General features: G+C 35.2%; 1 protein-coding gene and 1 non-coding gene across 3 annotated transcripts; both read right to left on the reverse strand.

The window, feature by feature from the left end:
* Positions 1 to 2,528: 2,528 nt before the first annotated feature.
* Positions 2,529 to 33,677, reverse strand: MANEA (mannosidase endo-alpha). 2 transcript variants are annotated; one of them, XM_028847340.2, is made up of 5 exons: positions 33,524 to 33,677; positions 25,604 to 25,821; positions 14,709 to 14,818; positions 7,211 to 7,287; positions 2,529 to 6,276 (listed from the first exon to the last, which is right to left on the reverse strand). In XM_028847340.2, exons 2-5 carry the CDS (start codon positions 25,629 to 25,631, stop codon positions 5,619 to 5,621), a joined length of 873 nt encoding a protein of 290 aa, XP_028703173.1. In that variant the 5' UTR covers positions 25,632 to 25,821; positions 33,524 to 33,677; the 3' UTR covers positions 2,529 to 5,618. The 2 variants fall into 2 exon arrangements, with proteins under 2 accessions (XP_028703173.1, XP_014992448.1); XM_015136962.3 differs by having other exon boundaries at positions 25,604 to 26,185.
* A 3,509-nt stretch (positions 33,678 to 37,186) lies between these two features.
* Positions 37,187 to 37,306, reverse strand: LOC114677877 (small nucleolar RNA SNORA24). The gene has a single exon (XR_003729305.1). It is a non-coding gene; the product is annotated as a small nucleolar RNA SNORA24 (small nucleolar RNA).
* Between the last annotated feature and the right edge of the window lie 34,783 nt (positions 37,307 to 72,089).

Raw genomic sequence — 72,089 nt, forward strand, 5'->3', positions numbered from 1 at the left:
GGGTAGCATTCATGAAAATAGGCAGCCTTGCTTGGTTCCCTATCTCAAGGAGAAAAATAGCAAGTTTTACCACTAATTATGATACTTGCTGTAGGGTTTTTGGTAGATACCCTTTTTCAGATTAAAAATGTTCCTGTTTCTAATTTGCCAAGAGTAAACATGTACAAACACTGAATTGTATCAATTCTTCGCCACAACACTTTACCTTTAGTATGTTGTCAATGTAATTCATTGCTTTTCTCTTGTTAAAACACTTCTTTCAATCTAGACTAACTTCAACATGATCATGGCAGCCTCTCTATACACTGTGGTATTTGATTTGCTCATATTAGAATTTCGCTATCTATGTGAATAAATGACATGGTCCTATGATTTTGGCTTTATGCTATACCAGCCTCATGAGGAATGTTCCCTTATACTTTTTGGTTATGGCAGATGCATTCTTAATATCAGAGTAACTACTTTTTAATGATATATGTTATTTGTTTAGTTTCTATTTCAGCATTTAATGGTTCTTTTCTCTGGTTAATGAAATTTTTCTTATTTTCTGTATCTCTCAAGATAGAAATAACTGAAATAGCATTTGTTATCTTTTATAGTTTTCATGTATATAAAAATAAATGCACCATACTGCCACTTCTTGTTCCCATTTGGTTTCTGACCTTAAAAAACAATTAATTTTTCAAGAGAAAGAATATTTCAAGAGGTTTTTCTTTGGAAACACTTTTTTATGTAACCACAAACAATATTTAATGAAAGGATGTTTTTACTTGCCAAAGGTAGGCTTGAGCAGTTAACACAATTCTATCTATCTATCTATCTATCTATCTATCTATCTATCTATCTATCTATCTATCTATCTTCTATCCATCTATCATCTATCTATAATTGGTATTTTCTTAATGTTTCAGTTTTACAAGATTAAGGGTTTCTATTAATTTGTTTTCTAACCCCAAAGAGATGCATAGTATTTTAACAGAGCGGAAAAACTAAATATCCTATGCAATATCTTCTTTAAAAAGTTGTGGCATGCTACTCGTTTAGGTGACTGTGTTCAAACATAAAAATTTCTAAAGTTTAATACATGCATTTCAGCTGAATTTCTTCCAAAGAGTTTTTTTTTTTTTTTTTTCTTTGCATTTGATATTTTCAAGGCAATTTCAGGGCAAAATTTGTATCACATTAGACTCTATTATCAAATTAACACAACTAGAGTGTTTTGATAATGACTTTTGGTAAAATTCAAAAGCACTTTTATACAATAATTGTAATCATGTATTTTAAATATAATTGAGTAGCTCATAATTCTCATTGTGTTGCTTATAGTGATCTTTGCTCAGATTTTTAACCTATTCTTTTCAAAAATGAAAACACAAAAGCATAATACAATCATATACCATAATTGTAAGCAGTTTTATCTTACTACAGGGCATCACTCTTTTCTATCATAAAATATTTATATGGGGTTTAGCTTCCAAAGATTTTTTGACTTTATGGTAAAATTTATGGCTAATTTAATGTAATCTGAGAAACCTGAAATTCAGTATCTTCCAATATAGAATATCTAATATAGAAGTGCCATTATGTTTTGATTTCAATAAATTTTAGATGTATGACTATTTTTGTTCATTAGTCCTTTGTCTTTTGATGCCGTAAGTAGTAATGATATAACAACTAAAAAAGCTAATCACTTTGAAAAACGTTCCTCCCTTCATTGGTAGTTGGAACATAATAGCCACTACTCAGTTCTTTGATTTGACTAAGGATGAATGAGTCTCTATAAAGTAATTAAGCCAAAATAGTACCTAAATTCTCAAGGATAATAATCTGGCAACAAGCCCACAGTAACATTTAGCCTTTATGTGGATATACGACAACATAGTATAAAACTTAATTTGGAGTACATTTTTTTAAAGACTAGAAATGTTAATATAATTTTTAAATTGTATTATTTTAATATTGAAAAAGTAATGCTTTGAGCCATAAAGCCTTTTTGCTTGTGGCTACATCAAGTTTTCATTTAGAAATTATAAATATTTGCAAAAATAACTGAAATTTTGCTGGTTGTAAATTATTGCTTTTCTTCACTACGTGATGTGAGTGTAATTCAAAATTTAAATATAGATTTTTAAAGACTGTTTCTGTAAGCACCGTAGAGTTTAGGAGCAGTCATGTTTAAACTGGCTAACTGTGGTCAGTTTGAAAACGTGCAGGAACTTGGTAGGTTCTCTACTGGTTTGTTACTTTGCTGTTTTAGAAGATTAATTTCCTAACGGATGTCGGAGCTAATATATGATTATACTCAAAGAAGAAAAAAAAAGAGAAACAGCTCCCAAATTAAAAAAAAAAAACAATTATGTGTGCATGTATGTGTGTATATTTAACACAAGCTTACAGATTTAAAAAGTATATGCAGTTAAAGATATCCACTTTGTAAGTGCTGCATATCTCAAAAGAGAAAACATATAAAGAATGATGACTGGATACTCCTTTTCATTTGTTAATCAGAAATCAAATAAGACATTTCATAAAGAGAAATGATAGACTTTAATATCTAAAATACGATGTATTCATAATTTTATGAAGTAAAAATTAACCATTCCATATAACAAAATAGTAATTTTTAATTAGTCTTAAAACAGAAAAAAGTTAACTCAAGTAAACATTAATAACAGCAGTTGTTGACAATATTAGTTCTTAAAAGAAACAGTAAAATATTTGGTTTCTATACAGTCAAAACAATTAGACTGATTAAACCATAAAAATTAATAACTTATGAAAGAATCCATTATGATTCATGCATTGTATTATACCACTTTGTTTTAACAGTTATTATACTATATTGAATTCAAACATAGTTTTTTTTGAATCAAGAAATAAATTCTTTGCTCTTATTTACTTGTGATCATAACAATTGAAACTGTGTTACAAATAAAATGGTAAAGGCAGCTGTAATGAATACCTGAGGAAGATTTTGAAAGCTTTCCTAAGAATTAACAGAATTATGAGAGATATTTCCTAATGCAGTTGGCTCACCTTATTTGTGGGTTCTACATCCATGGCCAAGAAATTGCCGACTGAAAACTCTGAAGATGTACAGACTTTTTTTTTTCATGTCATTTTCATTATTCACTAACTGGTACAGTATAACAACTATTTACATAGCATTTACATTGTATTAAGTGTTATAAGTAATCTAGAGATGATTTAATGTGTACAGGAGGATGTGCATAGGTTATATGCAACTAATATGCCAGTTTATATCAGGGACTTGAGCATTTGCAGATTTTGGTTTCCATAGGGGTAACTGGAACCAATCCCCCACAGACAGTGAGGGATGACTGTAATTATTTTATTAAAAAGGGAGAAAAAACATATTAATATAATTATAAACTAGTAATTATGAGATCAGATGCCATTCTTCCATTGAGAATAACTTTGTGCAATGAAGAGAGAATCTGCTTTATCCTACTCTGAAATCTGTTGCTGCTGGTTGGTTAGGGTAATGTGTTGAGGAATCACAACAAAGCTAAGAGGTGAAGTATGCTGTGTGGATTCGCCATGTCTATAATGGGAAAAAGATAGAAAGTGGTGGTATCTGTGTTGAGAATATGCTGACCTTGTTTTTATAGACTTTCCTTTAATCTCACAACTATTTCCTAAAACTTACTTTCTGTCATGGTGGGTTCAAATACACAACATACACAAAAAACTCCTCAGTGGTAGATACTTCTCTAACAAAACTTTAATGAAATATGGTATATCATAAAAGAGTATTAGGTATGACATTTATAAATTATACCTAAAATAATATATTCAAGTTAAATGGATATAAGAAGAAAATCCACAGGTTGTATCTATACAGTATTACTATGTAAGTGCTTGGTTATATCAAAATATCAGCATAGTGATTTATTCTTTTATTTTCCCCTAGAAAATAATGATTACTACTACTGTATTAATTTCCTAAGGCCTGATCATTCTCTGAGAAATGACAAATTCCAAAACTATAAATAAATTAAACAGTAATGCCTCTTTTCAATAATATAATTTGTGTCAAAACCATTGTTTAAAAATAAAATAAATTTTGTCATCTGGTGAGTTATTTTATAAAAAATTTAGTGCTAATTTATGTTTCTGAATGGATGTCTTTATACTCTGAAGATTTATAGGCATTATTTTTTAGTATTATTCTATTGCTTTTCTTAATGGAACACCTAAGAAATAACATTTATGTAACAGGATATATATATTTCTTTACTATAGTTATAGTTATAAACATTAACTATAAGAATAGAGTGCATTTTATTTAGTTTTTAAGCAGATTTATTTTTAGTATACAAGTGATCAATTTGTCACAATACGACAAGTTATTGATGACAAGTATTTTAACCTATAGGTATGATAAAAGTCTAACATTTATAAAATGGGGATATTACTATATAAAAAATTGAAACTATTAGTTTTTAAGTAAAATATTAGTTTCTTCATTATTATACAGTGTTAAACTTAATGTAAAGCTAAACTTCTGGACTTACCCTAGACATAAAATAATTTTCATTTCCATGTCTCTAGAACCTAAAATGGTAAGTAAATTTTCTCTATTACTTTTGGTCAAAATAACTTAAATTAAAAGACAATCTAATGACAGTAATAACATTTTTCTTTCCTAAAAAAATATTTGGTCTCTGATTTAAAGATAAGAATAATATAATAGTAACAACTTAAAAAATTGACCAGATATACTAAAAATAATATTTGGGCATCATATCTACATAATAATTGTGAAATAACTTTTCCTAATAACTGAGAAGCAATCATTAACTTTTTCATAAAAGGACTTTCCATAGCTTCTAAAATACGGAATTCAGCACTGTAAAGCAGAAACACTAAACATGCCAAAACACCTAGCATGGTATAGGTAACCACAAATCTGCAAATGACGCACTGTGCCGTAGATAGCAGGCCTTCCTAACACAATTTGGTCATGGTAAGGTTTAATTTATGTAATTAAATTTTTTTAAAAAGACTATTAATTTAAAGCCATTTTGGGTTCACATTCACAGCAAAATTGAGAGGAAGGTACAGTGATTTTGTTAATCTTAAGAATTTCCTCATTATTGAAGAGTTATCCAGAGTCTAAATATTAAAACAATATAGTTGATTAAATTATTTTTAAAATATGACATAAAACATGTACATTATCTTTCAGGGTTTTTTTTTCTTTGATAGATATCCCAAATATACACACAATCCTATTTCTTTGGGTCTAGGATGTCAGTATATTTAACTGTGTGCTAAGTGCTTTAGGTAACACAAGCATTTATCTATTGTAAAATTAAAATTCAATTGCCATCAAATCAGAATTTTGATTTCAGTCAGAAATGCAGTAAATTATGCCATAAGGAATATATTTGTATACATTTTGTCTGATATTTTCTCATGTGGTATTGTGAAGGGTAACAATTATAATATTATCTGTAAGAATTTTTAAAATGTATTTTTAAATATAACTACTAGTATATACTGGTTTTGATAGTTTTCTTTCCATAACGCAAAAAGAAAGCTATTTTTAAAAATTAGGTGATTTTTATAACTATTAAACTTTAATTAATGCATTAAGAAACAGGCAGCTGGTGATCTAATGTATAAGTTGTTCTTTCCTTACTGTATTTTTCAGACCACTTGCGAGTCAGTTCTAGGTAAAGACCTGGTTTATGAGGACGGTAATCTAGGTACACTGTATTACTGGTTCTTTTGGGAACAGCTTTTTCAATCTGAGTTCCTTCATGCCACTCATTAAAAGAGGTGATAGAAATTAAGCTGGGGTGTGTCTGAAGTGCGGCACTCAGAGCAATTTCATAATACTTCCCATTGATCCGGTTCCGAGTGTTTTGCGTGTTCCATGGACGGATGCTGGTATCTATGTATCCTGGGCCCACACTTGGGATAAATATTAAGTTGTATTTATCACAAAATAATTTTAGGCTAGCCCAATTCTGATGTGATGAGCCATAAGTAAAGCCATTTGTGGCAAAATATGTGTAAATTCCATCAAAACCACTTTGAAGAATATCATACTTATGTTTTTCTTCAACTAGAAGGGCAATAAACAATCCATCATAAGGAGAATTGCGAATACTCCGAGACCCTGAGGTGGTTAACAGATTGGCCCATTTTTCAGGTTTGGTAATATAGGAATCATAGACATAAAACATAGGAAGAGCATTGCCGGTCTTCGTCTTGTACCTGTAAAAGGCCGGATGATTTCCGTATCTAGAAAATAAGCATATATAAAAGCGGAATGAATATTCACAACTAATTTGCTACAGATAAAAACTGTTTATGTACTGAAAATGAAGGAATCAGTGCAGTTTGAACACATTACTTTTGGTCAAAATAACTTAAAATATTAAAAGATAATCTAATGACAGTAATAACATTTTTCTTTCCTAAAAAATATTTGGTCTCTGATTTAAAGATAATAATATAATTGTAACAACTTAAATTTCTTAGGGGAATCAGTTGTGTAAGTGTAGTAATTAAAAATGCATTTTTAATTTTACACATTAGAAAATGAGATACTAGATGCATTACCAAACAAGTGATTAACTATCTCATATTGAGGTTTACGAATGATGACTAATGCCATAAAAAGCCTATGGTTCGCTACATTAATACATAAACTGCTTTTTTATCTATCAGTAATAAATATTCTACTGTTGCTGACAAGTTTCCTTGGAAGACTATGGCATCTGTCACAGACTGTTATCAGTAAAATTGTTTGAAAAAATGAAAACTGCATTAATAAATTCTTTTTGATCAGGCTAGATATAAATGACAATATCAGCTCTGGGTCTACTGCGTTAAAAGAAATACTCCACTTTTAATAATCTGAACCTTCTTTTTAAAAAGATAAAGCTATATTCCGAAGGTTTAGAAAACAATGTCAATTTAAAATATCAAAATTACAGAAATCATAGTCTATAAACCTGTAACACAGTAAAAACAGCAATCTGCCAAAAAGAAAGTGAATTGTAAGGAACTTCAGCAATGTTCCTTTAATAAAATTTAAAAACAATTTAATTTTATTTTATTAAAAATGGAATAATCATAAATCATTCAAATCTCAAATATAATTTAATGTACTATTCTTAAAACAATAATTATCACTGGATAATATAACAATATAAATACTGAAGAAACTCACTTGTCTATAATATACTTGATATTTTGGTACATGTTTTGATCATCTCGATTGCTATATGGTTCTATGTGAAAAGTAACCTAAAACAAACAAAAAAATCAGTTAGGGGATAAATTATCTATAATGTTAAACTGAAGTATATTTCATATATTTAATAAAGTAACTGATTAAATCACCTTAATTTAAGATTAATATTTATCAAACACAGAAACTACCAGAGAATTTTTACCAATAAAATTTACTGCTAAATAACATGCCAAACATTTTATACTTATTATCTTGGTTAATCTTCACAAATCCCTAAGGTATTTATTTTCTTAGTAAGGTAATCAAAGATAGACAGAACCTTAAGAAATGTTCAGTAAGTTGTTCCAAGTCACCCAGTTTGTTGGAGGTAATACTGATGATCTGAATTCCGAGTTCGAATGCTTAACCACTATGCAAGGCTCCTTTTTATGTTTACTCCTTATAAAAATATGTTTCTTACATATTTATATCCCATATAAGATATATAGGAAATACTCTATATTCAGATATATGTTTCTTTTAGGAAAACGACCAAAAAAATAGAAAAATCTGGATTCTTTACAGGCATGTGACCATTAAGCTTAAATTTAAATGGAAGTCATTAGCAAATTTATTTACATATAAATCCTTCCATACCATTAAAACAGCATTTTACAAAATAATATACATTTACTTCTATTAAAGAATTTATAATGAAATCGCTTAAAAATAATATCCACTAGTGTCATAAAGGACAATAATTTTCATAATGCCTAGGTTTGGATATCCCATACACACACACACACACACACACACACACATACACAAACACACACACACATAGATATACACACACACACATTATAAATATGTAAACATATAGAGAGCAGTAATTATAATTTTTTTTTTTTTTTTTTTTGAGATGGAGTCTCACTCTGTTGCCCAGGCTGGAGTGCAGGGGGGCGATCTCGGCTCACTGCAAGCTCTGCCTCCCGGGTTCACGCCGTTCTCCTGCCTCTGCCTCAGTCTGGCCAGTAGCTGGGACTGCATGCGCCCGCCACCACGCCCAGCTAATTTTTTGTATTTTTAGTAGAGATGGGTTTCACCATGTTAGCTAGGATGGTCTCGATCTCCTCACCTTGTGATCCGCCCGCCTCGGCCTCCCAAAGTGCTGGGAATACAAGCATGAGCCACTGCGCCCGGCCAAGTATTTTTAAAATACTGTGCACAGACTAAAATTTTTTAACTTAAAGTTGGCTATACATAAATCAAGACAGACAAATTATGGCTAGTAAAACCATGCTGTATGCCACTTCTAACTAGTAAAGTAAAAAATACAGAAGATACTTCTCTTAGACGACAATCTATTTCAGATTCATAAAACAAAGAATGAGGATTTTCACTTTTATTCCTAGTTTTACTGACTTACCAACATCAATTAAAAATCTTTATGGTACTCTAATAAATTTACTGTTTTAATTTCAGGTTTCAGGCTCTATGAGGTATTTATGGAACTAGAGACTTCTATTGCAATATGAAACTCCTCTGTTTTCAATTACCCAATTAAAGCAAAATGTATTTTACATTAATCAATGCTATTTGTTTTCATATAATCAATTTTAAAGTTAAATAATATTTAATAAAAATATAATTTTCTACTTTAAATAAATTACAGTGATATTACAAAAATAAGTTTTTGTCGTAAAAAACTAAGTCAAATTCATTTTTGCACCTTATTGTTAGTATTGCCAGGGTAGTAACTGCTAGGGCAGTTAGATTTCTCAGTAACTTTGGTATTTGTTTTTAAATTCAGTTGAAAGCAAATTACCAAGTGTGTAGGTATTTTCATACTATTATATAATGTTTCCTTGGGTAATTCTTCCTTCAGATACATCACTGTGTTTTCTAAATTTCCATGTTATACATAAAGGACACCATATTTAAGCAATATCTAACTTGAAATATCCTATATCAAAATGAATTTGCTTTTACAGTTGCAAACAACAAATAGCATGCTATTTTTGAAAAGCACAGATCAATATATTTGCAGTAAATGCAAAAAGCTATTATTGGTAAATATAAAACATTTAAAATTTTCCCTCATGTATTTCTAATGTCTTAATTATAATAAAATTACTTTGCAATTTTAATTAATGATGTGATCTAGTCTCCATCTCTCTATTCCATTTGGAAAAATCTATTAGTTCAATTTTAAAATAATAGAATTCTATATATAAAATCTTTAGAGTCTATCTTTAGAGAATAAGAACATAAACGTTCCCTCATTTCATGTTTTTAATTTTGACCTTTCCTGTCTTTTTTTCCTGCATTTTAATAACTTTAATAAATTTTAATAAACAAAACGAACTTTCTTAAATGAAAATCTGGTATTTTTCCCCTTCTCCAACTCCATTCCCTACCTTCACCCCTGCACACTCCCCTATCCCCTGACACAACAAAAATGAGGTAGGTCTTCCTACTCCTAGGTGGTGCCATAATACCTCATACTTCTTTCCTCTTCCTGAAATTTACTTGTCTTTGTGTCTGACCTCCAGTAGATTACAAGGCATTTTAGGGACAGAGATAATACTTTATCCTTCTTCGTAATATTGTCAGCATCTGGGACTGCATCTGACACGTAGCAGGCACTAAATGAATGAATGCATGCATAAATAAATGGACTAATGATTTGCATGCAAAAACAAACAACAGTTAAACTCTTAAATCTACCATTTATACTGAATTTAGGTAAGATTCCCAAAGTTTTTGCCACAAATTCACAATATTCATTTAACAAGGAAAATGAAAAAGGAGAGGCCATGACTAATATAACATGTTTCAAATGTAGGTGAAAATCATTTAAAAAAGAATCACACACATACTTATATGCATGTATCACATGGTGGTAATCGGCATAAGCCTGAAAAGCAGATAAAATGACTCTAGAGCCATACGCAAAGAAATAATGGATGTTGATAAACCTAGTATAAGAAATGTGATTTCTGCATAAAGTAGAAAGAAAATACGCTACTTTAAAATAACATACTAAATTTATTAAAATGCAAGAAGATCACCAGGGCTGAGTTGGTTTTTTCCCCTATAATCCTGAACAAAAAAAAAAAATCACTGAATCTGCCCAATTTTTCTTTACTTAGAGGAATGATTTAATTCAGTCAAGTTTTGATTAAATAATGCCATGTAACAACCCCACAATCTCAGTGGCTCTAAAAGACAAACATTTGCTTTTTGAACATAAAATCTATGAATTGGCTTATGATGGCTCTGCTCCAGGCTGGTTCAAATCAGCTCATGTGTCTGTCATTCTGAGCCCTAGACAGAAGGGGGCATGCTTTTCTCATAAAAGAGAATAGGAGTATAATCATGTAAGTGCATAGTATACATTATCTTTTCTCACATCTCATCAGCCAAAGCAAGCCATAAGGCCAGACCCAACAACAGGGCAGGAAGTATACTTACTCTGCATGGAGGGGAAGGAAAACCAGAATATTTGCTAAACAATGACAGTATCTACCAAACATCTCTATCATGTCTCACTCAAAAAACTGTTCCATTGTTCTTAATGGTGCAGGACAGAGAGCATATAGAGGAAGGAATCCAGCCCTGATTTTTATACTGTCTGCAAAACCAGCCTACCAATGACGGTTATAAGTGCAACAGCCTTTGCTCTAGCAAAACATGCAGACAAGTATACTTTAAAAGAACAGAAACTAAATCGCTTTGAAAAATCAAGATTTAAATTTTACTTTCACTTACTTACACCTTCAAAAAAAAAAACCTAGTCACATTTGCTAAAGATAATGAAAACTAAATAAAGCGCCAATCATGTCCTTTTCTTGCATGTTTGTTTATAATTTAAAAGGCGCTTACTTAAAATAACTCTTGGTTGAAGTTAACAAATCAAAATTACGATTACAAAATATTTAATGACTAATATTAGTAAAAACATTATATAATCAAAATGAATGAACTATAACAAAAGCTTAACTGTGAGATGAATTCATTCCCTAAAAATTCTCCATCCCTAAACAAAAAAGAATAAAAATAAAAATTATTTTTACCTCAAAAAGTAGAAAGAGTAAAAAAAAAAAAAAAACTAGAGAAAGACATCAATAAAAAAGGAGAATTAAAACATTAAAACCATTAGAATATTTTAAAAATAAAATTGATACATGGAAGGGTTTTTTGGGGGTGGGGGGTAAGCTAATTAATATTAATCAAAATGGTGAAAAAAGGGCACAGTATTTCCATGCTTTGAAGATTAGCCAAAAAAAAGAGATGTTACTAATGAATGCATTTTACACTTAAGGTTTTAGACGTGGTCAGTTATGTGCACTGGAGGCTACAATTTGTCAGCACGCAATCTACAACATCATTAATCTTTTCTATCGGATTGCCTTAGCACATTAAATAATTCTAGTAAGGTATTGTCATTCATTAAACATTAAAATTTCCTTATATTAGCAAGAAAAGGGAAAGTTTTCCATTCTTTAAAAAAACAGGATTTACTGCATTTTATTGAATTGGGAAAAATGTCCGTTCCACAACAACAGAAATCATAAACAAATCTAATAAATAAAACCATCTTATGGTTTCATTGTCATTGTACAAATGAAGGGGATAAGCCAAGAAGATCAAGGAACTAATATAAGATTCCAGAGCTACTCAGTTGGAACAAGCTCCAGCCTCATGATTCCAGGTCTATTCTTTGTCTATACATAGTTCCTCACCAGACATGAGGCCAAGAAACTGTTCTGAAAATTTTGGAAAACATCAGTCTATTGCGTTCCAAGTTTTTCTGATCATTAGATATAAAATCTGTAGCACAGAGAGATCAAGTATGTTGGCAACATTAAATAGGCAATCAGTGGTCGAGCTCTTTGCCACACTCTCCTTCTCTACACAGATGCTTTAAACAGGAGAAAAAGCCGACCAATCTTCATATATCATAACAATTTCATTTTCTCTTTAAAAATTTCCTGAAAGTACTAAAATAGCCAGTTTCTTGAGTTCCCATCTTCCAGGATTTTGGCAGGGTCGGGCCAGAGGAGCAGCTCTTGGACTTGTTTTGTGGAAGATAAATCAATCACTTACCCAACTTCCGCCTGGGTGCCAGAACCTGGAGGCTTGCCTATTTGCAGATTTCAAATGTCAGTAAGAACTCACTGAAAGGCACCAAGGGACACAGCAGATGACAGCTCTTGCTAGACAGCTAATTTGAGAGATGCTGTCTTAACAGTTTCAGGATAGTAAATTAGAAAGAAGCAGCAGCTTTATGGACAGGAATAAAAAAAATGCTTGCCTATTTAGCTCTTTCTCCCTAGAGTTCCATTTCTATTCTCCAATAACTACTCAATCTCTAGGCTGCAAAAGGAAAATTAAGACAAAATTAATGCTTCATATTTTTATTTGAAATGAAATATTTCCACAGTGGTCCATAACATATCTTACAGGGCCCAATTACCACTAATGGACAAACCAGATTGTCTTCCATTAGAATATAACTGCAAGAAGTTACAGAGCAAATAAAACTGTTCAGCAAATTTTAAGAGTGGTTGCAATCTGAGAACTCAGGATAATGGTAAGTGGTCTCTAGTTAAAAGACCCTAAATCCTTTTTTTGAGATAGACTCTCACTCTGTCGTACAGGCTGGAGTGCAGTGGCACCAATCTCAGCTCACTGCAATCTCTGCCTCCCAGGTTCAAGCAATTCTCGTGCCTCAGCCTCCTGAGTAGTAGCTGGGACTACAGGTGTGCACCACCATGCCCAGCTACTTTTTGTGTTTTAGTAGAGATGGGGTTTCAACATGTTGGCCAGGCTGGTCTTGAACTCCTGGCATCAAGAGCTCTGCCTACCTTGGCATCCCAAAGTGCTGTGATTACAGGTGTGAGCCACTGTGCTCAACCTGACATTTTCATTAAGATTTTCAAACACAATACATTGAACAAGAAGGAAAAACTCTAAGAAACATGAGCAAGCAGAGAATAAGAGTTACCTGATATGAAACAAAAATGTCGAAGGACACAGAACAGAGAAGATAATACCAAAAATAAAATAAAATAAAATAAAATAAAATAAAATAAAATAAAATAAAATAAAATAAAATAAAGCAGTTTCCTGAGGGCAAGATCATGAATATTCTTTTTATAACTGATTTTTAATGATTTTTTGAATTACATAATAGATTTCCATATTAAGTGTCAAGATTCTGCATCCATCTCTTTCTCCAAACTGAGGCTAATGTTATATTCTTTAATTTCTATCAATTTATAGTATATATTATCTGAGAAGACAAATTTTTCCCCTCATTAAAAACTTTAAGTCTTACTTGATTCCAACATATTTATAAACTTTGAAATTAGTTTGTTAAATTCTGTGTTTAAAATCTCATCAGAATTTCTAATTGGGATTGCATTAAGTTTACAAAAGTTATTAAAAGAAAGAAAAATGTGAGAATGGCTATTTCTGCAATTTGAATCTTCTCATCAAAGTCATGGGAAGTCATTTATGCAGGTCTTCCATATCTTTTGATAAAATGTTAAAGATTTCTTTGCATATACATTTGATGTTATTTTCAATGCACACTTTCCCATTTTGTTCTGTAATAGAGGAATCTTACTGAAATGTACATGTTTTCATTCCAGGCACCTTACTGAATTCATTATTTTTCATAGTTTTTTGGCAGTTTTCAGGGGTTTTGTAAGTATTTGTCATTTGCAAAGAAAAAAACCATATTTTATTTAGAACTATTTCTTCTTTTTGCATTTTTTAGTCGAACTGCTTGTTTAGAGTCTCCATAACAGCACTAAATAATATTGTAATCTTGTATTGATCTTGGTTGAGCATAACACTACTTTTTCTCCATCAGATACAGTGTTTAAAATACGCTACTAAGAGACACCCGTTATCAAGCTAAAGAACTTTGGTTACTAAGGACTTTATTAACATGAATTTTTCTTTCCTAAAATTTTCAGTATCTGTTAAGATAATCATATTTTACCTTCTTTAAATAATTTAAATAAGCACTAAGTTTTTTTACTTAATGCTTACTCTGTGCCAGACAGGAATCTATGTTTTACATGAATTATCTCATATAATCTTTATAACCACTCTGTGTGTAAGGAAGGTTTTGTTGCTATTTCCATTTTAGAGATGAAGAAACTGAGACAAGTCATATTATAAAGCTACAAAGTGGCTGAGCCAGGATTGAATGTAGGCCTATTATAAATATATAAATATAAATATATATATATAATATAAATAAATATAAAACATGATTAGAAACATAGTAAAGAATCTCTAAAATATAATTTAGATAAGATTGAAATTCCTATTATATAAATTTTCTTTATGAAATAGAGTATTTAAGAGATTCTAAGTCATTATCATTTTTAATTAACATGACTATTTCAAAAATTGTTATTACTATCCTTTTGTCCAAAAGAATTAACTTATGTATAGCTTGAAAATAAAATACCTTCAGGTTATATTTATGAGCTTTATCCAAAATAGTGGGTACCAAGTTATCAGTAGGTTCTCCATTTTCATCATTTACATCAGGTGGGTACCAAGAGAGGGCTAGTACACCTAATAGAAAAGACCGAAAAGAAAGGGAAAAGACAAGAACATGAGTGCAGATATTCTTAAAAAGGCATAGTAAGTACCAAACAGTTGGCAATAAAAGAACATATTTCCACGAGGTGGTTTTGTTAAGTTCCTTCAGAATACATATGGTTATTTGATCACTTTGTCAATATTTATGACCTCTTTATCAGGCATTAATATGCTTTTGTAAAAGTGAACAGACTTTACCTTTTAGAGTTTTAGGTTTACATAAAAATAGCAAAGAAAGTATGGAGTTCTCATATACTCTTCCTCCTACCTGCCCCTACCCTCCACACGGTTTTTCCTATTATTAACATCTTTCATTGGTGTGGTACATTTGCTACAATTGATGACCCAATATTGAAAGATTTTCATTAACTGAAGTCCATAGTTTACATCAGTGTTCACATTTTGTGTTGTATAGTTCAACAGGTTTTGACAAATCTATTATACCATATGTCCTCCATTACAGTAGCTGACAAACTAGTTTTACCAGCTCCATAAACCTCCCGTGCTATACTGATTCATCCCTGTTCCCTCTCCCCCTCACCCCTGGCAATAACTAAGCTTTTTGCTGCCTATAATTTTGCCTTTTCCAGAAGGTCATATAGTTGGAATCATAAAGTATGTAGCTTTTTAGAATTGGCTTCATTCATTTAGCAACTTGAATTTTTAGGTTCCTTCATATCTTTTCATAACTTGATAGCTCATTTCTTTTTACTGCTGCATAATAAGTCATTGTATGTATGTTTATACATTCACCTAATGAAGGACATCTTGGTTGTTTCCAATTTTTGGCAATTATGAATAAAACTGCCATAAACATATATATGCTGTTTTTGTGTAGATCAATACCTTTTAACAGAAAATTTTAACATAGTAAAATAATTACTCTTCCTCTCTGTAGTGCCTGCCTACTTATTTCTGAACTTATAAATTATGTGTTGGAAGCATAAATTACATGGAAATCACTAACCGGAGACAGAATATTTAAGATCAATTAATTCAAAGCCTCATTATATATACAAAGAAATGGACAGTCATCAGAAAGATGGCACAAATTTCTAGATAAATCAACAGACTCTTTAAGGCAGGGAAGTAAATAACAATAGTACCAAAAGAGAAGCATGAGGAAATTAAGAAATTGAAGGTAAGAAACTGCCAGAGAAATAAATTTTAAGACCTAAGTTTTGTGCTAGCCATGCCATGTACAAATAAGTAAGTCCCATTAGGACAACAAAATCAAAGTTAATGGAAAAATAATCCTTATGTCCCCTATCCACTCTGAAAATAAGAATGGCAACTAGAATAAAAGATAGAAAAAATAACCTGTAACATATGAGGCTTGAGGGAAACTGGCTAGCCAGAGGAAGGCATATCCTAGAGAGGAATGCTGGTGAGAAAAATGTCTGGAGACAATTAATACAACATTTTATAAGCAATCACTTATAATCTTGTAAGATTACTAGCCCAGCTTGTAAGAAGAGTATCACCAATGAAAATAAGAATGACAACAAAAGTTTTCTAAACATGCAACCAAAAAATTATTTTATGCAAAAAATAAAAGAGAAAAAAAATAAACATTAAACAACAGAAAGATTATGCCATGAATCTGAAAATTATAAGCAAAGCATTCTTCCATAAAAGTAAAAACAAAACAAGATTCCTGAGTGGACTAGTTTAAAATAACAGTTGGTCTAATAGTAGACCAAGTACTCTCCATGAAAATAACCATTATTATTATATAAACCATGGGGAGAAAATGTCTTAGAGTCAAAGAGCTGAAGAGAGTAAGAAATTTCCTGGCCAAATTGAAGGGAAAATGTGAAACCAGAAAGATAAGTGAGCAACGAGGTCTGTTTGCCCCAAGCAAAACTGGTAGAAGTAAACCAACTTAACAGTGAATTAAACTGCAGGTTCACAGTGCTTGTACAGTCCTCTAGCTTTAGACCTAATTTAAGGTAACCCAGACATGGTATTCTCAACAGTCACCAGGCAGAAGCAAAAGAAAATCCTTTCTGGAGGAAGGCATCTTCTTCCTGGGCCTCAAATTACTTACAAAAAGTTTTTTTAAAAGAACAATAAATAGTATACAATCAAAGATAATTAAGAACACAAAGAATAAAACACCATGCACAAGAATCAGCAGAATCAAGACAACAGCAACAACATGCAACAACTTCAGATATTGCCATTACACACACTTCTAAAAATTACCTTCATGGTTTAAAAGAGAAAAGACAAAAAGCACTTACCTTGAAAAATTGTGACTTTTGTCCTTTTCCTAATTCATCTACTACTCTGATTTCTTTTTGTGAGAGGCAGGGCAGTTTAACAGAATATGCATGGGCTTTGAACATGTATTCAAGTATCTCACCACTTATCAGCTACATGAACTAAGGGCAAGTTAACTTCTTGCTTCTGTGGCCTCACCATCAAAACACAGATAATTCCTGCCTTTCAGGATATATTTTAAGTACATACATAGAATTCCATTAACTAGACTACAGTATTCGATAAATATTGGTTCCTTAAACTACAATGTTCTCTGTTTTTTTCCTCACATTTTTCCCTCCCTCTTCAACTATACCCCTCTCCTAGCACACACATACACGTGTACACACACATGAGCTTTAGCATCTTTTTTTTTTTTTTTTTTGAGACGGAATCTTGCTCTGTTGCCAGGCTGGAGTGCAATGGCGCAATCTCGGCTCATTGCAACCACCGCCTCCCAGGTTCAAGTGATTCTCCTGCCTCATTCTATCGATCACAGATAGAATCCCTCCTCTGGGATTACAGGTGCCCACCGCCACACAAGGCTAATTTTTGTATTTTTAGTAGAGATGGGGTTTCACCATGTTGGCTAGGATGGTCTCGATCTCCTGATCTCGTGATCCTCCTGATCTCGTGATCCTCCCGCCTCGGCCTCCCAAAGTGTTGGGATTACAGCCTTGAGCCACTGCGCCCAGCCAATCTTATCCGTTTTAAGACTATTATCTCCATTCCACCACTTCTTTACTCTCTTCCTCAAGCTTGATTACATTCTAGTCCTATGCTGTCCAAAATAATACCCATTATCTACCATATACATTAAAATTTAAAAGAATTAAGTTTTCTTGCACACTCAACTAGCTACATTTCAAGTGTTCAATAGCCACGTATGAGTATATATCTACTGTTTTAGGCAGCACAGATAGAGAACATTTTCATCATCACAGAAAATTCTACTGGACAGCACTGCCATATTATTCTGATTCTTCTAATTAACCACCCTATTCTTGGTCTAGTAATTTCTCTTCCTCTTTTATCCTCTTTGTAAGTATACTCTATGGCTTTGGAAGAATGTTCTTTCTTCTCTCTTATAATGTTATGTTTCAGCTTCTTTATTCCATCAATTATGACTTCCAGATATCTAACTCTATCCCTATACTGTGATCCACAGTTCAATTAATCATTATACAGTGTCTTTTGGACTGTGACACTGAATAAATACTAGCCTGGGAACCACGCCAGTGATTGTCTTACTTCTGAGGAGTGCTGGGAATTTACAATGGCAGTGAATCCTTGATAGTAACCAGAGAAATGTCTATAAAATAAGCCAACTGAGTATCACTTATAAGTAAAATCTACTACTCGGTATCTCTGTCATCCTAATTGCTTAGCAAACTCTAGGATGCTCTTTGAAGTCTATTCTTGAAATACGAGCAAACTAAATGCAAAAACTCATGTCATGTTGCTTATGTCATCCTTCCATGTCATTTATTATAGGACCTTCAATATAATTGATAGTTAATTTTTTTGTTGTTGTTAGTAAAGTGATGTATTCAAATCAGATAAGTTAAGAATATAGGGTATAAAAATCAGATAGGCCTAGAGAATCGAGTCCTTATTCTGTTATTTGATAGATGTGTATCTTTAGGTAAGTTATTTTACTTAAGTTTCCACATCTGTAAAACGGAGGATAAGGTCTGTTTTAAAAAGCACAAATGAGACAATGCATCACGCACAGTAAAAGACCTAAAAAGTGATTATAAATAACATTTAATAACAAGAAGACAGTATAATGATAAATTTGGATACCTTGAGCCCCAGAAAACTTGTAATGTGTTCATAGGAAACTTAGAGCTTTTTTTGAACATCTCAAACATTCTTTCAAACTAAAGCTTTAAGAGAAAAAAAGGAAAGCTCATTTCTAGACATAACACAATTTTCATTATCTTACTCAGGGTGACACACTTTTAACAAAATATTACAAGGTACAGAAAAAAAGCAAGAAAAACAATTCACTGCCAACAGACAAAGCAATCAATAGAACCAGTCTCACATATGAGACAGATATTGGAATCATCAGAGAGAGAATTTAAAATTACTGTAATGACTAACTTAAAAGATCTAATGGGAAAAGTAGCTAACACACAAGATCTGGCAAGAAATTTCAGCAGAGACATGGGAACTATAAGAACAAATAAAACAGAAATGCCAGGAATGAAAAACTATTTAAAAAGATGAATTAATGCCTTTAATAGGCTCATTAACAGACGTGAGAAGACAATCAGGAAACTTCAAGGCAAGTCAAAAGAAATTACCTTATCCAAATTACCATAATGAGAAAAAAGACTGGGGAAAAGAATAGAACAAGGCATTTTACAGTTGTGAGATAAATATCAAAGTTCTAGTATACATGTAATTGGAAACCCAGAAGTAGACAGTTTATCTGAAAAAATAACCAGGCTGGACATGGTGGCTCACGCCTGTAATTCCAGCACTTTGGGAGGCCGAGGCACGTGGATCACGAGGTCAGGAGATAGACACCATCCTGGCCAACATGGTGAAACCTTGTCTCTACTAAAAGTACAAAAATTGGCTACACATGGTGGAGCGTGTCTGTAGCCCCAGCTTCTTGGGAGGGTGAGGCAGAAGAATGGCTTGAACTCAGGAGGCGGAGGTTGCAGTGACAGTGAGCTGCGCGCCACTGCACTCCAGCCTGGGTGACAGGGTGGGACTGCGTCTCAAAAAATAATAATAAACACTAAGAATTTACCAAAATTAATAAAAGACACAAAGCAACAGATTAAAAAATTCAGAGAACACCAAGAAGGATAAATACCAAAAAACAACAGGAGTAACAACTAACCATACCATGTTTAGACTGCTAAAAACCAAAATATAAAAAGGAAAAAAAAGAAAAAAATTAAATGCAGCCAGGAAACAACAACAACAAAACATATTCATCCAAGAAAATGAGGATATAAAAAGATTTTTTTAAATTACGGCAGGCTACCCATCAGAAACCATTAAAGACAGAAGAAAAAGAAGAAAAAAAAAATGGAGTAAATTTTCAAAATTCCAAAAGCAAACAATCCTCAAAAACCTGCCCATTGAGAATTGCACAGCTGATGAAACATCTTTCAAAATAAAGGCTACAAACAAAATTTGAAAGTATTCATTGCAAGGAGATCAGTAAAACAAGATAAAAGAAATTTTTAAGAGAGAAACAATATGATACTAGGCATACACTTGGACCTACATTAAAATATGGAATAAATGTAAAAAAACATTCTTACTTTTAATAACTATGGAAAACAACTGATTATTGAAAAGAGTGATCAGCAAACTATGACCCATGAGCCAAATCTTGCCTTTTACAGGCCAATTCATCTATATATTTGTCTATCTATTGCTTATAACCATTTTCACACTATAAAGATAGAGCTGAGTGGTTGCAAAGAGAGAGAGTGAGGGACTCACAAAATCAAAAAAAATATATTAGGTAGTCCTTTACAGAAAATGCTTGCCAACTTCTGGTCTACAGCAACGATAGTAAAATATCATTTCTTATGTGATAGAATTATGCCAATAGCAAAGTATGGGAGGGAAACATAGGGAATATCAGTGGTGAAGATCTTACATTACACACGAAGTATGTATCATTTGCAAGTAGACTGTGATTATACAAAGATATATTTGGAAAATTCTGAGTTAATGACAAAAAAGAAAAAAGTTACACATAATAAGTAAATACTATAAGTAAATACTATAGACTAAATATAATCATAAAAATTGTTCAACTAATGGAAAAGAAAATGAAAAAGAAAAAAAGGAAACAGAATGAAACATGAAGCTGTTAACAAGATGGTAGATTTAATCAATCCAATCATATTAATAATCATATTAAGTACAAATAGTCTAATGACACCCATTTAAAAATATAATTTTCATATTTTATCAAAAAAATGAGGAACCAACCATATGCGATGTACAAGAAAACCACTTTAAGTATAAAGACATAGATAAGTTAAAATAAAAGAATGGAAAAAGATATACCCAGCAAATACTGATCAAGGAAAACTAAACAGTTATATTAATGTCAAAGTAGCCTTCAGAACAAATAATATTACCAGAAATAAATGGGAATATTACAGAGTAAGAAAGTACTCAATTATCCAAAAATCGTAACAATCCTAAATGTTTAATGCACCTAACAAAAGATCTTCACAACATATGAAGAAAAACTGACAGATCTGAAGACAGAAATAGATATATTCACAAATTTGCTTGGACTCTTCAATATTCATTTACTAGTAATTAATAGAACAAGTAGAAAGAAAATCAAGGATAGAGACCTGAGTAATACTAGGAAGAACTTGAACCAACTCACACTTATAACATACTTCATTCAACAACAGCAGAATACACATGCTTTTCCAGAGAAAATCAATGAAACCAAAGGTTGGGCATTTATAGCAATATGAAAGCTTTATGGAATATCACCACTCTACAGTTATAAATATAAATTTTAAACTTAATGCAAATAGTTATTATTTATGACATCATATTAGACATTATTATGTACATTTAAACTTTATGCATCTAATTCATCTCATTGTGACTTCTACTTTTATGTACAAAATTTTTAAGGCAGGAGATGCAGAAACAAGAATTGTAACTTTACTAAAACAAGTATGTCATACTTTCAGGAAATATTCTAATGTTGAAATCCATCTACTGTTTTTAAAGCAACAATGATGAAAACAAAGGAACACCTGAGGAATGTAACTTGCTCATCTTTATGTCCCTAGAATCTAGCACAAGCTTGGAACATCATGGAAAGTCAATAAATATTTAGTGCTAAACTGAAACAAGGAGAAGATAATTTTAAAGTCATAGAGTATATTATGTTTTGCTAATGTAGTAGTTCTCTATTTTGCCATAACACATTCTCACAAATTTAGTTGCTTAAAACAATGTAAATTTATTATCTTACAGCTCTGCATGTCAGGAGTGTTGACATGGGTCTTAATATGCCAAGATAAGGCCAGGTATTGGACTGGATGACGTTCCTTTCTGGAGGCTCTAGGAAAGAATCCCTTTCCTTGCCATTCAAGCTTGTAGAGGCTACCACATTCCTTGGCTCATGAACTTCTTGTTCCATCTTCAAAGATAGTAACAGGGGATCAAGTCTCTCAGTGCATCCCTCTGACTCTCTTTTCCCTCTTCTTCTTTTATATATAAGGACTTATGTGACTAGATTAGCTGTACCCAAATAATGAAGGATAATGCCATCTCAAGTTCAGATGATTAGCAACCTTTTGCATCTGCAACCCTAATTCCCTTTTGCCACATAAAATAATATATTCACAGATTGTGGGAATTAGGATGTGGACATCTTGGGGGCCATTTTCTGACTCATCTACTAAGGTTTTAGTAAACTGAATAAAAATAAGAAGGCATTCATCTGGTACTTTTAGAGTTGTAATATAGCAATACAAGAGGATAGTATCCATGATACGTAATATTTTACTTAAAAGACTTGAAAAGGATACAAATCTATCATAGGCTATTGTAATATATCTAAAACATTATATAGAATAATTGGATTTTAAACATAACATTAATAGTTCATTTTAATTTTATCATTCTTTTCAATGAAGGGTTGAGCCATTAGGATTTATGTACACCACACTTCTAATTGTAAAAGCAGAAAATGAACCAACTTGTACTCTGTGATATAACAGTATAATTATTTCACACATCAATTCAATTTAAGATAAAAAGAAGGCCATTTATATCAAAGGAAAAATATGAATGTTAAATATGTAGTCAAAGCACAGTCAATCATACAACAATTTAAATTGCCTTCATTTACTATCTTATTCGATTCCAAGAATGCCAGAGTCAGCATGCCAGCTCCATGGATTAAAGTAGGGTTTTGAGTCAGTATTCCAACAGTCAAATTTTTCTGCCTGGTAACAATGAGTATAATTCAATATTTAACTCATTAAGAAATTATTTATTTATTTACGAATTGATTATGTCACTTTTATTATCAAGTTTTTTTTTTATTTTGTCTAGGAGAAAATCCATCAAAAAGTAAAATATTTACATCAGTAGTGAAGCTGTCAACATTTAAAATCGAAATGACTGTATGACTGTCAATGTTTAGAAATAATTAATGTTCATATATATGATACAATAGTAAAATACTATACAGGGAAAATGGTCTTTATAAATATGAGATAGGCACAAAAATGTTAATTGAAACTTTTCTTCCTGATCACAAACTATACCAAACATAGTGTAACACATGTATTATTTACATCTAAAATTTATATTTACTATAAATATTATATATGTTTATGTATTATAAACATGTATTAACATAATAGTTGTATTTATAATGGAGGGGAAAAAACCCTCATTGTACACTATTCAAATTGCAAAGGAAAATTAAAACTTTAAAGAACAACCATTGTCTCTGTCAATCTAGCATAGTTTTTAGCCATATCAAGACAGTCTTGAAATAATAATTGGCCAGGCGCGGTGGCTCAAGCCTGTAATCCCAGCACTTTGGGAGGCCGAGACGGGCGGATCACGGGGTCAGGAGATCGAGACTATCCTGGCTAACACGGTGAAACCCCGTCTCTACTAAAAAATACAAAAAACTAGCCGGGCGAGGTGGCGGGCGCCTGTAGTCCCAGCTACTCGGGAGGCTGAGGCAGGAGAATGACGTAAACCCGGGAGGTGGAGCTTGCAGTGAGCTGAGATCCAGCCACTGCACTCCAGCCTGGGCGACAGAGCGAGACTCCGTCTCAAAAAAAAAAAAAAAAAAAAAAAAATACAACTTTTTTGTAAAAAATAGAAAAAAAATCATTTGAAAAGATTCTCCTCCCAAAAGCAAATTAGTAAATAGAGACAGACACACACATATACATATTGACCACACACAAGTCAATGCTGTCTTAACTGACCTAGCCTATTTTATGTTATAATACATATAGAACATAGAAACTAAAGCTCTAAGTATACTATAAAGTTAAATTTTATAAATACTTGAAAAAGTCCATACAAGGAAAACAACTCATCTTGCACATATCTGATATAGATTCATAGAATTCTACAGTGTTTTGTTCATCAAAGATTCTTGTGTTTCTCTAAATACATATCAGCTCCATGGTGAATTCATCCGTTTATGTAGAGCTAGAAAAATGTACGAATACCCAATTTCTTCTTCTAGCTCTACTGGTAGGGGCACTAAAAAGATAAATGAAACTGAAACTGGAAGGTTTTACAAAGACCATATGAACAAACTGAAGAATTTTCAGGCACCAAGTTATATTTTTTCTATAATTCACCTGTGAGACAATATGACTCTATCTAAATATATGTAATTGGAGTGCCAGAAGGAAATGGAAGAGAAAGGTGAAAAGAGGTGGGAACAACAATAAGAATCAGTTAAGTTAAAGGGGCGTATTGTAAAAAGGTACAATTATAAAATAAATAAAACAAATGAATAAAATAAGCCAGAAGAAAATATAAAATAGAATAATACGCATATGTAATGTAAGAGAAGAAAAAGAGGGAAGAAACACAGACATGTGGAACAAATGGAAAATAAACAGAAAAATGGCAGATTTAAAATCATGTCATTATTACATTAAACATAAATGAAATAAACAGACATTAAGAAAGAAAAGACTGTCAGAATAACTTTAAGAAACAGAAAAGCAAGACCGAATTACGTGCTACATGCCTAAAATTTGAAACAGCCCAAACACCTATGAACAGGTGAATATAAAAGCAAATTTGCCAAAACCAAATAATAGAATATTTCTCGTCAATAAAAATGATGAAGCTATTGATATAGTTAAGTACATTTCAAAATATTGTGCTGAGCAAAAGACATACATATAAATGCTGAATGATTCTATTTTCACAAAGTAATAGAACACTCACAACTATTTTCCAGTGATAGAAATCAGGTCTGATAGAAATCAGATCTGATAGAAATTAGATCCAGCTGATATGTATACAGTTTTCAGCGGTAGGGGAGAAGGTGGGCCTGCATAAAGGAATTATGATGAAACGTTTCGGGCTATAGAAATATTTTACCTCTTGATTGGGGTGGTATTCAAACAGGTATATACTTTTGAGTAATACCAATAAGCTGTAAACTTAAAGTGGGAAATTCATTGTATTTTATGAAAATCATAATTTAATAAAATTGAGAAAGTGAATTAAATTAGAAATCAACAATATATCCAGAAATGCTCCAAAATTTAAAAATTAAACAATATACACTAAGGGCAGTGTTAAAAGGTGGTTTCCTGGATGTTTAAAATCACATATACAGTTTAATTTGGAGGTATGAGCTTAACAATATAATTAATAATAATGTGAAAATTGACTAGTAATTTAAAGTTACACAAAAAATTATTTATATGCCTATATGCAGACACAAACACACATATATATATACAGAATAATTACCAATTGAAGCTGAGCGCATTTGTCTCATGTGAGTTTCTATAACAGAAGGATCCCGAGAACTGTAACTTCCCAATTCAGGATAAAAGCTGGAGCCAATGTCATCTGGAGGGTTGTGTCTCCCTTGTGGATAATTCTTGGCTATTCTAGGGTCCCAGTGCTCCAACACTGGATGATTCCAATGTATATATTTACCATCGAATTGTGGATTTCCATACCAACTGTAATAAAATACATGTAGATAATTATTCAGAGGTGGTAGTTCTTCCAAGTTAAGTTCAGGGGCTTTGGAAGGTTTCATAGTGATTTCAACACTTTTTAAATTCTTGGTATTTGTTTCACTGTTGATTCTGTCACTCTTTCGGAAATCAAAACTTTTTCCCAAATGAATAGTTCGTTGATGAAGTTCTGGAAGAAGGTCAAGTCCAAAAGGAGCTCCAAAAGTAGCTGTATTTGGTCTCAGCATTTTTAAACCCATCATCAGAGAGAAAATAAATAGAATAAAAAGTGCCAAAATGATGCAAGTCCTTCTCCGAAACTTTGCCATGATGACATACTTTAAACTCCAAAATAGTAAGTGTTTTGCTGCAATTTATTAAAAAAAGATAATTAGTGTTATCAACATTATTTTCCAATGTATTCAACATGAAAACTAAAATCCATAAATTTCATTACGTTGATTAATACTGATTTCATCATATATTGGTGAAATTAAGAAAGTGAAGTAAGATATTAATTATACCATCATGTATAAATGTCTACAGTAAGGGTCTATGGCTAGAATAAATGGCAATATTCATTTGGATATATCACCATGTACATGCCAATTACATTGAGTCAGACGAAGCTTTAGGAATTTTTATTTATGAAATTAAAATATGTTTTTCATTACTTGAACAGATTATATGTATACTGAATGTAGGAAGGGAACATTCTATGTGTATGAACTAAAATTTTATTTTTAAAAATCATTTATTTATTTATTGTAGAGACAACGTCTATGTTGACCAGGCTGGTCTTGAACTCTTGGGCTCAAGCAATCCTCCCGTCTGAGCCTCCCACATTACTGGGATTACAGGTATGCGTCACCACACCCATCGCCTGAACTAAAATTTTCTAAATCTAAGTGTAATATTTACAAATCACAGTTAATAAAAAGGAAATACGAGTATATAAAAATCCCAGTCATTAAACAGATTTTCCAAAAATTTTTTAACAATAATTTCATAAAAGGGAAAAATTACAAATTTGGAATAACATTTTGAAGTGAAATAGAATCGGAGAAAAATTTTTAAATGACAGTAGAGAAAAAAAGAATAATCACAAGTAAGATATTCCCAATTTAAAAAAAAAAATTCAGTAGGCTGGGCATGGTGGCTCATGACTGTAATCCCAGCACTTTCGGAGGCTGAGGCAGGAGAATCACTTGAGTTCAGGAGTTCGAGACCAGCCTGGACAACCACAGGGAGACTTGATCCCTACAGAGTTTTTTTAAAAATTGGCTAGGCATGGCGATGTGTGCCTGTAGTTCCCCAGCTACTCATGAGCCTGAGAGGGGTAGATTGCTTGAGCCCAGGAAGTCAAGGCTGCAGTGAACCATGATTGTGCCACCGCACTCCAGCCTGTGTGACAGAGCAAGAAAACGTCTCCAAAAACAAAATTAATTTATGACTGCAAATCTTACTGAACAGAGGTTATAAAAAGTAATTTATAACTTCTGAAATGGTACTATATGTGTTTTTGTTTTAGTAAGTATGTTTATGGACATATATTAATGCAGTGCTTCTTGGCTAATTAAGACACTATTGCTGTGTGTGTGTATATATGAGTATATGTATATAGGTACATATACATCATACGAATGAAGTATTCAAGTCTTTTTGTATACAAATTTCTTATTAGAAAGGTATTTGGCACAATGCTGACACTGATTGCTTTATAAAATATGAGTTCTATGATACATCATGGTGCTGTTATTCTAGAGAATTAAGTTAGAATAGACTAACTCCAATAGAAAAGACAGACAAGTGAAACTTCCTACAAACTGCTGCTTCTATTCTATGTGTATTTAAGAAACACTAAAGTAACCAAGTGTATTTCTTTAACAGCTAAAATCTTAAGGTCAATCCTGTTTAACTGTGAATAGTGAATAATATAAAGAATAATATAAAAGAATAGTATAAAAGACATATGTCTAGCTTAGGACATATGTCTAGTTTAAGACATATAAAATAAACAGTCAAAAAGAAATCTGCCAGCTTAAAAGCTCTTTTCCACCTCTTGTGTTCCCTGTGAATCATCAGTCCTGCCCTTCTCCCTGCCTAAGGGCAACTGCTTGACTTTTGTGTTTTCCATTACACCTCTTCTTTCTTTATAGTTTTCCCACCACACAAGCATATCTGACTAAAGTTAATTGTATTTTGTCTGTTTCAAACTTTAAGCAAATATGGTGTGTGTACATATATACATTATATATGTGTATATATGTATACTATATATACGATACGTATACCATGCATATATATCAAGGCATGCAGCTACATAAACATGCGTATGTGTATGTGTACACATGCATGTACATATACATGTATTTACATATTACGCATTTTGTGTTATATGTGGACACATCATATATTCGCATGTAATATAAATATATATGATTATATATACGTAATTAAATGTTATTTAAATTCATAAAACTCTTGGAAAACAATATTAATTACTACATCTTTTCTGATAATTTACCTGGTATCCTAACTCTTCCACACCCCTGCATTCCATCACATCAGTTCCTTCCCTCTCTAATAAAAAGCTATGTAAATGAACTTTCAGTAAAGGAATAGGTAGACAAGTCTGGAGATTTTCTTTTAATAACTATATACATACTGGTAAAACGTTCCTCCAGAAGGTATCTAATTAATTACAAATGGGGACATAATGACAGTGGAAAACCTACCAAAACACCAATTAAAACTAATGATCAAAATTGACTTTATCAGGTAATTTTTAATAAATAAATATGACCATTAGTCTGCAGAGAAGCTGTACTGAGAAAAACACAGAATCACTGCTGTGACATTCCTGTTAAAAATTAATCCAGATCCTGCCTCAGCCTCCTGAGTAGCTAGAACTACAGGCATCAGCCACCACGTCCGGCTAATATTTTTGTATTTTTTTTTTTTTTTTTTGAGACAGAGTCTCGCTCTGTAGCCCAGGCTGGAGTGCAGTGGCCGGATCTCTGGGATTACAGGCTTGAGCCACCGCGCCCGGCCTATTTTTGTATTTTTTTAGTAGAGACGGGGTTTCACGGTGTTAGCCAGGATGGTCTCAATCTCCTGACCTCGTGATCCACCCGCCTCCGCCTCCCAAAGAGCTGGGATTACAGGCATGAGTCACCAGGCCGGGCCAGGCAGAGCTGGCAGTGAGCAGAGATCGCGCCACTGCATTCCAGCCTGGGCAACAGAGAGAGACACCATCTCAAAAAAAAAAAAAAAAAATTAAGCCAGATCTAATCACGAGGAAGCATCAGACAATATATTAAAGAAAGGATACACACATACACATAAATACACATATATTCATACATATATGCACACCACATACATACACTATATATAATGTATGCTTACATACAATGCAACATATAATAAGGGCATGTGTGTGTGTGTGTGTGTGTGTGTGTGTGAGAGAGTGTGTACAATGGTAAGCAAATGTGGTAAAATATTACCATTTGGTGAATATGCAGGAAAAGTATACAGAGATTGTTTGTGCTATTTATCCCAGCAGTAAACTGAAGCATGTGAGCTGTTAACATACCTGCTTATTTCTGGAAAGGGCTAAGTCATAAGGTCTTTCAAACCCTCAACTACATGACTCTAGGAAGTGAAACTTCTACATGTGAGTTGTGGCAGTCCTGTTGCACTAATAGGTATAAAAGGATGATACAACCATTTTGGCATGCCATTGTAATTTGTTGTCTGAAATTTTCAAATTATTGACATCACCACAAATATTTCCCCCTTTGCTTAAAGGGAGAATTTTGATGAGACATGAAGCAAAAATAATATTTTGGATGTAATATCATATCAACTATTATGATACATAATATCAACTGTATTAAAGATACACACAGAAGGAAATAAACATGTAAAATAGTTATGTCTGGGTGATAAAACAGTGATTTTCTTACTATTTTCTAAAAGTAGAACATAATACTTCCTAAGGAAAAGGTCTGGATAGGTATTCTATAAGGAAAAAAACAATGGTAATGAATGTTGGAAGAGTTACAGAGACAGGAGAAATAACTAACAGATTTAGAAATTAGTAAGGCATTGATTTTTGAAATGCTGACTTCAGCTAAATGGTGAGATGCATGAAAGATCAAGATACATAATAAATCTGAAGATGTAAATTCAAATCAGTCACGCTTAGTTGTGTGATCCTGGGCAAGTCATTTAGCCTTTTCTTAAAAAAGAGGGTATCTGTTTTGCCTACTGATAAAACTGTTCTGTGAATCATGCAAGACAATTTGAAACAGTAATGTTTTATCAAAGAGTAAACACTAATGAATTTATAAATAAATGAAAAGTGAAGAAATATAGGAAAAAAAGGAAATTTAAAAAAATTTCTTAGGTTCATTTTCTAGATCTACACATGAATACAAAGCACAAAATGTCCATTTTTGGAAGCTGTTTTTTTTCTCTCTCCCTCTCTCCCCTATAAATGTAATTTCTTAAGCTGATCCCTCTGTCTTCTCATTTTACATTACTTCATTCATTCAATTAAAATGTGTGTATCACATCATTATAGATGACACACAAGCTCAATTTTAAAAGGTATCTATTGGCTCTGGTTCAACCTCCATATCTCAATTAAGTCATCTCAGCCTAAATAAACACAGATGGGCACTGATATTTAAAATATGAGCTCTGTAGTTCAAATGCCTGAGTTCAAATTCCAGCTATGCCATTTTTTAGTTATCTGACCTACAAAACTGACCTGATCTTTCTGAGTTCCTTTCCTCACCTATAAAATGAGCTATTACTTCACTCATGGGATTTTTGTGAGGATGAAATTAGTTAATATTGTAAAACTCTCAGAATCATGTGGCTTAGTATAAGACTAAATAAATATGAGCAATTGTTTATGATGATGATTAAAGATGGGTGTCTGGGAAGCAATTAAAATAGAACACATTTTATTCTAAGTGCCTATTCTCTATATGACCAACTATTGAAATACCAGTCACCTTCAAGTCAACGTTGAAATGCTGCCTCTTCTTGATACCTCTCCTGATTCCACAGTGGAAAGTACTTACTCCTCATATATTTCATTGTTAACAGTATTTACTTTTTAAATTGTCATTTCTTATGTCATTTCATATCATGCTGTGCATTTATATTTATATTCCCTACTAGATTGCTCCTTAAGTTTCAGAAATAGTCTTTATCTTCACATTCTAGTAGAGTATAACATATCTTTCACATAGTGTTAAGTGTTCAGCTTAAATAAAGTTAATTTCTGGCTCTTTAGTGTTTCATTGGTATTTTGGCAGTATATATATGTGTGTGTATATATGTATATATGTGTGTGTATATATAGGTATATATAGACTGTGTATATATAGACTACTGACCGTATACACACTTGATAAGTTTACAGTGTATACTGAACATATTATAAAGAATCATAAAGATCCAATAATTTTAAAAATCCAATTTAATGAAAAAAATCATCTTAAACACTGCAAAACCACAATGACCCTTGAGATGCCTAAAATGTCTGATCTTGCACGAAAGGGATGGAGGAACTAATTTAGCTTCAATAAAAGAAAAGTTTTGTAAGTCACCATAGAAAAAAAATTACAAGTTAATTGCAGATATGTTTCCAAAGCAGGGACCTACTCAAAGTATTGGCTACTGAAAATCTGTTTTCTCATCAAAAGGCTGTTTACATTACTCACACACAATAGGTTCTTTTGAACCTATCGCTTCTATTTTTTGAGTTTTGTGCTTTTAATTCTTTGAAATGCTGACTTAAAGCTTAGTGATGTCTAATAAAAAATTATTGGACATATCCAGCTAGCTAAGAGACCCCAAGAGATTCAGAAGCAGGGTGGTATGAATTACTACTTCAAAAATTATTTGCTTTTATCATGCAACTCAGAAAATCCAAAAAGACTGCCCCTTTTAATTATTATTAACTAAATTAAATCACACAGATTTTTGGTGCTTTTTTAAAAATATATATTGTTTTCTTCTAATTTTATTTTGTATGAAGCCACCGGAGATAAATATAACTCAGTAGTAGAAGACACATCTGCAACTTTCAAAATCAGTTTCAAAATCAATTCTTGCCCAGGTCAGTTTTATTGTAAACACTTGTACCCTCTGGTTAACAGAAATTCAGTTAGGTTTAGATTCATCCTTCCTTTCTAACCTGCACAACAACCTATGAAGTAGAATTTCTTTTAACTTCATTTTACAGATGATGAAACTGAGCAGTTGGTAACTTTTTCAAAAATCTCTGGGTCAGCAAATGGCCAAGCAACCAATCTAAGGCTAATCATCTAGCAAGGAGCAGATCAAGTCCGGCTCAAGAACTCAAGTTCTTGTCTATGCTATTCTGCCTTCCTTCAAGGTATTAGACAAATCAAATTTAGAGGATACACCACAGTTATTTTTGTGACATAAGATGAAAGCTGCTGCTATATGGTTATGTTTTCAATTAAGGATTATGTACTTAATAAACAATGATTAACTGTTACCTACTCCATAAACTGTAGCCCAAACTTAAAACTAAAGACAGTTTATTCTATTTTCTGATCATACATTCACTATTCATCACACAAATAACAGCAACAGTTCTGGAAATGGTGTTTTCATTGTTGTGATTTTTTGTTTTGGGGGTGTTTTTTTGCATTGAGCCTGGAAATCCACAAATTCACAGCACTCCTGCTTTTTTCAGGTGTGATACACCTGAAATAGATGTATTGTCATGAAAGTGATTTGCAAACAACGTGACACAGTATCTCCAACATCTAGGTTTTACTTTATATATTTTTTCAAACTACTGCCCCAATACTTCAACGTGAAGAGCCTATTTCAGTCCCATTTTTCTTATTTTCAAGTTCATAATCAACATTATCCCCCCCCCTTGTTGTTTTATAGCACTTCCACATTTTCATGTTTAACACTTATCCGTAGGGTCTTGCAACAACAAAACCAGTTACAACTGCCTGTACTTCAAGTTGCTTCTTTGGAAAAAGGAACACCAAAAACACTAATCCAGCATTGTTGCATCCCCAGACTTAGCAAAGGGTAAGAGTCTAAGATGACAGTGCCAAACACGTTAACAGGTGAATTGAAAAACCATCTCCAGCGGCCTCGCCATCCGGCGGTCTCCTCCCGATGCCCAGAGGCGCTGAGACAGGCGACAGCAACCTTTCCGCTGCACCCTGAGCCCAGCAGGCCTCGGTCCTTCCACTCTCCCGGTCGGCTCAAGGCTCAGAGGCAGTCTTGGGGAACAAGGAGAAGGTGCTGAAAAAGGCTTTCATCCGTCCCGAAATCTCCAACTTGTCTGGGAGACGAGGAAAAACCGAGGCGACAGGAGGTTCCGTTTCAAAGAGGAGGCGGCGACGAGGCCGGTGGGGTGGGGATAAAGCAGTGTATAAGGCAGTAGAACTAACGCAGACTAATACAGGCGTAAGAGTGACAGCTCAGGTTAATGGGGGGTCTGGGGGTACAGACTCGCGGCTCGGCGCCACCAGCTACCTGCCAGAGGGGCGCCGGGTCAAAGGACGCCAGGAGGAAAGCCGCCACCAGATTGGTTGGCGGGCGAGCGCGCAGGCGCCCGCGGTGGACCTCGTGCCCCCTGCCGCCACCGCCGCCGCCTCTATGGGGTCCGAATCCTGCAGCTACTCACCAGCGTCGGGTAATCCGCTTCCTGCGGGGTCTCGGCCAGAGGAGAGGTTGAGACCCCTGAACAGAGAGCAGACTGCCGCCGCGCCGCGGGCCCAGGCAGCCCTTCCTCCCCGAAGGCGCGCGCAGAGCGTTCCGGGAGCTTTCAGGGGCGGGACGGGCAGGGGCGGGGTCACGGAGCGGGTGGGGCTCGGGGGGTCTCCCGGAGCCTCCAGTCGCGGGTCTAAGAGGCCTAGGGCGGGAGCGGCGCGGAAGAAAGAGAGGACTGCGTTTCGGGGCTTTCTGTAAGAGGGGAAAGACGTGTAGATTGGAGTCAGACTGCACTCCCGTCCTATTTCTGCAAGTAGAACTCACTGCCCTTAGAAACGGTCTTCTGAGGCTCAGCTGGGAGGCTCTAACTGTATTACAGAGGACACATTTTTGTTTGTTTTTATGTGAAACATTCACAAGTTGCTTGTACCCCGAGTATACTGGTTTTCGAACTGTCTAAGTTGAGGAACTGTTTTGATTTTTTAAAAAACAGAACTTTACTTGGAAGCCCAAGGTAGGCAGATGCAGATGGCGTTTTTAATTTGCGAATGTATTCTATAAAGTCACATCTGTACTGAAATACTAGAAATAATTGACGATAAGTCAGATGTAAAGAACAGGAACTTTTGAAACAGGATTACAACTGAAGGTTTCCATCTTACATTCGCTTCAGAAAACAAGAAAATGCTATCTTTTATTTGCTTGCATAGTAACAGGAAATCCTTATTCAAGCTAGAACTTGCTGGTGTGAACAGTTTCATAAAGGCTCTCCTTAAAAATACTTTTTACGCCAGTTTTAATTGGGAAATATACATACAAGTATATCTCATGTGCATATCTTAAAGAAGAAGAATGAAAAATGCCCAGGTACCCACTACAGAGCTTAAGAAAAAAAAATGCCAGTATTTTTGAAGCCTTCTAGAAAGGCCTCTCTGAAAGCATCTCCTTCCTTCCGTTCACCGTTAGGATGATTTTTATATTGCTTATTCCGTTGCCTTTCTGAAAATTCGGTTACATATGTACGATTCCCTAAAAATACTTTTTTCCTGGTTTTATATTTTATATGTGAATCATTCTTCATTTTTCCCCTTTTTTCACTACCCATTTAGATTTTGAGAGGTTTTGAGATTCGTCTATATACAAGTCCGTTTCCCATTAACTAGACTGACACATCGTTGTCCTGCTATTGTTAGACTTTTAAGTTTTTGCTGGCAAGAGCATCTGATTGCTCTTTTAATTTGCATTTGCCCTTTTTTTAAAGCCTGTTCTTAATTTTGTCTCATTTTTTTTAATTGCTTGCTTTTGAAAATTATTTTGTAGATAATATTTAGTTTTTCTAGTTTAATTCTCTCTTGTAAGTTACGTACTTCAGTATACAGCTTTTTGAATTTAATAATATTTTACATTTTAATTTTGTGCTTTTTGCTTTCTTGCTTACAAGATTCTTCCCAATATAAGAGCAGAAACTATTCTTTCTTCTACAAGTTTAAAAGTTTAATTGTAACAATTTTAGACACAGAAAAGGACAAATAATAACATAATGAACACCCATGCACTCAACTCTATGTATTAAAACATTTTGCAAGCCCCTCCTCCTGATGATTCTTCTCTAAAATTGCTTTAACTATACTTGGCTCTTTACTCTTTCATTTGAATTTTAGGATGAGCCAGCGAAGATCCATTTTTAAAAATTGGATTTTAATTGGGCATTTTATTCAACTTAAGAATTGAATTTAAAGATTATTTTAGTGACATGTCTTATCTATGAACATGGTATATTTATTTTATTCAGATACTTTATGTGCCACTGTGCTTTGTAATTTATTGAATATCTTTCATTATATTGCCTCCTAGTTTTATTACTAAAATTAGAGATCTCTGTCTTTAAACTCTATTTGCTAATTGTTCAGTCACATTGTATTAAAAGAGCATCAATTTCAATATATTGGTACCATCTCCAGAAGCTTTGCTGAATTTTTTTGATTGCTTGCTTTATTTCCTTGTTACATCTTTGGATGACCTATATAGCTAATCATATCATTTGTAAGTAAGAATAATGGTTTCCTTCTTTCTCTCTTTTTAAACCACTTATTCAGTTTTTTCTTCTATTTATTAACAGAGCATCCAGTGCAATGTTTAATGGAAGTAGTAATGGCATTCTTGTCCCATTCATCTCTTTACTGCGATACTGCTAACATTTTATAATGATAACAATGTTTGCTGTGGGTTTTTGGTAAATACTTTATCAGGATTATTAAGTGTTCAGTTTACAGTTCATAATGTTTTATTGTTTGCTTTTGTTTTTAACCATGAGTGACAGCTTAATTGATTAAATGCTTTTCCTGCACCCATTGAGATAATAATTGTTCCCTATTCTAATATATTTATGGGAATGATTAATACATTTTCTGATGTCAAATGAGAGGGAGAGAATTTTATTTTATAAATATGTTAGTGCATGCTCACTTGCTTAAAAACCGGGTACTTTATGACTGCCAGTGTAAATAAATTAGGGCAAGTAGATTCTCATTGCATCACCCTCTGTATCTGTCAGATTCATTGCACAATGGTGTTTATAAACTGGATTAGAATTGCTGCTAGTGCCCCATCTTGTAACTCTGACTGCTCTACCTATCCCCTGCTATTGTCAGGGAATGTTGAGGTGGCAATGATAGTAATAATGTCGTTAATATTCTTTTTTTCTTTCACATCACTTTTTTCCCAGTGTTTTTATGTAGATTTTTTTTTTTTAACTTGGCATCACTGGAAAGTAAGCAAACATGTTTTGTTATAATTATCACATATATAATGTTTTTGCATTCTGAATCTTGATTTTATTTTCAAATATGGGATGGCCATAATAGCTGCCACATCCAATTTTTTTATCTCTCGTGTATACATTTATTTTTAATTAGTTCAATAATTTTCTGAATGTAAACAATATAGAATTTAATTAATAAGCACTGATGGGAAAGGTCTCCAAGATAAATGAGCAAGTGATTAGTATGTTATTACTTACAAGAGAAGTTCGTGTTATATTAATATAAATTTTAAATATATATGTGCATGTATGATATATAAAAATATCTGGAAGGATATATGCATTGTTACCTATAGTGATGTAAGGGCAGGGGAATGAAGAATTTTCTTTTTTACTCTCTGTAGTGCTTTTTTTTTTATATGAGCCCATATTTATGTATTTTTTAAATTAAAAATACAGCACCAGAAGAATATGCCATTCATCTAATAGATGGTTTCTTGAAAGGAAAAAGAGCTGCATATAAATTCATTTGTATCGTAAATAGGAATTTTTTTTTTTTTAGCCACATGAATTAAGCATTTTATTTAATTATCAAGGACCACCTTAAATATTACTTTAAAAAATTCAGTCCTATATTGAAAATAGGTATCCTGATAACTTCCAGAACATTATTCGGAACACCCGTTTCCCCAACTAAGATAAATCCATTGCCGGATGCTGAATAGACTTCGCCCGTTACCACTTTGGATTTCTTGATAGTCTTATACTTCCATCTTCCATCGTAATGTGTTCAGCTCAGCTTCCTAGAAACATTTGAACAACGGTTTAGAAAAGTTTGCCCAATAATCCGGCACCCTCCAGGTTTTTAACAGTGAATAATGTTACTTGTGCAAGTCAGAATCTGATACCAATTAAATGGTGACAGCTTTGCCAATAAACAAGAATATGCTCTTCCATGGCTAGGAAGGGAGACTGCCACAGCTGACATAAATAGACATTTTAAGTGTGTTGCATCAGGAGTAATCAGTCACTGAGAGTCCAAAGACAAAAATGATCCAAAGAAGGAAGAATGAAAAAAAAAAATCCCCCATTTTTTTCTTTTTTGTCAAATTCTTGTATGGAAGGATTCTAACACAATAAGCTAATAGTAGCCTTTGGTTTATTCTAATAGGCATTTATTAAAATCATAGTCCCCACCCCACAAGATCCTTGAGGTTAATCCTGTCTTGCTACTAGAAAAGCAGCAGCCATTAATCATATCTTTTGACATCAGCATTGAAGAGTCTTCTTTGTATTTCCCAGACCTAAGCAAACAGTTACACCTTCAACCATCTTTTTCTTGCCTCTATTTCAGTGGGCCCTATTGTTTGTCTCCTGATTATTTCATGTCTATTTTTCCTCTGTCCTAGAAGTTTCATTAGTATTTCCTAGCCATATGCCACTTATATCTTTGCTCATTACTCCTCTCACTGAAGATGAGAAATCAATTTCTGTCCATATCCTCTCCACTTACATTAATCAGAGATACATTTTGTAAGCAATAGAAATTGAATCTGGCAAACCTAAAAACAAATAGACTATGCAAAAAGTTACAGAATTTAGCATGAAGATGAAGGCTAGTACATTAGGTAATGGCAATGGGCAGGAAACAAGAGGGGCTAGGAAATTGGAAACACAGCTTCATATAACAGTATAGATTAGGGCACTGCTGCTTTCAGGGCTGCCCTGAACTCAATGCTGCTGACACACTATGAGTGACTTCTGAACTCTGCCTGTGTTATCTACCTTGTTGCTTCAAGATTCAAATTTTGGATTGAGATCATTTGATTAGCTTACTCTAGGCTGTATGTCTTTTCCTCCTTAACTTCCTTGAAGTAGAGCCCAGAACTTTTGGCTTATTTAATGGGAAATTGGGCACAAAACACACAATACATTATTCTTCCAAAAACCTGAAGGATCTTTAGATTCTAAGTAGTAACAAAATAAAATAAATCCCCAAATAGTCCAATTATCCATCACAGTATGCTTCACTGTCCATATAAAGTTTATTTTATACTTACTGATTATTTTATTCTTTTAATCCCTATACATTTATAGGGAGAATATGAAACAGCAATCATTTCTTAATTAACTAAATTGTTCTGTTCTTTTGATCATATCTTGGGTTTATGAAGGTGTAACTTGGATATTCCTTGACACAATTTGGGATGCAAAGAATGTAACTCCAAGAAGTGCCATGAGTAAACCACTAAAGTTTCCACCAGTTTATAGCAGCAGATAATTCAGAAAACCAAACTTTCATTGTTCCCCCTAATGCTCGAATCCTTTCACTATACCTACCAGCATCCTGACAGCAAGGAATCCATTCTAACTCTATCTCACATAAATTCACGAACTATGATCAGACCAAGGAAAAAACTTGCCTTGGTAGGCCATGATTAAAATTCACTGGCCTCGTAGTGGTCACAGGTTTTAGGGTGACTTCTTGATGCATTAGATAAGGCTCTTCTAAGAATTGATGTACGTAACCCAGAATTAAACTCAGTGTAGGTAACTTCTAACTAAACAGGCCAAGCCCCTTTGGTGAAAGTTTATCTCATTCTCTGATCCAAGTACTTGCCCAGGTCATGGCCCTCCTGAGTGATGGAGATGGGAGAGGGTTCTGCCTTCCCGAATAAAGAAGGCAGAAAGTTCACCTCTGATTGAATGATGCTGTTAGATGCCAATGCATTGATTTACTCGATATGGAATACCTCTCCTTAAGGAAACCCTATCCTGAAGGAAACCCTATTCTGCAAACAGGCATGGTGGCAGCTAAGGCAGATGCATGTCCTTAGTGGAAACCAGAGCCAGCAGGAAGATGTAGCACTTCCTGAGTTCGGAAATGACTCCACCAGTTGATATAGGGCCTCTCAGTGTGTTGATGGAAGGAAGTCCCATGTTTTATGATTGAGCATTAGTGTCATACCACAATCAGCCACTCCCCAAATGTTGCATCACTCAAACTCCAGGTTTTACGGAGAATTTCCGAAGGTATTAGGTTTGGGTTTCTTCCTTCGTAGGATGCCATGGGTTATTTAAACAAAGCAACCTAATCTTTCTCTTGCCATGATACCACCCTCTTCTGCCACGCAAAAAGGAGCAGTTTGCAAAAGTCAGTAAAAGAAAAAAAAATGCCTTGTTATTTCTCAAAATAGATGAGCTCACTTGTCTTCTATTTATATAAGAGAGACCACAGTAATTTCTCAACATATCAGCTACAAGGTGATTTTCTGTGCCTGCTTATTCTAAGAAGTAGCTGGCAATTTCTCTTGTTAAAAGAGAAAAAGAAAAAAACATACATTTACTCACTGATAAACATTTTTCTATTAGAGAACACAATTAAATAGCAGGCCTGTGTTGTATACATCTTTTATACACCCTGTAATGTCAGGTTCCATGAAAGCAGTTCAGAGATTGTCTAATTCAGAGCTGGGGCTCCAACCCCCAACACATAGTAGGTGCTCATAGGCTTATAGTAGGATGATAAAAATTCCCAAAGATATAGAGGTCCTAATCCTCTGAACCAGTGAATAATAATTCAAATGGCAAAAGGGACTTTGCAGGTGCGAGGAAGGATCTTGAGATGAGAGTTGTCTGGATGGGCCCTAAATATAATTACATATGTCTTTATAACAGGGAGGCAAAGGGAGATTTGACAAAGGAGAAGGCAGTGGGACTACTGAAAAATGCTAGGCTGCTGGCTTTGAAGATCAGACTAGGGACCAAAAGTAAAGGAAAGCAAGTATTTCCTTCAAGCTCTAAAAGCCGGAAAAGGCAAGAAAAACCTTCAGAAGGGAGAATGACCATGATAATACCGCAATTTCAGCCCAGTGAAACTGACTTCAGACTTCTGACCTCCTGAACTGCAGGAGAATAAATGTATGCTCTTTAAGCTACCAAGTTTCTGCTAATTTGTTCTAGCAGCCACAGGAAACTAATACAGTTTTCAACAAATATGTGTTGAATAAATAAATCAATGAACAGTAGGGATTCGGTAAATATTACATTAATTATATGATGCCCAGATTGGTTCCTTGAGTGTGAGAGAAACATCATTCTGTAAGTGTATCTGCAGAGTAAAAGCTAAATGCATTAATATAAACTGAGTTCTTATTTACCAGTTTTTATTCTGGTTGTTTTTGTTGGTTTTGGTTTGTTGAGATGGGCAAATATGTTAGCTTCATACTTTTTTTTATTTTGTTATGCATTTATTCACAATGTTGAGGGGTGCCTACTTTCAGAATACATATATTCATGACAAATCTCCACCTCCTAGAAGTTTGCCATCTACCAAGAAACACAGAGATACACAGTGTGTGGTTTATATTATCTACTTACCACTGTTTGGGTTACTGCAATTATTTTTGTGTATATGTCTGTATCTCAAAAGTGTTTGTACCCCTGCAGGGCAGTCTTTTCTGCATTCATCTATTTACAGCATCTAACACAATGCTTTCCACATAGCTAGACTTCAGAAATATTTAATTGAATGTATCTAGTGGCCAGAAATTCATGCTTTATTGACTGAATAAGAAATTAAGGAAACACAGTGTAAGAGTGTGTGGGGGGAGTGTGTATTTGTGTGTGTGTGTGTTTATACATATGTATGATGATTTGGTGGTAACATTTTGCTGTTCTTGGTTTTCAAAATAAATTCCCCGAGTATGATGTCTACTCATCTTTTAAAATAAGAATATGCAACAATAAAAGCAAAGCTTACCAATTTACCATATATAATTTTACAGCAAAAATTTTTATATATAAATATGTTTATATTTTATATAAGTTATTTGTATATATGTATTCATATAATCTATATGTATTTATAATTTTATATGTATTCCATATATGTGCTATCTCTAATATGTTATGATTCATAGAAAAGGATAATGTGCTCCCAAAAATATGTGCTAAAAATACATTATACAAATTTCATACATACATTTGCACTGCTTTTGTGGGTATAGAATTGGTTATGAGATACAACATATCTTTATTCCACAACATTGACTTTTTTTTACAATTTATGTAACTTGATCAGGAAAAGTATAGAAATAAAGATCAAAACAATGTGAAAATAGTGACTATAAAATATTTTTCAAGTGACTATCAATGATATTTCATTAAAAACACAAGATAAGGAAATTTTATTCTGGGTTTATTTACCAAGGGACAAAATATTTTGGCTTCTCTTAATTTTTTATCTTTCAATTGTGATTTCTTTCTGCATATGTTCAAGCTCACCAGATAACTCTCATCTTCCTAGTTGTCGCTGTGGCATTTTTGCCTCCAGACCTGAGATTTATTTTCCCTCAAGCTCCTACTGTGGGCAGCTCAGTGGTATTCCCCATACTAATCTGTAGCTCCAAAAGCTCTTACTGCCCGGCAGTACCTGGCTTAGGCTACTTATTAACTTCGTGTCTAATTTCCACAGTCTTACATCTGCTGGAACTTTGTTGGATTTATGGCAACTCATAGAATTTTAGACTATTAAGAGACATTAAGTTTGAGCAGGACAGTGTTTATTTTACTTAGTAGAATAATCTCTTCTACAACATTCCAGACAGGTGGTAGCTATACATTGAACAGCCAAGAATAGGTGACTGATTCTCACAAAGTCGGAACAAATTGCTGCAATATTTTTATCAAAATAATTCTAAATGAGTTTCCTAATTTCTTCCATACAGGTTTCCTAGCTCTCTTTATGAAGCTTTACAAAATACTGTTAATACCTCTTGTAAACGAAAATAAATAAATGAATATGTTTCTAATTTTCTTTCAAAACATTTTGACCACTTTAAAAATTCTCTGCAACTTTGCAAAACATCTTGATAATATCTTTAAGTGTGACAGCCAGAATAGAATAAAGAAATGAATTGCCAGTACAGAATACAGTCTATTTTAGAAAATATTGCCCGTGCAACCTGATATGCCCAGTCAGGAGGAAAGAAAGACACTGATTCTTCATATCAACCCTACTCTAAATTTTAAGGGGAAAACTTCTGGTGAACACAATTCTGGGTGAACTAACTAATGTGGTTAGTTAGTTCTAACCTCTCTCCCACACAAAGAAATGCTAAATCAGGTGTAATTTTAAAATATTTGGTTTTAATATGTAACCTGAGAAGGGGAGAGAGAAAAAAATTCTAAGGGTCAAGAACAAGTAGAGAATTTGAAGCCAGTGACTTGGTGGAGAAGATTAGACATGGATGAAAGACTCTTGCCTAACTTCTGAAGCTGTAGCATTCAGCCAAGGAAATGCGACAACTTATTCTTGCATCATAAGAATTTTTTTTTTAATTTGACAGAATTTTAAAGACAACTTGCAAAGTTAATCATATTAAGATTGGTAACATGCTTCTACCAGAAATAATAGGTAAAGTATAAAAATCATAGGATATAGATTATTTCAACTAAGCACTTAAGGGAATTTATTTATTGTACATGCATAGCATCCTGTACCTGAAAAAATAATTCACTTTATTTTAGATAACATTAGTATGTAGAAAACCTTAGCACATTCTAGGCCACAAAAGGTTGTTTCAGGAAATACCAAATAATAACATATAAACTGTATTATTTGAAAAATATTCATTGAAATTAATAAACAGTAACAAAACAGTAGCCACTTATCAGGTATGGGAAATAAATGACACAAACCAATGATTCATGGATTAAAAAAGAACTAAAAGTAGAGATTATATTTAGAATAAAATTATTTTAAAAGGCCTTTATGTTAAAATATGAACATTAATGTAAACCCAAAAAGTCAAAGAAAGGGAGAAATAGTGGTAACAGAAGAAATTAATAAAATAGAAAATAAAGATACAAGAGTCTTTAAAAAAATAAACTATTAAAACAAATAGGCCTCCAACAGAAATTAGGGAGGGCGGGAGGCCGAGACGGGTGGATCACGAGGTCAGGAGATCGAGACCATCCTGGCTAACACGGTGAAACCCCCCGTCTCTACTAAAAAAATACAAAAAAAAAAAAACAACTAGCCGGGCGACGGGGAGGACGCCTGTAGTCCCAGCTACTCGGGAGGCTGAGGCAGGAGAATGGCGTAAACCCGGGAGGCAGAGCTTGCAGTGAGCTGAGATCCGGCCACTGCACTCCAGCCTGGGCAGCCAAGCGAGACTCCGTCTCAAAAAAAAAAAAAGAGAGAGAAAAGAAAAGGAAACCCAAACAGACCAATAAAAATTTAAGAATGGGTCATTAATCAAACATATACTCACACTAACCAAAATAATTATAATAATAGCATCAACTGCAGAGGCAATAATGTAAATAATAGCAAGAACCCGTTAGGCATATGAAGTTTTACAGGAGATAACTAATAAACATTCAGGGAAACAAACAGAATAACCTTATATCTCAGGCAAGTAGGGCTAAATTTTACCTGAGTGGTGGGCACATGCATTTTATACTTTTGGCAAATTAAAAATATTCTGTAATTTAAAAACAAAAGTAAGATTTAGGAGGAATTTAGGAACACTTGATAAGAATAATTTTAAGTATATTCTCCATGAAAGACTTTTCTAAGTCAGACTTGATTGGAGACTTACCTTAACTCAGTGCATATTAGCTATTAGGTGTTCATAAATTATCCCAAGACATCTCTCTGTTTTCATTTAGGTCACTTAGAAACTAGTACCCTCAGAACATGGAGTGGAAAGGGCGATCATGGTAGCAACAGACTGAGGAGTGAATTTGCACTTGTGAAGGTAACTTCATCTATTGTGTAACTTCATCTATTGTGGTACAGGAAGTGTCCAGCTGAACATGTAGAGTTAGCTGCCTAGTCAGTTGAGTTTAAACACAAATCTTTGAGACCTAGGAGTATGGATGTTTTTATTAAAAATTGTCCTTACGTGTTTTCTGAATTAATAACTTTTATATTGCCAATTTATCTTAGACAGTAAGAAAATCTACTAGGGCAAGAGGACATTCTTATAAAATCCTGTATGGATCTCTAATGTGTCCCATTAGAATACATGTGAGAGTCATAAAAAGAAGAAATAACGGTACTCAATAGCTATGAAAGTAATTTTGAGTCCTGGAAAGGGCAAAGGCCATGGCATTAAGATGACTGATAATATCCAGTTGTAGCCAGGATGTGGAATATGTGTATTCTCACATTTTATTGGTGGGAATATTAATTGGTAGAGCCTTCCTGAAGGGAAATTTGGCTGCACTACTCTTTGAATGAGGTATTCTATATTTAGGGTTTTTTCCTACAAAACTGTACCCATGAGAAAAAACTGTGCACACAGTGAGCTTTCTTTGTAAATGACATGAAAAGATGTCCATGTATAATTTTTAAGAGGAATGAATTTGCAAAATTGTGTAATTTACATAAAGATATATCCGTATCAATTTTATATGGTTGGCAAAATAAATTACCACAAGTGGCTTAAGCAACGCAAATTTATTATCTCACAGTTCTGTAGGTCAGAAGTCAGACATGAGTCTCTCTATGCTAAAATCAAGGTGTCATCAGGGCTGCGTTGCTTACTGGAGGTTCTTGGAGAGATTGTTTCCTTGCTTGTTCAATTTTTTTGGCAGAATTCAATTGTATAACTGAGGTCGTTTTCTTGCTGGCTATATATTAAAGGCAGATTCCAGTTCCTAGAGGCCTCCATGTTACCTGGCTCATAGCTTTCTGCCTCCATTGTCAAAGACAGCAATGTCAGATCCAGTTCTTCTCATATCACATTTACATTTAATATAAATTATATAAATACATAGGCATATACAAATACATATACATACAGGGATGAGGAAAGAGAGAGAGAGGAATATCAGCAACAAAAAACAAATGTGTATGTGTCTAAATTTTTAGAAATAAACATAACAAACACTGAACAGTTGCCGAGACCAGGTCAGTTGGGGAGACCCTAACCCAGGGTGCTAGAGGAATTAAAGACACACACACAGAAATATAGAGGTGTGAAGTGGGAAATCAGGGGTCTCACAGCCTTCAGAGCTGAAATCCCTGAACAGAGGTTTACCCACATATTTATTAACAGGAAATCAGTCATTAGCATTGTTTCTATAGATATTAAATTAACTAAAAGTATCCCTTATGGGAAACGAAGGGATGGGTCGAATTAAATGAATAGGTTGGGCTAGTTAATTGCAGCAGGAACATGTCCTTAAGGCATAAATCGCTCACGCTATTGTTTGTGGCTTAAGAATGCTTTCAAGCGGTTTTCTGCCCTTGGCGGGCCAGGTGTTCCTTGCCCTCATTCCGGTAAACCCACAGCCTTCCAGCTTGGGCATTAGGGCCATCGTGAACATGTCACAGTGCTGCAGAGATTCTGTTTATGGCCAGTTTGGGGGCCAGTTTATGGCCTCTAGATTTTGGGGGGCTTGCTCCCAACATGTCTCCTTTCTCTGATTTGCAAAAAGATAAAAGCAAGGGCAGCTTTGTCACAGTGAGCTACTTCTCGCAGAAGTCAGGATCTGCATCTTCAGACTGTACAAAGACAAACAACATAGACTAAAAGTACAGTCATCATTGAAATCACAGAGCTTCCAAGTGTTTTTATCCATTTAAATAGCTGCTAATTTATCTGCCGCTCCTTTAAGCACTCCAGTTCCTGGCATTAAGGTCAGGTGTGCCTGGGATGCTTTAAATATTTGTTTTTTAAATTTTGCTATATCCAAAAACAAGTTTGTAGAGTGTCCTTCTATATGCTTTTTTATTCTTTCCCAAATTTTGATCTTTCCACTTAATAGTTTCCACAAATCCTTATGTTTAGCTCCTGTCATGCACATCTGTGTGAAGAGACCAGCAAACAGGCTTTGTGTGAGCAATAAAGCTTTTTAACCACCTGGGTGCAGGCAGGCTAAGTCAGAAAAGAGAGTCAGCAAAGGGAGATAAGGGTGGGGTCATTTTATAGGATTTGGGTAGGTAAAGGAAAATTACAGTCAAAGGGGGTTTGTTCTCTGGCGGGCAGGAGTAGGGGTCACAGGGTGCTCAGTCAGGGAGCTTTTTGAGCCAGGATGAGCCAGGAAAAGGACTTTCACAAGGTAATGTCAGTACTTAAGGCAAGGACTGGCCATTTTCACTTCTTTTGTGGTGGAATGTCATCAGATGAGGCGGGGCAGGGCATTTTCATTTCTTTTGTGATTCTTCAGTTACTTCAGGCCATCTGGGCGTATATACGTGCAAATCACAGGGGATGCAATGGCTTGGCTTGGGCTCAGAGGCCTGAAAGCTCCTACAGCGGGCCACATCATTTGAGGTTGAGGTGCCACTATGCCACCATGGTTCCAGATAATAAGAACTTTTGCTGTACTTGTTATTATTTCTACCATCTGACCATTTTGTTCAGATCATTTGAACATATTGTGACGGCGGCACGCAGACTAAGAGGTGCAATTTAAGCTAAACATCCCCTTAGGGGACCAATTAATAATGATTCCATAGTAATCGTTGTGCAGCACCTCTGCCTGTTCTGCAAAGCAATCTTCCCAAACAAGTACGTTCTTTTTTTCTAACTGGGTCCAATCCTGTTTTATAGCACTAAAGGAAGGGTATTGTTCTCTACCTGAAGTGATTTTTTTCCCAAACTCTAATGCACACTCCTCTAAGCTGTTCTATGGCATCATCCTGAATGACCAGTTGTGCGTCTAAACCAGCCCAGCCACCAACCCCCAAAAGTTGGTCTGCAGTTATGTTAATTTGAGGTTGGGCCTGGGTATTGTGAACAGCCTGAATGGAAGCTTCATCTGCCCACCAAGTTTTAAATTCTAAGAACTGAGCAGGAGTTAGACAAGCTCGAGTAAGAGCATCCCAGTCAGTAGGAATCATCTGACTAGAAACAGTAACATTCTTTAACAGTCCCATTACAAAAGGAGAACCTGGTCCGTACTGATTTATTGCTTGTTTTAATTCTTTGAGTAATTTAAAAGGAAAAGGCTCAAATGTAGCTATAACATTTCCCTCTTGATCTGGGGGGTGTATTCTAACAGGGAACTGCCAAGCCTCTAAATCACCCTCTAGTCTAGCTTGCTGAATTCCTGCCTGAATAGAACTAAGAGAAGTTGCTCGAGGCGCTGCTCCAACAGTCACTGGGGCAACTACTTTTCACCCAGTGTCCTCCAGAAAAGAAAGATCTGGGGGGTCATTTTCTTCAAAATAATAAGGAGGGGGTGCAGAAGGGTAGGGATGAACCTCTCCTTCCTTTGCCGCTTTAGCTTTAGCTGGCAAATAAACATGCTCTGTAACCTCTTCTGTTACTTTGCTATACTCTTGTTCCTCTTCATTATCAGTGTGAAAAATTTCCAAGGTGAAATGAACCAAACCCCAAACCTGTCCCATTGTTACCCTGATGATTCTGAGCTCCCCTTCTTACTCACCATGGGGATTGCTTTAAGAGTACTCGGGTGTCCTCCAGCTAGTTTTCTGTTCCAACCGTCGCTCCGGCGACACTTCAACCTGGATTCAAGCCCCACGAATGGACACCACTTGCCAAGACCAGCTCGGTCCGGGAGGCCCTAACCCAGCGGCGCTAGAGGAATTAAAGACACACATACAGAAATATAGAGGTGTGAAGTGGGAAATCAGGGGTCTCACAGCCTTCAGAGCTGAGAGCCCTGAACAGAGATTTACCCACATATTTGTTAACAGCAAACCAGTTATTTGCATTGTTTCTATAGATATTAAATTTACTGAAAGTATTCCTTATGGGAAGCGAAGGGATGGGCCGAATTAAATGAATAGGTTGGGCTAGTTAATTGCAGCAGGAACATGTCCTTAAGGCATAAATCGCTCACGCTGTTGTTTGGGGCTTAAGAATGCTTTCAAGCGGTTTTCCACCCTTGGCGGGCCAGGTGTTCCTTGCCCTCATTCCGGTAAACCCACAGCCTTCCAGCTTGGGCATTAGGGCCATCATGAACATGTCACAGTCCTGCAGAGATTGTTTATGGCCAGATTTTTGGGGGGGTTTCCCCCAACAAAGTTTTTTATTGAAAGTGGATTTATTAAAATAAAAAAAAAAAAGTGGATTTAATTTTTTTTTTTTTTTTGAGAGGGAGTCTCGCTCTGTCGCCCAGGCTGGAGTGCAGTGGCCTGATCTCGGCTCACTGCAAGCTCTGCCTCCTGGGTTCACACCATTCTCTTGCCTCAGCCTCTCGAGTAGCTGGGACCACAGGTGCCCGCAACCACACCCAGGTAATTTTTTTTTGTATTTTTAGTAGAGGTGGGGTTTCATATTAGTGAGGATGGTCTCGATCTGACCTCGTGATCCACCGCCTCGGCCTCCCAAAGTGCTAGGATTACAGGCGTGAGCCACCGCACCCAGCCGGATTTCAGTTTATACATATTCATTTAAGAATGGCTTATGTTTGTACAACAAGCACACATTAATGTTGCACTTTAAAAGGTAAAAAGAAAATAATTTATCAATTAGGCTCAGGCACTTGATCAAATTCAGTTTTTTATTTTCTAGTATAAACACCTAGGGAAAGAGACAGTCTCTAAGTAAATATATGTTCCATGAATTATTCATCAAAGTCACTGTAGGTGTTATGCTCTAAATTGAAGAAATTAACCTTTAAAGTATTGATTGACCGAATTGCTGCATGTCTAAATAGAGTGGCAATTCTCAGTACATAATAATCATAACAATACTGCTACTACTAACTCTTGCAGTCATAGTAAAAATATAAAAATTGTTTCTTTTATATTTTATCACTTTCAGAACATTTTCAATTACATTACTTTCATAAATTCTGAAAACAATCTTTAATATTAAGTAGGCAGCATAGAAAATTACCACGTTTTGGAAGGAAAAATATTTAGAGGACCTAGATAAGACTTGCTCAAGGTCCTATAGGCCAAAATTGTGCAGAACCAAAATATGTACTTAGATGTTCTGTTTTAGGAAATATGTACAATATAGAAATAAATAAGACTTCTTTCCTCATGAAGTTAATAGTCTTGAAGGGGGATAAGACATGCATGTAGATGGCTTCACTCAAAGCAAAATGTCATAAGTGTTATTTAAAAGGGTTCCAATGAAGTGTAGTAAGAGTTCAGAGAAAAGGTATTGCGGGGGGCGGTTAGTCACACAGGTACTATTTATACTGGGTATTAAATAATAACTAATTATGGTATGATTTTCTATAAACAAGAATGGAGTAGTAGTGTGAGAGTATCAACACAGGACTGAGCAAGAGTGGCTCTTTTAGAGGTAATGGCAAGGAGAAGCCAGAAAGAACCAAGAGTCATTGTGCAATTAGAATGAGCAGCAGAAGACAAATGAGAGAAAAGAAACAAAGGTGACTCTATATTTTTCATTCTAGATACATAGACTGATGGAGTTGCTGGCAAGGCATGGGAAACATTTTCTCACCTTCTCTGACTTCTCAAACCTACTGTACACTTGTTACTGCCCCCAACACTCCTCAGGAATTGCTTTTCACAAGGTCTGCAGTGATTTCCTTGCACTAAATACATTTTTAGTCTACACCATACTTGATATCTTGGCTATATTCAGCTCTATACTCAGCTCCATCCATCTTGAACATTTTCTCCCTCTAGTTTCCTTGACCTCACATTCTCCAATTTGACAATTGGCATCCATGTAAAGTGCTTACTGCACTGAATCCTCTGTGCACACCCACATGTTCTAAACATATTACATTGAGTCCTAATATTATTTCTCCAACAATTCCTCTGTAGACTTATCTTTCTTGGTCTAGAGCTTAAATAGACCATCTTCTGACTGGGCACTCTCTCATATGATACATACTCGCTGTTGGAAGTCTGTTTACATTTTCATGACTTCAATAACCACTTTGTCCTCTTCTGGTCCATATCTCAGTGGAAAGTATCCTTATGCATCTTATAGATCAAACCATAATTTTTGGCCTCTTTTTTCCCCTCAAGCCCTCATCAGAGACAATACAAATCTTTCAAAATATATATATATATATATATATATTTTTTTTTTTTTTTTTTGAGACGGAGTCTCGCTCTGTCACCCAGGCTGGAGTGCAGTGGCCAGATCTCAGCTCACTGCAAGCTCCGCCCCCAGGTTCACGCCATTCTCCTGCCTCAGCCTCCCGAGTAGCTGGGACTACAGGCGCCCGCCACCGCGCCCGGCTAGTTTTTTGTATTTTTTAGTAGAGACGGGGTTTCACCGTGTTAGCCAGGATGGTCTCGATCTCCTGACCTCGTGATCCACCCGTCTCGGCCTCCCAAAGTGCTGGGATTACAGGCTTGAGCCACCGCGCCCGGCCTCAAAATATATTTTACTTAAACTTTTCTGTATTTCTAATGTAACCATTCCAATGAAATGTTTTATTAGCTTTCATTTAAGATCTCTCATTCTGATTGATCTTTCACCTGCCTTTGGCCTTTCAATATGACCTCCACACTACAGTCAGAATGATCTTCCTAAAAATCAAATTGATCATGTGATTCCTGTCCTTATAACCTTCCAGTACTTTCTCTGTCTCTCAGGATAAAGTCCAAATTCTATAACACAGCATATGGAATCCTTATGGATTTGGCTGATGATTACTCTTTCACTCTCAAAACTCAGTACTCCATACTCCCCTCACTTTCGCTGTCATGAATAATTTTCTGTTCCTAGACTTGCTTGTGTGCCATGTTTGTTCTTACACCAATAGTACTGTTCTTTGCTTCTCTCATTTACATGACCAATTACTATTTAAGCTTTAGTGCTCAACTTAGACATTATTCCTTTTAATAAATTTTTCTGACACCTAAGTTAAGACTAGGTTCCCCATTTTGTTTTCATCCTACCCCAAACTCATTATTTCTTGGCCTTATCATATTGCATCATATTTGTCTGCTTACTTGTATGCAAGTGTGTCTCTTAATTGTGTGCAAACTTCCTTGGGAGAATTACCTTATGTACCTCTTCCACTGATTACCCCCAGCAAAAGGACCTGATACAAAGGAGGTATTTGATAAATACAACAATGAATAAATGAACAAATGAACATCTGAATGAACAGGTAGAGACATTTGGGAAGGTAGAAGATGATGATCTCAATATTGGGCATATGGCTTTGACTAAAGGCATTACCAGAATATTCAAGCAAGAGCAGGAAATCATCTGCATGGATAAACCAGAGCTTATGGGAAGTACAAAAGTAGAGAGTGAGATCTGAGAGCCATCCACAAAGTAGAGAGAGTTGAAGTCATAAAACTAGATGAAATTGGATGCAGAAAATATGGATTAAAAGGGAAGACAGGTAATGATGAAACATTTGGAAATACCTGTGTCAATTTTTAGCTGAAAGCTCAGTACACCTGAAATCAAGTGAGTGAAAACTCCATTAAAGATTCTAGGCCAATAAAAGGACTCTGGGCAGTTAAAAATTAGTAAGAATTAATGTTTGAGAAGAAGAAGCTGTTGACAATGACTTCCAGACAAGTAAATGTATTAAATACTGGGATACCTAAACACTTTGACTACCTAATGCTCTTAATTACCTGGTAATTAAAGGCTAAAATGTCTAAAGGAATATGAAAATAGTGAGCCTATATAGTGTAGGAGCCAAGGCTAATCAGTCTACTTTGAACTTGAAGTAATTGACTTTAAAACAGATCAAGGAAAGATGCATTGCTTCTTCCGAAGAGTAGTGTGACATTACAAGAGTAAATACGGGAAATTCTCATGCTTCATAATTTTCAGTAGAGAGGAACAAAGGCAATGGCAAACACAGCACAGAGCAAGCCCATCCCTTACTTTCTCTGATAAGCAGCTTTTGGAATTATCTGCACTGGAAGATGTAGAAAGTAAGCTACTCAAAAAGGAAATCAGCATGTGTTAACTTTTCTCTGATCTACTGATTCTTCCTAAAGCTTCGGCACTAACCTTGAAAAGGCAATTGAATACCATGGTATTCCTGGACTGAAGGCTGGACCAAATGGAAAAGGAGATATAGAGAACTGGTCCCTAGTACAGCAACCTTATAAATGACAGAGAGGAAATCATACACAGATTAAATTGTTCCACTAAATCTGCTCATGCCCTACCCTCCTTTTAATTCTTTATAGAATGCTGGATTATTAAAACTTACACTAATTGCCTTTCCAGTTTAAAACATTAGAGGGATGTTCCAAAAAATATATTTGGAATATTGTATGTATATACATACATACGTGTGTGTGTGTGTATATATATATATATTTCAGATGTACAGTGAAGACATCAAAAAGATATTCTCCCATGTGCTGTTTGGACAAATACCAGGCCATAAATGACCTCTCTCCATTCCAGAAGGAGAAACAAAGATGAAAATAGGAATTTATTTTTCTAATTAAAGTAGTAGTTCTCAAAAAATCTTCCTTGAGAAACAAAAATTTTTTAAATGTGCCTGTCTTATGCTGTCAAAAAAATTCACAAGAACTCTTGCAGCAAAAGATATAAGATGAAGTGATGAACAAAATACTGAGTTCAAATTCTACAAAACACTCTTTAATATTGCTAACTTTTATGGGATTTGGGCTGCAGATGCGTATTATAAGTGAGACTTCATTCCCCACCACCTGTCAAAGCAAGCGACTACGGATGTCAGACCGAATGAGTGGCTAGACAGGAAACTACCCATAGGAAAATACTTTGTTATGCTTCTCTGGTCTGGTGGTGGTCAAACAGTAGGGTTTTTTATAAGATAAAGGGACATGTAAGACTTGGATAAAAGGGTGCACCAAAATTGCTTAGACCAAAATCCATAAATAAAGACCTACAGGTAAAAAGGTACAAGTACAGAGGAAATAGGCACCCATGCAACAAAGAGAATACCAACATCGTGCTGTTATTATTATTTTTGTCTCTTTAACAATGAGGCAAATTTTACATAAAATGGAAGAATAATTTATATTACAAGTTCTTGCAACAAGTGGTGAATATAGTATCTGATAAAGTAATTTAAAAAATAAAAATCCTGGTGCCTGATAGTCTGAAATAATAGGTCTTACTCTCCTTAGGCAGCTAAACAACTAAGCAGATAATCAAACGTTATACTCCCCCATCCCCTTCAACTTCATTCTACGTGAGTGATAAAATAAAGCACAATAAATAGAAGACTTAGAAGAATTCTATGAAATTTGTGTACCACATAAGTTATTTTCTTTGCAAATTGCAAATAGTATCCTCTCTGGACTAAAAAAATGCTAGAAAAAAATCCTTTCCTTTGGACTAATCAAGACTTTCACCTAACCTCACTCTCTTTCACCCTCCAATTTTGTCTTGCTGTATTTTATTGACGGAACCCAACTGGAAATCAGAATACAAGGGCACTCGATTAATTCAGTTCACAGAGGACTTCTTCCTGTAGCACAGAGCAGGGTAGGGAAAGTCACAAAGTAGACCTGGAGAAAAAAACAGCATGGTGAGCAGTCACAAAATGTATACACAAAATTAACAGATTTTTTTCCTTTGAAGAGGTCAAATCTCAAAAACAGAATAAAAATAAGAATGTGCAGGATCTATATAAAGAAATCTATACTCTACCAAGGTACCTGAAAAAGTACATAGATAAATGAAGGCTTATACCTTGATTTTAGGTATAAAAAGTTAGTTTAAAGACATCCATTTATCCACCTGGATAAACATGGTCATTGTTTTTTAAATCAAAGTCCCAAGAGCTCCATTTCACAACTTGAAACAATTTAAAATCATGTTAGAAAATTAAATAGTAAGAAAATACTAGAAAAAAAATCAGAAGAATGAGTAGAATCATAGAGCTACAATAATTAAAATAGGATGGTTTGGGGGGAAAGATCAGTAAGTTGGATCAATGAAATTGCATAGAAAAGCAAGAAATTGATTCTTATATTTCTATGGGCATGTGAAAACTATGGCACTTCTAATCACAGGGGATCTTGTAGATTATAAGATAAAAGATGTTAGGCCTATTGGATAACTAGTTTAGGGAAAATAAAATTCAGTTAAGATCTGGCCTCAAGAAAAAAAAAATGTAAATACATTAAATATTTATATGTAAAATCAAAAAAATCATTAATATACAAATAAAATTCAATAAGTGTTTCTGTAATTCAAATGTAGGACTATACAGTAATTTCACAATAAATCAATTAAAAGATATACTAAACTCATTTTAACTGGATGAAAACCATTTTCACCCACTTAATTTTTTTAAATGGTGAAATCCACTCATAAACAGTAGCCAGAAATCAAAGTAAGAAGGCTAATATGTATTTAAAAAGCTAAAGGGTTAGCTTTATGAGTGTCCAACCTATGGAGTCACGCAGGACCATAGTTGATAATGGCCCCATACTTGGTTTGATATTCTGCTGTCACAGTCTTGAAATCCTTAACAATTTTTGAACAAAGAGCCCTGGATTTTCGTTTTGTACTCAGTCCTGCAAATTAGATAGCGGTCCTAGTTAACCTTCCAATATACTGAGTGAAAGACAAATTAAAACATGTTTTTTAAACATTGTTTTTAGGTTAACAACAATAAAATAAAAACACTTATAATATCATACAACATCAAGAATGTAGAAAAAGAAACTCATATACCTTTATTTCAAACATTTGCAAATAAGAATCATATATCAAAATTTAAAGTGAATACTTTTTATTGAGCATTTTTTTTCCTACAGGGATTGATCTACAGGAACTAATTGAACCCATACATAAAAATAAGGATATTAATCACAGTATTGCTAATAATAACAATAATATGTGAACCAATCTAGATGTTCATAAAAATTGGTTATATATTGAAGGATACATTTCTGTAGTTTCATATGATGCTTCAACCTGAAATGTGACACAAATATACATACAAACACATACATTTGAAATGTAAAGATGTACAGTATAGTGATATGGAGAGATACTCATGATTCATTGTTAAGTGGAAAGCCGACTACGTAACAGCAAGGATAGTGATATGCTACAGGTAGCTGTATAAAACTTTTTATATATAGGTATAAAAATGTATGAAAAGAAAAACAAAGATATTTTTAACAGGAGTTACAGGAACTTTTATTTTCTTGTTACAATTTTAGCTAGCCTTCCTTTTAACAATGGACTTTTATTTCTATTAAAATAGAAAAATAAATCAGCTTGAACTAATAAGAACTGGGTTGTTTATGGCTGTGATCATTTAAATATTTAAATAAATAATTTCAAAAATCATAATTTTGTGTAAAACAAGGGAATTAATATAACAAGTTTTGAAAGAAAAGTTAAATAACATTAAAAAGTTATGTTGTTTCAAACATGTCAATTATACAGCTAAAACTTGGGGGCCGTAAGTATAAGCATACTGGTTTCCTCATCTTAAAAATCAGCAATTACATCTATACTGCTTCAGCCCTGACACAGATAGTTAGAAGCATATAGATTTCGTTTTATTTTTGTAAAGCATAAAGGTAGTCAAATTTATAAAGATTTTGAGAAGCATAGAAAATACTTTCAGATGGCACATAATTGTGAGATAGAAACATGAAGTAGTATGTCTTGAACTGGAGTGAAGAATAGTACTTAATGTGAAAAATAATACTTTATGTGGATTCAAATTTAATTAAGACAGGAAATCATACCACACCTAATGAACCGCAGAAAATTTTAGTCTTTCATCTAAAATGCGAACACACAGTATGTAGCTGAATCCAGATGATGTATTACAGTCATTGAGTTCATTCTCTATGTTGATTAAAATAAAGACATAATCTCCCATAAATTGCTTCCTGATATTCCTTTAAGTTGTTTTACTTGAAAGAGATTTAAAATGGAGAAATACAGCAGACATCTAAAATAAATGCAGGACCACCTGCAGGTTGAATCTCAGAAGTCTGATGAGTAGAGATAACTTCAGTCAGGTGTCTGATGCAAAACATCACATTTCTATCATTTTCAACTGGAAAGAGGCTTCTGGGAGGTAATCTAGGACTATATGGTAGTCAGATTGAAAAGTAACATAATACAAATTTCATCTTTATATTTGAACTATTAAAATTTACTTTAAAAAATTACTGGATGTTTAGTCATCTTGCCAAAATCACTTAAAGTATATTGTTATTTTTTGCACTCTTTGGTAACATTTTTACACATGTAATCAAAGTGGTAGAATAAGAAAAATTACATAAAAATTCAACAGTTGAATCCATTTTGTCTGTATTGATTGTATTGACAGCTGGATAAAATAAAATTATTAAAGAACTTATGCCTTTCAGAACATTAACTAACAGTTTCTAACTGTTTCAGTTATTCAAGATAAGTTCTGGATATCTATACAGCATAGTGACCACAAGTAGCAACACTATTTTATCTTTAAACTTACTAAGATAGTAGATCTTATGTTAATTCTTTCTAACACACAAGCACACACAAATTAAAATAAATAAATAAATAAATAGGGGTGGCAAGAAACTTTGGGAGGCGATGGATATTTATAGCCTTGAAGATGGTGATGGGTCATGGATGTATACTTACTCCCAGACTTATCAAGTTGTATATGCTAAATATGTACAACTTTTTACATGTCAATCATATGTCAATGAAGTGGTTTAAAACAAAAACTGAAACAAATCTACATTAATTTTAAATGCTTACAAGTTATCAAAAACAATACTGAATTAATGAGTGGTGATTTTTTTTTTTAAATGAAGCTGACCCTATACATAGGTGGATGCTTTAGTGACAAAATTTGTTGAAGCTTGTGAAAACTTCAGACACCTATTGGTGGCCAAATGGATAAACAACAAAACTGCTGCTGATTTTCTTCAGCAGGTTTTCTGTAGATCATAAGCATAAGGAGTAGCTGTTGTGTTTTTTTTAAAATGCAGATATTCTTACTGAATGGGCAAAAGCTGGAATTATTCCCCTTGAAAACAGGCACAAGACAAGGATACCCCCTCTCTCACCTCTCCTATGCAGCGTAGTATTGAAAGTTATGGCCAGTGCAATGAGGCAAGAGAAATAAGTAAAGGGTATTCAAATAGGAAGGAGGAAGTCAAACTTTGTTTGCACATGACATGATTCCGTATCTAAAAAAAACCCTATAACTCAGCCCCAAAGCTTCTTATGGTGATAAGCAACTTCAGAAAAGTCTCAGGATACAAAATCAATGTCCGAAAACTGCTAGCATTTCTATACACCAACAACAGTCAAGCACAGAACCAAATAATGAATAAACTTCCATTCACAACTGCCACAAAAAGAATAAAATGCCTAGGAATACAGCTAACAAGGGAAGTGAAGGACATCTTCAAGGAGAACTACAAACCACTGCTCAGTGAAATAAAAGAGGACACAAACAAATGGAAGAACATTCTATACTCATGGATAGGAAGACTCAATATCGTGAAAATGGCCACACTGCCCAAGGTTATTTATAGATTCAATGCCATCCCCATTAAGCTACCAATGACTTTCTTCACACAATTGGAAAAAACTACTTTAAAGTTCATATGGAACCAAAAAAGAGCCCGCATTGCCAAGACGAATCCTAAGCCAAAAGAACAAAGCTGGAGGCATCACGCTACCTGACTTCAAACTATACTACAAGGCTACAGCACCCAAAACAGCATGGTACTAGTACCAAAACAGAGATATAGACCAATGGAACAGAACAGAGCCCTCAGAAATAATACCACACATCTACAACCATCTGATCTTTGACAAACCTGACAAAAACAAGAAATGGGGAAAGGATTCCCTATTTAATAAATGGTGCTGGGAAAACTGGCTAGCCATATGGAGAAAGCTGAAACTGTATCCCTTCCTTACACCTTATACAAAAATTAATTCAAGATGGATTAGAGACTTAAATGTTAGACCTAAAACCATAAAAACCTTAGAAGAAAACCTAAAGCAATACCATTCAGGACATAGGCATGGGCAAGGACTTCATATCTAAAACACCAAAAGCAATGGCAACAAAAGCCAAAATAGACAAATGGGATCTAATTAAACTAAAGAGCTTCTGCACAGCAAAAGAAACTGCCATCAGAGTGAACAGACAACCTACAGAATGGGAGAAAATTTTTGCAATCTACTCATCTGACAAAGGGCTATTATCCAGAACCTACAAAGAACTCAAACAAATTTACAAGAAAGAAACAGCCCCATCAAAATGTGGGCAGATGATATGAACAGACATTTCTCAAAAGAAGACATTTATGCAGCCAACAGACACATGAAAAAATGCTCGTCATCACTGGCCATCAGAGAAATGCAAATCAAAATCACAATGAGATACCACCTCACACCAGTTAGAATGGCAATCATTAAAAAGTCAGGAAACAACAGGTGCTGGAAGGGATGTGGAGAAATAGAAACACTTTTACACTGTTGGTGGGACTGTAAACTAGTTCAACCATTGTGGAAGACAGTGTGACGATTCCTCAAGGATCTAGAACTAGAAATACCATTTGACCCAGCCATCCCATTACTGGGTATACACCCAAAGGATTATAAATCATGCTGCTATAAAGACATATGCACACGTATGCTTATTGCAGCACTATTCACAATAGCAAAGACTTGGGGCCGGGCGCGGTGGCTCAAGCCTGTAATCCCAGCACTTTGGGAGGCCGAGACGGGCGGATCACTAGGTCAGGAGATCGAGACCATCCTGGCTAACACCGTGAAACCCCGTCTCTACTAAAAATACAAAAAACTAGCCGGGCGAGGTGGCGGGCGCCTGTAGTCCCAGCTACTCCGGAGGCTGAGGCAGGAGAATGGCGTGAACCCGGGAGGTGGAGCTTGCAGTGAGCTGAGATCCGGCCACTGCACTCCAGCCCGGGCTACAGAGCAAGACTCCGTCTCAAAAAAAAAAAAAAAAAAAAAAAAAAAGACTTGGAACCAACCCAAATGTCCATCAGTGACAGACTAGATTGAGAAAATGTGGCACATATACACCATGGAATACTATGCAGCCATAAAAAAGGATGAATTCATGTCTTTTGTAGGGATATGGATGCAGCTGGAAACCATCGTTTTCACCAAACAATCGCAAGAACAGAAAACCAAACACTGCATGTTCTCACTCATAGGTGGGAATTGAACAATGAGAACACTTGGGCACAGGGTGGGGAACATCACACACTGGGGTCTGTTGTGGGGAGGGAGGATAGGGGAGGGATAGCATTAGGATATATACCTAATGTAAATGACGAGTTTATGGGTGCAGCACACCAACATGGCACATGTATATATATGTAACAAACCTGCATGTTGTGCACATGTAACCTAGAACATAAAGTATAATAATAATAATAAAAATTAAGGACTCTATAATGAAAAAAAAAAGAAGACACGCATGCAGTCAAAAAACTTATGAAAAAAAGTTCAACATAATGAGCATTAGAGAAATGCCATGAAAACCACAATGAGATACTATCTTACACCAGTTAGGATGACTATTATTAAAAAGTCAAAAAACAACAGATGCTGCCAAGGTTGTGGAGAAAAAGGAACACTTCTTCTTTTTTTTTTTTTTTTTTTTTTTTGAGATGGAGTCTGGCTCTGTTGCCCAGGCTGGAGTGCAGTGGCGTGATCTCCGCTCACTGCAAACACTGCCCCCCCGGGTTCATGCCATCCTTCTGCCTCAGCCTCCCAAGTAGCTGGGACTATAGGCACCCGCCACCACATCTGGCTAATTTTTTTGTATTCTTAGTAGAGACAGGGTTTCACCGTGTTTGCCAGGATGGTCTCGATCTCCTGACCTCATGATCCGCCCGCCTCGGCTTCCCAAAGTGCTGGGATTACAGGTGTGAGCCACTGCACACGGCCCAAAAAAGGAACACTTCTACACTGTTGATGGTAGTGTAAACTAGTTCAACCATTATGGAAGACAGTGTGGCGATTCCTCAAAGACCTAGAGGCAGAAATACCATTTGACCCAGCAATCCCATTACTAGGTATACACCCAACAGAATATAAATTATTCTGTTATAAATATACATGCAGACATATGTTCATTGCAGCACTATTCACAATTGTAAAGACATGGAATCAACGTAAAGGCCCATCAATGATAGACTGGATAAATAAAATCTGGTACATATATACCATGGAATACTACGTAGCCCTAAAAATGGACCAGATCATGTCCTTTACAGGGACATAAATGAAGCTGGAAGCCTTTATCTTCAGCAAAGTATCACAGGAACAGAAAACCAAATACCACATGTTCTCATTTAAACATGGGAGCTGAATGAGAACAAATGGACACATCGTGGGGGAAACACACACTGGGGCCTGTCGGAGTTGGGGTTAGGAGGAGGAAGACCATCAGGAAGAATAGCTAATGGATGCTGAGCTTAATTCCTAGGTGATTGGATGATCTGCACGGCAAGCCACCATGGCACACGTTTACCTATGTAACAAACCTGCACGTCCTGCACATGTACTCCGGAACTTAAAATAAAAGTTGGGAAAAAATTCAGATGTTTAGGCCCTGCTTCAGAATTAACAAATAGAAATTTGTGGGGTAAGACCTAGGAATCTGATTTTTTTGCCCAAACCTTACCAAATCCTTCAAGTAGCCTTGTACATTAACCTCTGGGAAGTGCTGCTTACAGGGTCATAGGCAAGAATCAAGAGGAGAGAAAAAAGGAAAGTCATGGAGGAGTCAACAAGGGTCATCAGTTGGTTCTTTGAGAGCGGCTGACTTCAGACGTCTCATATGCCATTCTGCATTAAGTCTCGATTCTTTGAAGACAACATGATGAGAAATAAATGGAGAGTTAGGTGAACAAAATACGGTGAGGGTGGAGGGTGCAGGAACCTGCTTTATCAGCAGTATTGCAGACAAAACTTAGGATGGAAAGTTAAGAAATTTCGTTTATATTCTTACCAGCTACATGAATTTTGAGAAAAAAAATTATTTCACTGTTAGCTTTAAAGGAATAAAAAATAATAGTTGCACCCTTCCAGCCTCAGATAAATATTCATATGAATGATTAAGAAATATTTCAAAGAGCTTTGGCATATCTTCAGAAATGAGACTCTCTTCACAGGCCTACAACTTGTTATTATATTGTTCCCTTTCACTAAACTATTCTACGCCCTCTCCCTTTTCTTGTATGTGAAGAAAATATCGATAGATTTTCTCACAAACTAACACTATTTTCACAGAATACCTAATATTGTCACTAGACATAGAATTTATTAATAAGAAATATTTAATATTATTGATAAAATGCTAACGTTTTATTTTCACTTCATGTTCACCCCAATTTTTCTTTATTGAGCAAATATGCTTGAGTCTCTGTTCATTCAAGATACTGGTAGACCCTAGTCAAGAAGTGATGTGCTAAACAGACACCATTGTGAAGTTTACAGGATAATATCTAAAACAAACATGAAACAAATACTCAAACAAACACATTATTCATAAAGTTAATGCAGCCAACAAAAAGTATAGGGTGCTTTCAGAGCATCTAATCTGCAGGGTGCTAATAGAGTAACCTAATAAGGAAATCAGTGAGGAACCTCTTAGAGGGTATGCCATTTGAGGAGGATAAAGGACAAATTTGTTAGCATTTGCCCACAAGAGTTGAAAGCATTCCAGACAGAAGAGAATATAAATAAAAATCCTGAAAGCAGTCCGGTGTGGATAGAACACAATAAGGGAGAAAGTAGCTGGAAAAGAAGCTGAAGATGAAGGCAAGAGTCACAGCATAAGCTTAAAGAATATGTGAGGCCAGGCATGGTGGCTCATGCCTGTAATTCCAACAGTTTGGGAGGCCCAGGCGGGAGGATCTCTTGAGCTTAGGAGTTCAACACCAGCCTGGGCAACATATCAAGTCCCCATCTCTACAAAAATTTTTGTAAAAATTAGCCAGGCATGGTGGTGTCTGTGGTCTCAGCTACTTGGGAGGCTGAGGCAGGAGGATTGCTTAAGCCAAAGAGATCGAGGCTGCCATTAGCTGTGTTTGCATCACTGCACTCCAGCCTGGGCCACAGAGTGATAACCTGTCTAAACACTTTTTTTTTTAAATAATAAGCAAAAGAAGTGGGAAGTCCCTTAAGGGTTTTAAACAGAGGAGTAACTGGATTTTTTGACTGCCCCACGAAGAAGAGATGAGGCAGGAGCAGGAATAAACAGGGGAGAACGTTGGAAGCTATTTTATCCTAGGTAAAGGATAACAGTGACTTGATGTAGGGTCTTCTAGTGAAGTTCATGAAAATTGGTCAGCTATAAAATACATTTTGCAACCAGGCATGGTGACTCACACCTGTAATCCTAGCCCTTTGAGAGGCTGAGGCAGGCGGATCACCTGAGGTCAGGAGTTCAAGACCAGCCTGGGCAACGTTGTGAAACCCTGTCTCTACAAAAATACAAAAATTAGCCGGGTGTGGCGGCAGGTGCCTGTAATCTCAGCCACTCAGGAGACTAGGCAGAAGAATTGCTTGAACCCAGGAAGCAGAGGTTGCCGCGAGCTGAGATCGTGCCACTGCCCTCCAGCCTGGGCAACAGAGTGAGACGGTGTCTTAAAAAAAAAAAGGAAAGAAAAAAATTTTTGCATGAGAAACCACCTAAATCAGCGATCACTTGGTTGTATGGTGGCTGGAACGAGAAGGAAGAGACTGTCTAGTAAACCCAGAGATAAGAATACTGACCTATCTGGAGTTTTCTCATTTTTAATATGACCATATATGGCTGAGCAATAAGGGTTTGAATAACCCTAGAGGAACCTTGACCTAGAGATGAGCCTAACCATAATGGTGAAATAGAACTTGCTGTCAGGAGTTAGGAAAAGTGCGTTTCAGGATATAAGGTACAGTGTTGAAAAGGAATCACAACAGATGTTAGTTTTGGAAGCTGTGGTGTCAGAGAGAAAGCATGCTTGATAGGGACGCATTTAGCAATCCTAGATGGGAGGCAGAGAGGCAGCCAAGAAGACAGACAAACAGGTGGCATCTGAAATTCCCCCTCAGACCAGGCAACAGGCTTTGAATGTGAAGACAAGACTACAATCCCTCTCTTTGTCGCAGGCATGGGTAAACCCAGAGGATCTAAAGTATTGGGAAAGTAACCAAGAGAGGGAATTGAATCCACAGAGGGAAAGGCAGGGGCCCAGTTCTTCAGAGCTTCATGTGAGAATGAAGGCAAGACAAACTTTCAAAACAACAGCAAGACCAGTGGCACAGGTGACAAAGCTCAGTGTCAAATGGTTGGACTAGATAAAACTATCTAGGGAAAGCTTGCCCTAGAACCTACAGGGCTATGGGTGAGGATTAGGAAACCCCAGCTGTTAGAGAACAGGGAGCCAGACACTTACAAGTGAAAAATACTGAAAGAGAAACTTCAATTAATGGGTGATACTGACACTTATTTTGCCTCTTGAGGAATATTAAAAGAGTAAACCTACAGATCATTAGTCTACATTGTTCTGCCACAGTTTCTTGCCTCAATGCCCGATGTCTGTACTAACCACAACACTAACCTTTTAATCCTCTAATATTGTGGATGGAGCTGTTTTCTAAAACGTTTAAGACCACCATGCCATCCAGTTTCTCCCATCTGTAGCTCTTTCTGTTCATTTAAGAAATAAAATGATCATTATATTATTCCTGCCAATGACAGACATGGAAGGCAACTGGTGCTCTCTGCTGAGGCATGTGGCAGCAGTAGAAGGTACTGTGATTGAAAGAGTTGCAAAGCCCTGTATTCTGATTGCTCCCATTTCCCTCTCATTGTATCTGAAGAGCCAGAGAATATTTCCAATCATCGAACTATAAATTATCCTTTTCAAAAGACAACCAGATAGCCAAAAAACATAAATGTCTTCTGGACATAAGAAATTTTGATAGAGGCTTTGCAGGTCCATAAACTCTCTGGCTCAAAATCCGTGTGAGGGGAGGTTGTAATAGAGTCAGATGACCTACAATTTCACCCACAATGTTTATGGGAAAATATCTTGTTTGGATATATATTTTCCTCATCAGGATAAGCAGATATAAAAAATATGTGAGTATATTGGCAAGTGCTACATAAAAGAAATATAGCAGCATTTAAGCTGCAAGGACATACTTTGGGAAGGTTTATTATCAGAAATTTAAAGCACATTTTTTAAAGCATTTGCTTGTATCCTTAGTACAATTTTAAAAATATGGTCTTTGGTACAAAAGAAGAGAATACAAGATGAAGTAGCAACAGATTGACAAAAGAAGGATGTTAATTAAAAGGAGGAAGGTGAAAATTGAAATGACATATATAATAACAAGAACTCTCTCCATAAGGAAAAAATTACTGAAAGATGTACATATATCCAGCTAAGAGATTAATTCACATAAAAGACTAAAGAATGCTCAGTGTTAGGCATAATAAATGGTGAAATCAAATAAATGGAACTAAATATTCTAAATAGGTTTTGAAACAAAATACAAAGGAAATACATAAAATAGAATATATGACATGTAAAAATGTCCATAATAATCTAAACCTCAAATTTCTGATTATAAAAACCTCGTTTCACTCAACTGAGAGGTGAATGAGAGCTATAGGAAGCAAAGTAACTTAATACCAATATTCAGAATTCTATCAGGTGGTATCAAAGCATTATTTGGTTTGTGAAAGTGATCACTGGAATTTATTTTTAACTTTTATGTATCTGTAAAATTTTAAAATAAGATGTATATTATATGAAGCGTTTGCAATAAAGGTGGGAACATTGTATTCCATAAGGATCCAGATAAGAAAAAGACAGTATGGCCGGGCGCGGTGGCTCAAGCCTGTAATCCCAGCACTTTGGGAGGCCGAGACGGGTGGATCACGAGGTCAGGAGATCGAGACCATCCTGGCTAACACGGTGAAACCCCGTCTCTACTAAAAATACAAGAAAATTAGCCGGGCGAGGTGGCGGGCGCCTGTAGTCCCAGCTACTCGGGAGGCTGAGGCAGGAGAATGGCGTGAACCCGGGAGGCGGAGCTTGCAGTGAGCCGAGATCGCGCCACTGCACTCCAGCCTGTGGCACAGAGCAAGACTCCGTCTCAAAAAAAAAAAAAAAAAAGAAAAAGACAGTAAAGAAGCATTTTTTTTTAAGTTTAAATAGAAAGGGCAAATGAACAAAGTTTTCAGATATAACAGCTTAAAAGTTTTGAACTTGAATGGGTTAAACCGTTCTATTAAAGATCAGTCCAATTATATGTGGTTTCCAAGAGACGTACCTAAGGGAATATGACCTAGAGAGGTAAAAAGGGAAACAAAAGAAAATAGAAAAAGAGACTGGCATAGATACATCATCTAAAGGCAAACAAAAGAAAGATCATAACATTAAAATCAGCTATATCAGATTTTGAGACAAATAAATCATCATAAAATATAAAAGACTTCAGTTTTATGTTTAAAAATGATATATCCACAATGAAGATATTAGAATCATAAACCTTTATATGAAAAATAACATAGCTACAAAATACTTAAAGTTAAAGCTATGCTATAAAATTTTACAACACAAAGTTAGAAAACATTTTAGCTCTGAAGAAACATCTCCCAGGTTTTGAATACTCATGTAAGAAAAAAGTAAAATAGTAAAGGCTATATAGTATTCTAATTTATACATTTTTTAAATAAAGAGACCAAGTATATTCCAAATAAACAGAATATACACTTTATTTTAAAAGCCAATGGATCTTTTGTAAGAACTCATCATCTAATAGGCCAGAAAAACGTTAAATCAGTTACAAAAAGAATAGCTGAATTTGTGCGTGCCATGTTATCAGATCACAATACAAAATAGCCATTAATAGCTAAAGTTAAAAATTAATTATTTGGAAATAAACAATGCATGGCTCATTAACACAGATCAAACAGGATTACAGATTGTTTACAAAGCAATACAAATGACAATACTTCATTAAAGATTTGATAGAAGCTTTATGTCTATAAGGCGTCTGACTCAAAATCAGAGAGGTGGAATGTATTAGCAATAGGTAGATAGTGAATAAGACAAGGACAGTGCATCTGTAATGTTTATAACAAATACCATGTGTGGATATACTTTTTCTCATGGAGATTAAGCAAATTTTTTAAAAATGAAAATTTGCATTAATATAGTAAATATAGCGCCCACTCGACAGCCAAGTCATGTGCAGAGAGTTAGTTTTTAAATGCTTTCAATACAAAAGACAAGAAATAAAAGAAATACATGTAAATAAAACCCCAACAGAAATAAATTAATCATTCAAACAACCTAGTCAGTTTAAAATGTAGGTTTCATTATTATTCAGGTACTATGAGGCCAAAAATCAGGAGGCAATTGCCATTGTATAGACAGTTTGTTCCCATAGAGGAAGGGGTATGCCATGCCACACAAGGCCATGCTGGGAAGCACCAGATTCAGTCGGGAGGCAGAGGGATTTGAGGGGTGGTGGAGAGTGTGAGCAAGAGCCTTTATTGTGGTTTCTGCAGCAAGGTAAACAGGTTTAGAAGTGGCTTGTTTAATCTCAGCAGACTCTGGGGTATAGGAGCTGTCCCTAATTGTCTAGTATTTGACTGGAGTGATTAGGGCAGGGGATAGTGACTCTGAGTATGACAGCCTCCTAGAGGAGGTAGTGGGGTGTGAAAGCTCTGCATTGTTGGTTTGCATATGAATCTTACAGTCCTGGGCCAGTCATTTACTATGTAGGAGATAGCTAGTCCTGGAACGGGTAGGCTTTCCAGGATCAGCAAAACCCTAAGATGTCAAAGCATCAGAATTTCAGGAAATGGAAAGGCATGACTTAATACACTGTTGAACCCAGCAGGTGGTTGAAAGCAGGGTTCCCCCTGCGTCGGGGACCCATCTGGCTGTGTTTCTTTTATTCTTTTTTCTTTTTTTTTTTTTTTTTTTTTGAGACGGAGTCTCCCTCTGTCCCCCAGGCTGGAGTGCAGTGGCCGGATGTCTGCTCACTGTAAGCTTCGCCTCCCGGGTTTACGCCATTCTCCTGCCTCAGCCTCCTGAGTAGCTGGGACTACAGGCGCCCACCACCTCGCCTGGCTAGTTTTTTTTTCGTATTTTTTAGTAGAGACGGGGTTTCACCGGGTTAGCCAGGATGGTCTCTATCTCCTGACCTTGTGATCCGCCCGTCTCGGCCTCCCAAAGTGCTGGGATTACAGGCTTGAGCCACCGCGCCCGGCCGTGGCTGTGTTTCTTTATCTGCCTTCCATAATCATGGCAGTTGCTGTGACACACTGATACATTCCTAGTTAGGAATAAAGAACTCGTTACCACAGCTGCTGTAAGTGCTATCAGTAGACAAGTCTCAGCTGAAGAGTTTCCTAGTCTGCATCACTCTTCCTTCCTAGGTGGGCCTCCATCCAATGATTAGTCTGTGTAGGACACGGTTTCTCAATCTTGGCACTATTAACATTTTGAACAGGATAATTTCTTGTGGTGAGGGCCAATCCTGTGCATTGTAGGATGTTTAGCAACATCCCTGGCTACTCCCCTACTAGATACTATGAGCACCCACCCCCAGTTACGACAAACAAAATGTCTTCAAACACTGCCAAATGTCTCCTGGGGGGCAAAATCACCTATGGCTCAGAATTAATGATGTAATTGAACTTGAATATATTCACTGTCATGTAAATACTTTCAGATTTATATTCCAGCCTAGATCTCCTACCTAAGTGTCAACCTCTGTATAGGTAACTGCCTATTGCCCATGACCTTTTATCAAAAGACCTCACATATTTTATGCTTAAGAATATGGATTTTAGAAGTGGCTGCTTATGTAAACATCTCATTAACTAGTTTTGTAACACTGAGGTTCCACTAAGCCTTTGTTTCCCTCAGTTTTCTTTCCTCATCTATAAAATGGACATGATAATAGGATCTCCCTCATAGGTTTGTGGTGAGAATCAAATTAATGCATGTAAATACTTCAGAAACAATTCCTGGAATATTGCTAGTTCTCAATAATGCTAGCTATTACTATTAGTCAAGGGATGTCTTGAGGGTACAAAATGCAGTATGTTCAAGTCCATCTGAATTCCTCATCTGCCAACCCTGGTCATTTTTCTGTATTTAATATTTCACTAAATGATACCACCAATCACTTATTCAAGCCAGGTGCTTAATCAATGTTACTATTGATTTTTCCATCTCCTTCAGCAACTACCTCAATCACAAAATCATATTGAATCTGTATTCTTAGAATTGGTTGAATCTGTCAATTTTCATCATCTCAATTGTCACTATTTTCATTAAAACGTGCTTCTTATTACAACAACTATTGAAGAAATTGAGAACATGGACTCTGGAGTCACAGAGACTCCAGAATTAGGTTTAAAGTCCAATTCTACCAGCATCATGATATTGAGTAGATGACATTTTCTCTCTTTATTCATTATTCTATTTGTTTAAAACAAACAAAAACAAAACAAAACAAAAGTGATAATGCTTACCTCAAAGAAATGCAAAGAATATCATGAGGAGCGCTGTTTGTGTTACCCTAAGTTGAAATAAAACAACCATTAATAAGAGACTGCATTAAATAAATTGTGACCTTTTTATATAATAGAATACTACATAGTAACGAAAAGCAAATGGCCACTGCACAATCTTAGAAAGAGAATGTTGAGTTAAAAAAAAAAAAAAAGCAAAAACACACAAATCAGTAGGCAGTATTTACAAAACGTTTGAAATAGGAAAGACCCAACTGTATTGTTTAGCAATGTGTACTTAGTGATAAAACTAAAACAGCATGTAGTTGTGATTATTATAAAAGTTAAAGACATGCACAGGACTAAGGAATATTGAGGAGTCTTAGTTTGGGAAGTAAAAACCTGGAGGCTTTGGAGGTGATGACAGTGTTCAGTTTCTCAATCTGGGGGATGGATGCATAATGATTTATGTATACATACTATATTTTATTGTATTTAATATTTTGTGCACCTTTCTGTTTGTGTTGTATTTCACAAATTAGAAATGGTTAGACGAAAGGATTGTGGTAAATGAAAATTATATATAAATACAGAAATTTTAAAAAGGTGATTAACACATCACATTTAACCACATATATACATACATACATATGTATATATAAAGCTTTCGTGAATAAAGTTACTATTAAGCCTGCATATCAAGACTGCTTCAGAAAGATCTTAGATTCTCGTAGGACTGTTTCCGTGGAAACAGTAGATTTAAGACAAATGAGGAATGTTTTGACTGGCTCATTTGTTTTGCAGAACACAACATCTGCCTCAGGTTAGAGGGGCTGTGAGTCGTCATGCACATGGGCATTGAGCCTGTGGGTTAACTATGGTGTAAAAACTATTGGTGGGAAATAGAGGCTATAGCTTCCATGTTTCAAGGTTGCACACACATCTTGGCAATCATTTGTGGCAGCCATGCATACATATGTGTGTGAGGATGTAAAATAAATCTTTTTTTTTTTTAACTACTTTTTTGTACTTGGGTAGCTGCTGAGATGAGGTGATGATGAGATGAACATGCTGCACCTGCTTCATGTATTGCTTATTTCCTTCTATAATGCTAAGTAAATAGTGTTATATTAAAACTTGCCTGTGTCTCCTGACTCAGCTTGCTAGCCGAAGACAAATGCTGTGCAAGACAATGGTGTCAGAAGTAGCCTTGGCTTTCAGGCCCTTGAGTCAAATCGTTGTGATGCAGGAAATAGGACAGGATAGGGTTGGGGAGCAGATTTTGATGAACATTTGATGCCTGGATGGCTGAGTTACACAGATTTATCTCCTAGGAAACTGTTAAAATGGATAATCAAAGAAAGGCAAAGGGAGAGGGCAGTTAAAGATATAAGAAAAGGGTGAATCAGATGCAGTTGTCGTTAGGTGGCTGTTAAGACACAGGATGAAAATTTAAGAAATTTATTGTTAAGACATAAGATGAAAAGGTAAGAAATTTATTGAATTCTCTGAAAAGATTTACTGGCTCATTATCACCAGTTGGGAAGAGGAACATTTGCTCCGTATCTGCCAGCTGCCTTCCTTAATGAATCCCATGAGATATGATCCCTTTAAGCCAATCTATATGAGTTTAACCCAGATTAGTCAGTCCTTTCCCTGGGAATAATCTGGCCTAGGGCCACTAGAAGCATTTCACAAACAGTAAAGAACAAATTGTCCTGACCCATTTTTACTAGTAAAAGAGGCTCAAAGGCTCAAAGGGCTGTTTGGATTCTGGAGCACATACGTTGGCCCCAGTAAACAAAGAGACTAGAAAAAAAAATGGATTTGAATGAGATCCAGAGAAGAAAGCAAGTCAAGCTGTCCCTTTGGTATCATATTTTATAAACCTGACATTACCAGTAGTTTTAGAGAAGTCCACTACTAAAAAATCCAATGACGCTGTAAGACTAAAAGTTCTGACCCAGTGTGCTAAATAAACGCCATTGGTAGAGGCAGTAGAAACCAATCAGGATTAACTTGAAGGCTAGGATATTTTGTCCTACCCCACAGAGCAGTTCAAAGACCAAGTGCTTTGGTTAAAGTAGAATATCCTAGGGTTGGTGAACAAAACATTTTGAGACAATGGAATATTGGTACATAAAGTACTATAATACATGTGGGGAGCAAAAACACAATGTTAAGAAGCCAAAGAGGAAGCTAAGGGCTGGGGTGGGAAGGAGACACTGTGAGGGAAGACACCAAGGCCCTAGTAGAGCACCAGAGAGGAGCATGATAAGGCAGTAGTGGAAATAGGTAAGAATAGTGCTGCTATCCTCTGCTTGAATGAATAACTGGAAAGGTTATGAAGCAAAAACAGAAGGTCTTGCCTTTCTTACTGGTCTATAGCTGAATGCTAGGGATCTGCCCTTTGCCAGGTTTTTATCAGATCTGTTAAGTGGGAGGCTTTACAATTGTCCTTTCCTGTAGTAAATACTAAACTGCATCATTTTCCAGGAAAATAGCAGGAAATCTCAATCTTGATTAAAGAGGTCATGGAAACGGTTGTGCTCATTCATCCCCATCAATTCTCTTCATGTTAGGCCTGTCTGTCCTGTGAGAAAATGCAGAATTAAGTGAAACAATTTTCCCCAAAGTCTCTGTTACGCCAGGCATGATTAAAAACTACCGGGAGGTTCAGCAGGGAATGTGCTTTGATAATAGAATCTGGAAAAAATGCCAAGCATCATTTATATCTGCAGGAGAGATATTTCATTACATATATTTTAGTATCTTCCTCTAAGGTTATGCACATTCTCCAGGATTTAGCTACTGCTCTATAAGACAAGATTTGAGTCTCTTCGTTTCTGAAAGCCTATTGATTCATGAAGTTGATGATATGATACTTCCCCTCTCAGAAAGTAAGCTGAGAATGGAGGCAAGGAGAATTTACAAACTGTAGCTGCAATAGGACTAGATAAGGATGCCTGAAAAATCTGGTTAAGATTCAGGACCCAGATTAGTCAGTCTTTTCTCTAGGAATAATCTGGCCACTAGAGGCACTTCACACACAGTAAAGAACAAATTGTCCTGACCCATTTTTACTAGCAAGAGAGGCACAAACCCTCAAAGGGTTGTTTGGATTCTAGGACGCATATGCCATATTTGGAAATCCCGTTGGCCCCGATAGACAAAGTGACTAGAAAAAGCAATGGATTTGAATGATATCCAGAGCAGAGGGTAGGTCAAGCTGCCTTTTTGGAATTTTATAATCCTGATATAACCAGTGGTTTTAGAGAAGTCCACTACTAAAATACACACAGACTCGAGTCCCTAGACAAAGCCTTAGAGTGCTACTTGTAGGTGGTTGCAGGAGTTTTGGACTAAAACAATTCATGATATTGTGTTG

Source organism: Macaca mulatta, chromosome 4 (assembly GCF_049350105.2).
Source record: "Macaca mulatta isolate MMU2019108-1 chromosome 4, T2T-MMU8v2.0, whole genome shotgun sequence".
Classification (NCBI taxonomy): domain Eukaryota; kingdom Metazoa; phylum Chordata; class Mammalia; order Primates; family Cercopithecidae; genus Macaca; species Macaca mulatta.

Coding starts and splice junctions, on each gene's coding strand:
- MANEA (XM_015136962.3), bottom strand. CDS start 26,147: ATGGCAAAGTTTCGGAGAAGGACTTGCATCATTTTGGCACTTTTTATT. Junction 7,288..14,708: donor CTCATAAATATAACCTGAAG/GTATTTTATTTT, acceptor TGTTTGTTTTAG/GTTACTTTTCACATAGAACC. Junction 6,277..7,210: donor ATCAAGTATATTATAGACAA/GTGAGTTTCTTC, acceptor CTTATTTTCTAG/ATACGGAAATCATCCGGCCT.